We start from the raw sequence: 70,750 nt of genomic DNA on the forward strand, positions 1-70,750 counted from the left end.
GAGGATAAAATTGTTTTGTTAAATACAAGCCTGGGGAGGGGGAACAGTATTTCTAAAGTAATGTATTATTAACACATAATATATTTGTAAAATATATTTTTAAATAATGTATTAATAATCTTGAGAGTATGTGCATACCTAACATAATAAATTAAATATTCTACATAGACATTTGATTATTTCATCTCCAGCCTTAAGAATGTATATATTCAAGTCGGTCCCCCAAACATTTTCTGTCTGGTCATTTTATATCTGGGTCATTTTATATCTGGGTCATTTTATATCTGGGACCACCTAATACGGAGACAAGTCTGTGCAAGCACTTAAAACTCCCAAAGCCCGTGTGATTGCAACTGGTGCTGTCACGGTTGCTAATATAGTGTTTATTATGATTGTTCTACCACAAGCTGGTCTCTTCAGCTGTGCTCTTCCAACAACCTAACCTGGGTTGAAATTCCTTGATCTTCTGCTTCCTGGCTGCCTGATCTTGGGCAAGTTGCCTAACCTCCTTGTGCCCCAGTGTCCTCATCTGTAAAAGAGAGAATACAGTAATAGTATATCATAGGGTTAAGAATCCAATAAATTAGTATATATAAGAAGTGTATGAACCAGTCCTTGGTAAGTGCTTTTTAAATGTTATTTTTTTTCACCGACAGAGAAACATGGCAGGTTTCCTCACAATACCAGATTTTGCCAGCAGGGAACTTGTCTTAGTCATCTCAGTATCCCCAACTCACACAAAGGGCCTCAAGCCCAGTAAATGTTGGTTAAAGCAATACGTTTTATAGAGAAAGCAAGGCAGTGTATAATGCTCAGGGCCCAGCACACCACCTGGTTCCCATTAGCTGAAAGAGGCAACACTTACAGTATTGACATCTATGGTGGCAACACTTACAGTATTGACATCTATGGTGCAGCCTCATTTTTCACTGTTTGACCACAATCTAAAGTAAAATCACCATGCAATAGAGTCAGGAAGGACTGTGGACTGGGTACTGCTTTCTTGGTGTCCTCACTGGACTATGAGTCCCTCCATGGCACGCACGGGGTTTTATTTATCTCAGCCTCCACGCTGGCAAACAGTAGGAGCTTAGCACTCACTGAGGAAATGAGCCATAGGATACAGTCTGCACTATGGTATGTTATTTTCTTAATTGAATTTAATTCTTTTTCATATCTGCAAAAAAGTATTTAAAATTACCACCAAAAACATAAAGACCAGTCAGCGTGGCTCAGTGGTTGAGCATTGACCTATGAACCAGGAGGTCATGGCTCGATTCCTGGTCAGGGGCATTTTCAGGCTCAATCCCCAGTAGGGGGCATGCAGGAGGCAGCAGATCAATGATTCTCTCTCATCCCTGATGTTTCTCTCTCTTCTCCCTTTCTCTCTGAAATCAATAAAACTATTTTTTTTAAAGATATACATAAAAAGGTCAAAGCATATGAAACGTTGAAAGAATCGCCTAAAGAGAAGTTTTCTTGTCATCTAGAGTATTATTTATCCAAATGTTCCCTTTAGGTCTGCACAACGACACACAAGTGCATAAGCAGAGTGGCTGTATTGTGTGATGGTTTAAGACAGGGATGGGCAAACTTTTTGACTCGAGGGCCACAATGGGTTCTTCAACTGGACTGGAGGGCCGGAACAAAAGCATGGATGGAGTGTTTGTGTGAACTAATATAAATTCAAAGTAAACATCATTACATAAAAGGGTACGGTCTTTTTTTTCAATAGTTTTATTCATTTCAAACAGGCCGAATCCGGCCCGCGGGCCGTAGTTTGCCCACGGCTGGTTTAAGATCACAAGCTTTGGAACTGGATATGTGTGGGACGCGGCTACAGTGTGTTGTCCAGGTTCAAACCTCGGACTAATGAAAGGACAGGGTCCTCTCATTGCCACGTGCAAGTCCCAGCTGGAAGGGCAGGGCCCTCCCAGCTCAATCACAGCCAACAGCTATGGTTGTAAGCTTGAACCTATGGTCCGAACTCGTGGCCCCACGTGCCTTGTGCTAGAGTCCAGGTGCATGTAGTTGAGTGGGGATGAAACTCACAAGAATGCTGTAAACAACGTGATCACGCCCCTACTTTGCCTCGTGGCATCTGCTATAAAATAAAGACACGGCTGGTGGGCGCTGCTGTCTCCTCATCAGGGAGCAGCGTCCCACTGAGACCCAGCTTTCATTCTCTTGTCTGTCTTTTCTCAATCCTTTCACCCCCCCACGCAGGGTCACCTTTGGCTGTAACAAGTGGCGCCCGAGCAGGCCCTTTGGCCGTAATAGATATGCCTGGGTTTGAATCCAAGCTCCACCTTCTAAGTGGCATGGCCTTGAGAAAGTCACAGAACCTGTCTGTGCCTCAATTTCTACAAAAAAAAAAAAAAATGGAGATAATCATAAGACCTACACTATAGGCTTATTGAAATAATAAATTTAGTCTTTATAGAGCACTTAGGACAGCTCCAAATACAGAGACACAACTCAAGTAAGGTTAGCAATTATGTATACACTAGTGGCCCAGTGCACGAAATTTGTGCACACTAAAAGAGGATTAATTAGAGGAAATATTTTAACTGCTATTTGCCCTTTCTCTAGTAAAATGTATATGAAAATCTTCCTCCTGTCAGAGTCTGGGGCGCACCATAGGACCCAGAGTCAAGTCCCTGCCTGCCCACATGTGTCTCAAAATTGCACGAGATCCAGACCTGGCTGCCCCCCCACCCCCCACTATTGGGCTAGATCCAGACCTTGCCAGTCCCACCCTTGTCAAGCGGGGGTGGGGGGAGGGCGCAGCCTCAGGTCCCCTGGCCCGGCACCATGATGCGGGGCACGGCCTGCGGTCCCCCAGCCTGGGCCAGGGTGGGGAGCGCACCTTGAGGTCCCCTGTCAAGCCCCACCGGGCAGGGAGTGTAGCCTCAGGTCCCCCGGCCTGGTGCTAAGAGGGGGGTGCAGCCTCAGGCCCCCTGTCAAGCCCCACTGGGGCATGGCCTGAGGTCCCCCAGCCTGAGGTGAGGGGAGCAGCCTGAGGTCTCCCCGCCCAGCACTGGGGGAGGGGGGTGCACCTTGAGGTCCCCCGTCAAGCCCTGCCAGGTGGAGGGGCGTGGCCTCAGGACCCCTGGCCTGGCACCAGGATGTGGGGCATGGCCTGAGGTCCCCCAGCCTGGGCCAGGGCAGGGGGCACACCTTGAGGTCCCCTGTCAAGCCCTGCTGGGTGGAGGATGCGGCCTGAGACCCTCTGGCAAGTCCCACCGGGCAGGGAGTGCAGCCTCAGGTCCCCCGGCCTGGTGCTAAGAGGGGGGTGCAGCCTCAGGCCCCCTGTCAAGCCCCACTGGGGCACGGCCTGAGGTCCCCCGGCCTGGGGCGAGGGGAGCAGCCTGAGGTCTCCCCGCCCAGCACTGGGGGAGGGGGGTGCACCTTGAGGTCCCCCGTCAAGCCCTGCCAGGTGGAGGGGCGTGGCCTCAGGACCCCTGGCCTGGCACCAGGATGTGGGGCACGGCCTGAGGTCCCCCAGCCTGGGCCAGGGCGGGGGGTGCGCCTTGAGGTCCCCTGTCAAGCCCCGCTGGGTGGAGGATGTGGCCTGAGACCCTCTGGCAAGCCCCACCGGGCAGGGAGTGCAGCCTCAAGTCCCCCGGCCCGGTGCTAGGAGGGAGGCGTAGCCTCAGGTCCCCTGTCAAGCCCCACTGGGGCGGGGCACAGCCTGAGGTACCCCGGCCTGGGGTGAGGGGAGCAGCCTGAGGTCCCCAGGCCTGGTGCCGGTGTGGGGGGCACAGCTTGAGGTCCCCTGGCCTGGTGCCAGGACAGGGGGAGCCACCTGAGGTCCCCACACTCCCACACACACTCCCAGCCCAGCACCAGGGTGAGGGGCACACCTTGAGGTCCCCCATCAAGCCCTGCGGGCAGGGGGCACAGCCTCAGGTGCCCCGTCAAGCCCTACCAGGTGGAGGGCACGGCCTGAGGTCCCCTGGCCTGGCGCCAAGGTGGAGGGGGCATGGCCTGAGGTCCCCTGTTAAGCCCCATGGGGGTAGGAGATGGGGGGATGCAGCCTCAGGTCCCTGCTGATTGCTTGTTAAGACTCGTTATGGAAACTCGGCCTCCACTGTGGGTGCAGCCATCTTTGTGGAGGAGTGACAGTCGATTTGCATATTCCCTCTTTATTATATAGGATATTTAAACATGAGGTCACACTATAGATCAGGGGTGGGCAAACTTTTTGACTCGAGGGCCACAATGGGTTCTTAAACTGGACCGGAGGGCCGGAACCAAAGCATGGATGGAGTGTTTGTGTGAACTAATATAAATTCAAAGTAAACATCATTACATAAAAGGGTACGGTCTTTTTTTTTTTTTTTTTTTAGTTTTATTCATTTCAAACGGGCCGTAGTTTGCCCACGGCTGCTATAGATCCTAGTTTACATTTGCTTTTTTATGTACAAATATATAGCGAATATTTGTTCTTTGGAAGTACATACAGAGCTAATGCCTGCTTTCCTACATTATATTCAAATGTGTGGTGGTACATAACTAGTCCCCTGCCTCTGGTACTTGAGTATTCCTAATATTTCACTATTACAAATGACCACCAAAATCCTTGCTGCACATATATTGTTCCACACTTGGGTAAGTATTCTATAGGATAAACCCTAGGAATAAAATTGCTGGGCCAAAGTCCATTAATTTTAAAATATATTAATAAACAATGAATGATCAAATTGCCTTCCTAAAAGGCTGTTATTGCTTTACACTTTGATCAATGAGAGTACTTTGTTGCCTTATGGTTGTGTACTTTTCAACCAGATTCCATGATCATTTATTCTGAATATCCTAATATCACAGAATTAAAGACTTTGCCCCGCTAGCTCTGTAATGTATTCCTTTATCTTTCCAAAAGCCATAAACAGCGGCTAGGAACTTAGCAACCAATTTTCTGCTGCAAATATAGCCTGACAAAGAATTTTTATGCAATTTCCAGATGAGAGAGGAGAAGTGTTGGGATTGCTGAGCCCTTTCAGGGGAAGCACCTTTGAAATGTGAAGCAGGGTGGCTGTATTTGCTTCCATCATTGGTTCTGCAACTCGGACCCTTGTTTAGTAGACAAGAGGACCTCTCTGTTGCGTCCTGCTGGAATCAGTGTCTCTAGTGCAGTGTTTCCAGGGTGTGATTCGGGCACTGGCTGCTTGTAACCCTCCAGATGCTTTTAGGTGATGCAGGACAACAGGTGAACGTCATGGCCAGAAGCCGAACAGCGCCACCAAGCTGACAGGCTGGCTCAGTGGTGGCTAAAGCCCACGCCCACTTTTCATTTTAACCCTAGTAACAAACATACGTAATGTTTAAGATTAGTTTCTCTTCAAGTTAAATATTACCACAAGGCTGATAACAAAAATCCTATCCCACCCCCAAGTCTCATCCCATGAAGCAATAGCTAAATCTGTGATTGCCTCTTCAATCCTGATTACAGGTGTCACCTCAAGATATTCTAATTATACACCTTTCCATTAACTACAGCTATAGAAAAAAAGAATTGTTTTCCTTTCTTTATTCTCTACACACACACACACACACACACATACTCCAAGTTTCCACAAATAATTATGCCATAATTTTTGGTTAAAACGACGTGTTGATTTTACATTGTAATGACAATATATTATTTCCAGCTGAGCATTATAGTTTATGATGATTGTTTTTCTTATAATTTTTATTGTGTTGCCTTTAATTATCACCTCGTGTCTTATTTGCTCAGTTTTCTATGTAATAGCTCCACTTCCTCCCTAAATTCTCTACAGTCACCTCAGCTTTGTGCTCCCTCTAAGGACAGTGTAGTGTAGTGTAATGTAATATTGTCAAAGTGTGGTTCCTGGGCCAGCAACATCGCCATCAGCATCACCTGGGACCTTGTTAGAACTGTGGATTATCAAGCTCTACCCATGCCTCACTGATGATCCTCACTGATGAGCCGCTCTGAGGGTGGGGCCCAGCAATCTGGGCTTTAACCAGCCTTTCAGGTGATGCTGATGGGCTCTCAAGCTTGCGAACATCTGTATAATGGGTTTAAGAGCTTGGATACAAAACCCTAAGGCTGCCAGGATTCAAGTCCCAGCCATTCCACTCACTTGTGATGTAAGTTTCTGTGGCTCAATCTTGCCATTCATAAAATGGGGACAAGCCATCTCTCCCACATAGCTGCAAGCTGCATGGTGCTAGGCAGCATGACAAGCTCCAGTTTTTCTTGGAGATGGCCCTCCAGGCAGCCAGCTCAAGCTTCCATCCTTCAGTACCTCCAAGGCCCTCTGAAGCCCCCCTCTAAGACCCCTGTGTCAGCTTCTCTTCCCTTAACCCCCTCTCGCCCTTGCCTCCCTGTTATAACTGCCATAACCCCATGCCACCTCCAGCCCCCAGCCCTGCCTCATTTCCTGCTAACCTTTCACTGCCCATTAGAGCAGTCTCAGCCCCCTCCCAGATTCCATCCTCCCACAATCCTCCCTTCCACTCAACCCTCCCTTCCCAGGCCAGAGCCCCCTGCTTTCCCATGGAACCACCCCCAAGGCTGGTTCTCACCCCCTCAAGTACATGGGGGACAGTCCTTAGCATGACGTCCTACCTGAGTATCAGCTCTCTCCAGCTACCCCGCTGACGGTGTGCTTGAAATACAGAGAATGCTTGACAAATCCAGTCTTCACCATGGCCCTCCAGTCCCTGCCCCATGACAGCCTCCACTCCCCTCTCATTTCCCACAGCTCCTCCCAGCGCCCATCGCAGGGCCTCTGCACTCCTTCCTCTGACGCGGAATGCTCTTCTAGTAAATCTGCCTCTGGCTGTGCCTTTACTTCAGGCAGGTCTCTGCTCAAAGGTCACCTCCTCACCCCTGACCGGTTTGGCTCAGTGGATAGAGCATCGGCCTGCAGACCGAAGGGTCCCAGGTTGGATTCAGGTCAGAGGCATGTACCTTGGTTTCGGGCACATCTCCAGTGGGAGGTTTGCAGGAGGCAGCTGATCGAGGTTTCTCATCGATGTTTCTAACTCTCTATCCCTCTCCCTTCCTCTCTGTAAAAAATCAATAACATATATTTTAAAAAAAAAAAGGTCACCTCCTCAGAGAGGTTTCCCAAACCATCCATTCGAAAGCAGCGCCCACCCTGCTTTATTGTCCTCTGTAAACTAAGGTGGTTTGGAGTCACATAATCCCATGATGTCTTATTTTCTGTCAGTCCCGCGAGGCAGGGAGGGGCCCACTGAAAGGGCCTAACACCTCACTGTTGCCCTTCCCTTTCGCCTCCATTTCTTCTGTCACTAAATACTGAGCTCCAGCCATGTGTCTGACACATCTGAGGCTCCAGGGATATGGAGGTCGGCATGTTGGTTGAAAATGCTGAGCAGGGAGAGCTGAGCAGGGTCAGGTGGTGTGAAAAGCCCGGGTCTCAGCTCCAATCCAGCTCTGTGACCTCCTCCCTCAGTCTCTTCATCTGTAAAACGGAGCTAATGATAGTAACTACATCACAGGATGGGCATGAGAATTCTTGGTTCATTTCTGTGCCTGACAGATAGAAAACTTTAGTAAAAGTTGGCTATTAGCCATACCAAGAATAGGTTACTGCTGCAACTCAAGAAAAATAAAGAAAAAAAGCTCAAGCCAGCAACAATTTTGCAAGTAGCTGGTCCTTCTCACAGCATACAAAAGGATTTCACACCTTGTGGATATCCTAGACCAGGGGTCCTCAAACTACCGCCAGCGGGCCACATGCAAATACAAATATTGTATTTGTTCCCATTTTGTTTTTTTACTTCAAAGTAAGATATGTGCAGTGTGCATAGGAATTTGTTCATAGTTTTTTTTAAACTATAGTCCGGCCCTCCAACGGTCTGAGGGGCAGTGAACTGGCCCCCTGTTTAAAAAGTTTGAGGACCCCTGTCCGAGACCTTCAGACCCCGTCTCTTAAAATTCAGGTCAGGAAACTAAGCAGAAGAGAGACTCCACGGGCCCTGCTCAGCCTATAGGGCCAGTGACTGCAGGAATGGCCAGCCCTGCTGAGTACCAGGCAGCCTTTGGTCCTTCGAAGCTCTAAGTAAAGATATGGGTGTTCTGGTGGCAGGATTCTGTTTTTTCACCTTTTACATCAACTTTATTGCAGTATAATATGCATACAATAAAATGCTACCACCCAGAAAATTGCCTTGTGTCCCTTAGTTCTCAATTCTCACCCCAAAGATAACCACTGGTATAATTCCTGCCACCATGGTTCAGTGTTGTTTGACTTTATAATGGAATCATATATACTTTTTCCTCCATTTTTTATAGCTTTATTGAGGTGAAGCTGTAAAATTAATGTACATAAACAGCACCTATTGAAAGTATTGAAGTGTTTTAGCACATGTCTCTTGAAACTATTCGCACACGAGAATTTCAAGATAACAAATCCATCACCCTGAAAAGTTTCCTACACCTCTGTATTCCATCCCTGCCTTCCCACCCCAACTACTGATGTGCTTTATGCCACTACAAACTAGTTTTGCATGTTCAAGAATTGTTTATTAGAATAATCCAGTATGTTCACTTTTGTGCCTGGCTTCTTTTACTCAGTGTAATTATTTTGATTCATTCATGCTATTGTATCAATACTTCATTCCTTTTTTTCCCCAAGCAGCATTTCACTGAGTATTTTTCCATTGATTTTTAGAGAGGGTGGAAGGGAGGGGGGAGCCAGACAGAGAGAAACATTGGTGTGAGAGAGACACATCCATTGGTTGCCTCCCGCATGCGCCCTGACTAGGACCATCAAGTCTGCAACCTAGGTACGTGCCCTTGACAAGAATTGAACCCAGGAACCTTCAGTCCACAGGCTGACACTATCCACACTGAGCCAAACCGGCTAGGGCTCCATTCATTTCTTGATAAACATCAGAGTTCAATTTGGGACTCTAATGGGAAAAGCCACTGTACACATTCTTATGCAAATGTATTTGTGAACATAAGTTTTCATTTCTCTTGGATAAATACCAAAGCATAGAATCGCTGGGCCATAGGTAGATGAATAAAAAGCTGCCAGATTATTTTCCCCAAAGTGATTGTACAATTTTACACTCTCACCAATTGGCTGAAGTTTAACATCAATTTTGTTCCTGGCTTCTGTACTTGTTCCCTCTTCCTTAAATGCCTTTCCACTAGTTGTAGCATGGCTGGCTTCAGGTCTCAGCTCGATGTCATATCTCACGGAGACTGTCATAGATTGAATTGTCTCACGCCCAACTTCAACGCTACCCAAATTTGCCTGCTGAATTCACAAGCCCCCAGTACCTTAGCATGTAACATATTTGGAGATAAAGTTAAAGAGTCCATTGGGCTCCTAATCCGATCTAATTTGTGTCCTTGAGGAAAAGATATCCCAGGAAAGGTTTTGTGACGACACAGTCAGAAGGCAGGCCATCTGTAAATCAAGTAGAGGTCTCAGGAGGAACCAAACCTACCAACACTTTGATCTTGAACTGCTAGCCCCCAGAACTGTGAGAAAACAAATTTCTGTTCAGCCACGAGTCTGTGGAATTTTATTATGGGCAGACCTAACAGACCAATACAGAGGCCTTTCAATCACCATTTTGCAACAACAATAATTGATCCGTGTAAGAATCATCAATGAATGCTGAAAGTCTGATGAAGAACAGGTTAGTCTCAAAATATCTTCCCATAAGATGCTTAATAGCTACAAAGGGAAAAAGAGTTAACTTTTCTGTGGAGTATCGTGGCGGACACCACCTTAATCAAATGATCAAAGTTAACATCACCAGCATTGGAACAAATCAACATCATGTGCCTCCCATTGTGATTCATTGAGAAGCCAACTTTCTGTGGTATTCCTGACAAAATGCATAACCTGAATCTAATCATGAGAAGACTTCAGACAAATCCAAATTTAGGGACATCTACAAAATAACTCTCCAACACTCTTAAAAAAGCCAAAGGCATGAAAGATGAAGGGCTAAGTAATCGTCCTTCCAGAGTAAAGGAAGGTAAAGAGACATGACAACTAAATGCAGCAAGTGATCCTCAACTGGATCCTTGGGAATACCGTAGAGGACATTATTGGGACAATTAGCAAAATTTAAATATGGAAGGTGTATTAAGTAAAAGAATCATATTATTAAAATAGCTGATTTTGATAACTGTACTGAGATTATGCACGAGAACATCCTTGTTCTCAGGAAATACACACAGAGCATATGGTGATAAAGGGACATGATGTCTGAAACTTACTGTAAAATGATTTAGGGAAAAAACCAAAATTCATGTTTTACACTCATATATACACAAGAGAAACGTGATAGTGAGAATGCAGCAAAATATAACAATTTGTTATTCTGGTTGAAAAACATGAGAATTCTTTACTATTCTTGCAATTTATACATAACTTTGAAATTTTACATATAAAAGAGTCTTTAAGTGATCACACTATCACAATGGCCTGTCCCCAACCCCCAGGAACTCTTTAGCTCATTCTTTTTCTCCACTACACTTCTTGTAAAAAGCTGTATCGTGTCTTTAATAATACCTATTTTTCTGTATGCAAGGCCCTGTCCTGTTCTAAGTGCTTTAATAGTACAAGCTCAGTGAATCCTACAATTATTGTTATCTTACAGACGAGGAATGGAGACACAAGAAAGTTGATTAACTTGCCCAAGGTGACCTACTTGATTTGTCTCACCTGGCACAGAACCTCAATTAAGATAGAAACTGTTGTTCGCTGCTCTTTAGCGACTTAAAAAGAGAGCCTAGCACATTACAGGAATTTAATAAGTACCTGTAGATTCAGTTAACAAACATTGGGCATTTACTAGGCACTGGGGTACAAAGCAGTGAACAAAATATTTAAAAATCCTTGCAACCCTGGAGGTAAGGCTCAGTCTTATTTTGCAAAAAGGAAAATGAAGCTCCAATCTGAGAAATGATTTACCGAAGATAAAGGGATTAATTGGAGGCGGGGTGTCGATTCCAAACCTAGCCCGGCGGTTCCCAGGAAGAAGCTATTATAAATCCACCAAACCGACCAATCCTGTCAACCAATTCGTATTTATTACGCGCCTACTGCGTGCAGATCATCCTCGCTCAGTACAGGCGGAGAGGAGGCTGCGGTGCGTGCGCGGCGGCGGCGGCGGCGGCGACCCGGGGCCGCGGCGGATCGCGGGAATTTGGCGCCTACGTTTGGAGTCTGGCTGTTCTCGCCTGTGATTGGGCCCCGTCTGCGGCTGCTCCGTCGACCTCGGCAGAAAGCGTTCGGCTCGGTGCTCGGCTGGCCTCCGGGGCATGGGCCACCAGGAGCCCCCGCTGGCCCGAGCGCCCGCCGAAGGCGCGCCTTATGTAAAGCGGTTATGTAAAGGGCTCAGCTGGCGCGAGCGCGTGCGGAGCCGCGGGAGCCCGGACGCCGGGTTCTCCCCCGCGCGCGCCGCGGCAACCTCCGGGGCCGCACCAGGTTCCGGCGCACGCCCGGCGCGGGCCGTCGGCTCCCGCGCGGCTCGGTACCTAAGGCAGCCCCGGCTGGGAGCGCACCATCCCCAGCCCGAGACTCCTGGGGGGAAACCCGCCGTCCGGAAGTGGAGGGGCTCCGGCCAGGTAAGGGCGCGGTCTGCGGAGGAAAAGTAAGTGCTCGGGCTGGAGCTCTCCCCACCGCCTCGGGCCCCGGGGAACGGCCCCGGGCCCCGGACCTGGCGCACGCAGGGCCGCCGAAAGTTTAAGCCGACGCTCTCCACCCGCCGCCCTGGAGACGTGGGTCGGTCTGCTCGGCTCCGCTCGGACTTAATTCAATGGACGGTTTACACGCTGGAGAACACTAGGCGGGAAGCAGGGAGGGGGGATCCCACAGGGAGGCGGGCAGGAAATAAGATTTCCACAGTCTGAGTGGCTTCTTAAGGCGATTGTAATAACTCGTAAAGTCTGCGAGAACTTGTTTTTCCTACTCCTAGACGATCAGTTAACTGGGAAGGTGGTGGGGGTGTTGCTTTTTCTCCAGTTCCCCTCCGAGCCACGGCCTGTGGTTTCGTCTTTCCCGCTTTCCCCTCCCCTCCCGGGTTCCAGCAGCCGCGGTGGCTTCCGTCTTAAAGGGGCCGCGGCGGCCGGAGGAGGAGGAGGTGGGGCGCCCTCTGGTCTGCGTTCCCTGCCTCCGCGCCTCGGCCTGGTCGTTTAACCGATTCTTTCACCCGCAGGTCACAACCCAAGCACCCGCTCCTCTGCGTCCCGGGGCCGGACGGAGGGATGAGGCAGGGGGGGGCCGGGCAGCGCCGTTGCTGCTCCCCCCGCCGCCCGCAGCCATGGAAACGGGGGAGGCGGACGGCGCCCGCCGAGGTACACAAAGCCCCGAGAGGAAAAGGCGAAGCCCAGTGCCGCGGGCGCCCAGCGCGAAGCTGAGGCCAGTGGCTGCGGCCCAGGCCATGGATCCGGTGGCGGCCGAAGCCCCCGGCGAGGCCTACCTGGCTCGGCGGCGGCCCGAGGGTGGCGGCGGGTCCGCGCAGCCGCGCTACAGCCTGGTGGCCGAGATCGGGCGCGGCAGCTACGGCGTGGTTTACGAGGCCGTGGCCGGGCGCAGCGGGGCCCGGGTGGCGGTCAAGAAGATCCGCTGCGACGCCCCGGAAAACGTGGAGCTGGCGCTGGCGGAGTTCTGGGCCCTGACCAGCCTCAAGCGGCGCCACCAGAACGTGGTGCAGTTTGAGGAGTGTGTCCTGCAGCGCAACGGCCTAGCCCAGCGCATGAGCCATGGCAACAAGAACTCGCAGCTTTACCTGCGCCTGGTGGAGACCTCGCTCAAAGGTAGGAGCCCGGCGGACCGGGACCGGGACCGGCCCGCCCGCCCGCCCGCCCGCCCGCGCGGGGCCGGGACCCGCTGCTGTGGGCGGCTCGGCCAGAGTGACCTCGGGACCACTGGGTCCTGTCACCCTGGGCCCAGACACACCCTCCTCTCCCTCCGGGCCCTGGCGTTGGGGCCCGCGTCGCAGCCTGGGACCCAGAATGGTCCCTGGGACGGACGTTAACTGGTATTTTCATAACAAGCGCTCGCTGAGTTCTAATCATTGTCTCAGTAAGTGCTCAGTGCGTGCGAGCCATTAAGGAACGACTAGTACTTTTAAGATCGGGAGGGGAGGGGGGAGGTTGGGTTCAGAGTTGGTGGAAGAACTGCATAAGCCCCCTCCTTCTCCAGGGCCTCTCCTCTTTCCCCTCCCTGCCTGGTTCCAAATATCCTCACGGCCCCCTCCCCCAGCTCCACCCCCCAAACTCTTGCTTCCTACTCTTCCTTTTCCTCCGAGACCGCCAGCCCGGCGTCCCGGGGCAGTCCGCAAGCTGCCGGCTTTCTGGCCGAGTCCTCTGGGCCCAGCGGAACAGTTAACCCCCAGGTGGGCCCAGAGCTCTCACATCACAATATCTAACGTCTTTTTCGCCCACTTTACATTCTTGAACGGTTTCTTAATCCTCAGAGGCTGGCATGGAAGTGGTTTTATTTACCGGAAAGACTGGGCTCAGTGAGGCAGGGGGCTTCGCCTGCCTTGGGAAGGCAGTCCTGGCTTCCGAGTTTTCATTGCAGTTAGGGGGTGAGTCCATCCTGGGTTCTCAGCACTCACATCTTGCTCGTGCTCAGAGAGGAGAGGGCCATGGGCTAGGAGGGTCTGAGGTTATTCATCTGAGTCCCAACTAGGTCCTAATGGTCTTAGGTAAGTGACTTTAGGTAATAATTTTAGAAGTCCTTCCTCTTTCTATAAATGGTGAAATTAATGATTAGACATAAACAATGACGGTTAATCAGTTTATAAGGGAAGTCACGTTGTATTGCTGCTTTCTTTACAAACTTTTTTATAAATCAGGTGCTGTGAATCCAGATTTGTCTTGCTTCAAGGCCTAGATCCTTTCAAATTGGTAATGGTGCCCTCCCTACCCCAGGATGAACCTTTTAGAATGGAGAGGATTTGGGGTGGGTTTGGATAAGGCATTTTGTTTGGAACTTTTGTCTGACTTTAAGATCTTACAAACTCATCCCAAGAGAACTCCCTGTCCCATTTCAAGTCTTTGTTTGACGGTGGGTTGAGGGACATGATGACTATCACCTGGGATCCTTTTTCAAACTAGGCTTTCGCTTTATATGCCCATCCCTGCCCCATCCATCCCGAAAAGCACACGCTCCCCCCAGGGCGAATACACGTATTTGTTTTGAAAAGATTTTCCAGTAGATTCTTTTAGCTCACCTGTATCTTATAAGCTCTTCACTTGACTCTCAGACCCCTTTCTCTGAAATGAGTGGTCTGGTCATTAGCCTCCTGTTGACCAGAAGCCTTACTGATGTATTTTATACACTGTACTAGAGGCTGCTGCCCCGCCCCCAGGTCAAACGCCCAGACGGGACAATTTGCATACTATATCTTTATTGTATAGGATGCTTACAATAGAGTAAACTAGAAAAAAAAAGAAAATGTTATTAAGAAAATCATAAGAAAAAATAAATTTATAGTATTTATTGAAAAAATCAGCATATACAGTTCAAGCCCTTGTTCAAGAGTCAACTGTACACTAGTAAAACTTTCCCCACCTGGAGAATTTGTCACAACTCCACAGTAAACAGTGGTTGATACCATGGGCTTTGGAGTTAAACTCACTTTTATCATGGCTTGTCGGAACCGATTGCATGGGACTTGGGACAAGTTGTTTCAAGGCTGTGGGGAGCATTCCTTTATCCCTAAGATGACATCGGGTTGCCGTGCAGCCTGGGCGTGTCAGTAAGTGCCCAGATAAGGAGGACCTCATGGCCTCAGTAAGTTTAGGCTGTATTTTGAATCTTCTACCATCATCCCCTTTGAGATGGGCAGTGTTCTTGTTCAAGTCTCCCAAACTTGTTTGACCATGGAACACATCCCATTTCCTAGGAACACCTAGTTGACAGAAGCATTGGTATTTTCTTCCTTTGTGAACTAAAACAACTATAGAAAAGAAGTATGTTGCTTTAGGTCACTTAATATGTTCCTTTCAGTAGTTTGGAGTATTAATATATGAGCTTCTATTATGAGCCAGGTGATGTTCTTGACTCAGAGATGGAGCACTGAAGTGACATTGCCTCCACTTTATGAAACTCACATTGAAATTTACATGTCGTGTTAATTTAGAAAGCAGTAAATAGGCATCCAGGGTTTTTTGTTTATTTGTCCTTTGCTATTAATATTAAAGTGGAGAACACTTTTTTGCTATAAATATTTAAAGTGGAGAACACATACCCAAATTATTCCATTTTCCCGGCTTCAGCTTCCAAAGTTTAGCAGTCTTACTCTGCGGTGTGGTGCTGACTTTACAACATACTGATATTCAGGAATGTTAGAGCTGGAAGGTATTTTAGAGATAATCTGGCTCAGCTGTCATTTAAGGAGAAAATCCTTTGTAGCCACCCTTTCCGGTCTTCAGCAGTTTAGGGTAATTTTGAAACAGAACAAAAGGGTTCATCTGCCTTAAGGTCTCAGTTGAACCAACTCTACGTACAGGCACACCTCCTCCAGTAGGTGTGGTCCACATCATCACAATGGAGCCAGTCGGAATCTTTTTGCTGGTGGAGGGTCTTCAGTTGGTTTAAAAAAAAAGGGAAGCACAATGAACGAGGTATGCCTGTACTCCATACTTTTACTGAGTCCCTGTAGTGTTATTTAGGTCACTGTATTTTACAGGCTCTTCATTCTCAGACTGTCTCCTCCTTCACTATGGTTAATGAATGGTCTGGACTTGTCCTAAAGGAACTTAATTTGGAAAGTTTGAGGACCTGTAGAAGACTTAAATTCTAATCGGTCACAGGAGGAAAAAGCAGGTTGGCTCATTAACAAGGGCTTCCTACAGAATATTGTAAAGAATTAACAGGAATGAGAATCAGAAGTTGGCAGAGAAGGTGGGCCTGAAAGAAGGGAGCCTAGGACCTGTGGGTAGGTAGTGAAGAGAGAAGGTGGAATCATTTATTTCAGTTGGGCCAAATGGAGAGTAGTGTTTTCCCAACATTAGCATCAGCTCTCTAGTGAACGCTCAGAGGCATTTCTATAGTCTTAACAAATTATTTTGACACATAAATAATCCAATATCTAAAAGAAGAGGGCAGCTTTTAAATTCAGTTCTTGGTCTTCTCTAACCTTGTTTAATAGACTTCTGTGTCTGTCCTTTTCTCTCTGAACATACATGGAACAAGTCCTACCCAGACCATGATGTAGATAACAGAAGCTGCAGAGTCCATAGCGGTCTTAGGTGTCGATCTGGCTTTCTGTTTCACAGGGAAGGAAACTGAAGCCCATAAAAGCACAGGACTTGCCCCAAAGGAGTTAGTGGTGGCATTCAGGAGAGCCTCCAGGCGTTTAAACACCAGATTAGCAATCCTGTAAATTATTTGGTTAATGAATTAGTGTCTCTATTTAACTTTTAAATGCTAAGGCATCAACAGTTCTTTTTTTTTTTTTTTTAATATATGTTATTGATTTTTTACAGAGAGGAAGGGAGAGGGATAGAGAGTTAGAAACATCAATCAGCTGCCTCCTGCTCGCCCCCTACTGGGGATGTGCCCGCAGCCAAGGTACATCACCTGACCGGAATCGAATCTGGGACCCTTGAGTCCACAGGCCGACACTCTATCCACTGAGCCAAACCGGTTAGGGCAACAGTTCATTTTTATCTCCTTGTTTCCTTTGCTAAAGCACCTAAGACTAAATTCATGATTACTACCACTTAGAAGACAGCAGGCAAGCCTTGAGGTCAGTGTAAAACTCAGAAATTCTGGTGCTTTCTTTTAAAGTGCACATTGATCCTAAGGACAAAACAAAACAAACTAAAAAAACCAGGACAAACTCTCCAGGCTCATAAAACCAAATTAGAAAGCGAGGAACCTAGCTTATCCAAACTTGGTAAACAGTAGCTCTGCTTTACCAGTTATTTGATGTTTGCTGCTCTTGGGGTACCTTTAGGGGCTTGACACTGTATTACAAGAGGCACCACAAAGTTTCCTCATTCGGGCAGAAGACATATGCCCAAATGATCCCAGCGGAAGGTCAGGAGTGATGGGTATCCCAGAAAACAGTAGAGGTTCCCTGAGGGAGTATAGAAGCAAGGAGAAGCAGGGAAGGAAGTAGACTTTAGTAAGCTGAGGGGGCGGGGGTGAGGGGGAGTATAGTGAGGGGAGGGAGACCAGGGTCTTAGCAGTGGATTGGTTGTCAGCCTGAAAACTCCCCCCAGCCTGTTGATTGCCTCGGGAAACCTTGGGCTCAGTAGCAGGTCATCAGTGCCCAGGCCTCTACAACAGCGGTTGCCAACCTTTCGGACATCAAGGACCACCAGTGGTCTGCGGACCACCGGTTGGTGACCGCTGCTCTAGAAAGCAACTCTGAGTTCTCTGCTGTGCTTGGGGTCTCAGAGTTTAGGGAGTCCCCTAGTGAAGGCAGAGAGCTGAATGGTGGTCTTTGGCTTTCATGACAGTGACATAGGTAAAAGGCAGCATTAGGGGCCTTGGAAATTAATGGGATACAGAACACTGGTATTGACTTGGAGTCCAGAGGTGTTGGTTCCAGTTTCACACTGTTAATAAGAGCTAAAACTTACTGATTGCAGTGTGCCAGGTCTGTTCTGAAGGTTTTACACCTGTTAACTGATTCAGTCCCCACAACCACCCTTGGAAGTCAATACTGTAATTATCCCTATTCTACAGGTGAGACAACTGAGGCACTAACAGCGTGCTGCACTCTTGGGACAGGTGGCTTAAGTTCTGAGTGGTTCTGTTCTGGATCGTTAAGCGGGCAGAAGCATATTTCACACAGAAACCAATGGCTATTATTTAATTTTAATTATATATTGCCTTGGGAAACCTTTTTTAGTAGCCATTGGTTTCTGTGTGAAACCATTTTTAAGATCTGTAATCACCCCCAACATCTTACAGTAACAGCCCAAGGTCATTGAGACTTGGGACTAGAGCAGCCGTGGGCAAACTACGGCCTGCAGGCCGATTCTGCCCGTTTGAAACGAATAAAACTAAAAAATAAAAAGACCGTACCCTTTTATGTAATGATGTTTACTTTGAATTTATATTAGTTCACACAAACACTCCATCCATGCTTTTGTTCCGGACCTCCGGTCCAGTTTAAGAACCCATTGTGGCCCTCGAGTCAAAAAGTTTGCCCACCCCTGGACTAGAGGTTTGTCTATATCAGTGGTTCTCAACCTTGGCTGCACGTTAGAATCACCTGGGAATCTTTTTAAAATCCTGATTTCTGGGCCCCAGCCTCTGGAACTTCTGTTTCTTTGTTATGGGGTGGGGCCACAACATTAGTAACAAACAGAATTTCCGGAGGATGAGGCCCAGAAATCAGGATTTTAAAAAGATTCATTACTAATGTTGTGGCCCCACCCCATAACAAAGAAACAGAATTTCCAGAGGCTGGGGCCCAGAAATCAGGATTTTAAAAAGATTCCCAGGTGATTCTAATGTGCAGCCAAGGTTGAGAACCACTGGTCTGTACGCTCAGTATTTGTGGCACTGCTGATTTCTGTCGGTGCTTCTCTAAATGTCTCAGCTGCCAGGCACCCTTTACCTCCTTTCTGTTCTGTTCTTGAATGTCTTGGGACAACCAGGCAGACTTCTTTCTTGCTACCGTCCAACTGCCTTCCTTCTGTGTGCACTGGGGATTTTAGATCCCAGCCCCAGGAGATAGAAACAACCCTTACTTGAGAGCTTTGGTTAATTGGGCTTGCGTTGGGTAGGGCTTTTTATAGTATGTAAAAATTCTAGGAGAGCTTAGCTTCCTAATAGAACATCAGTTTATTTTTACCTCCAATATGGCCTTTGGGGTCCTTATGGCCAGAAGCTCTATTTAGTGACTCAAATTCTGGATGTCTTTAATTTACATGGCTGCATGCCCTATTCATAGCCTCTTAGACATTTGCCCAGGGTCACATGGCCATGGAGGTGCAAGCGTGGGGATGATGTTGACCGCAGACCTGGCTGTCTCCTTGTCCTTTCTTCTAGGCCTGTGGGTTCATAATTGGCCTCTTGGCTTCTGTGAAACACTGTGTTTCTCTGGCAGCCACCCTAAAGGGTCCATTCTCTAGCGCACAATGACATTGACTAATTTTAAGAAGTACTTTGAACACACCCTGCTGTGTTGACACTGGACCTCCCTACCCCCAACATCTTACAGCAGTGATGGTGAACCTTTTGAGCTCTGCGTGTCAGCATTTTGAAAAACCCTAATTTAATTCTGGTGCCGTGTCACATATAGAAATTTTTTGATATTTGCAACCATAGTGAAACAAAGATTTATATTTTTTATATTTATTTTATATATGTAAATGCCATTAACAAAGAAAAATCAACCAAAAAAATGAGTGTCATAGGTTCGCCATCACTGTCTTACAGTAACAGCCCAAGGTCATTGAGACTGGGACAAGAGGTTGGTCTATATCAGTGGTTCTCAACCTTCTGGCCCTTTAAATACAGTTCCTCATGTGACCCAACCATAAAATTATTTTCGTTGCTACTTCATAACTGTAATGTTGCTACTGTTATGAATCATAATGTAAATATCTGATATGCAGGATGGTCTTAGGCGACCCCTGTGAAAGGGTCGTTCGACCGCTAAAGCGGTCTCGACCCATGGGTTGAGAACCGCTGGTCTATATGCTCCTCTTTTCCTTGGGAAGACAGGCTAAGCTGGGTCCTTGTCTTCAGCAGCTTCTCAGAACTGAGATCTTCAGCTGTGCCACTTCTTTAAAATATGTTAATGTATAATTCTTAACTAATCAAGAACAGGGATGGCAGTAGTCAACAAATTTCAAACTTCATTTTTCTAGTTTCCTTTCTAATCCTTTTTCTCCAATATTACAATTTTATATTCTTTTTTTTAAACTTGTCATTAAACTTGCTTATGACATGTTTTTTTATTTAAGTAAATTTTGTTGAAGTATAACTGGCCTTTAAACTAAGTGGTAATCATAAATTAACTGTCAACTACTCTTGGGTAGTTGTTTCCAGTGCTTCCCTTTTACTGTGCTGTATGGATACTAGTTCTGGTTGTTTTTGGTGTTGGTGTATCTTTTTTGTTGCTAGTGGTGGTAGGGGATTTGTTTTTGTTTTTTTTGTCTTTTTGGTACTCTTCACTTAGAATAAATTGCTTGAATGGGATTATTGTGTCAAATGGATTGAGCATTTTTAAGATCTGTGACACGTATGCTGATCTAGCATCTCAGCATATTTAAGTCCAAATCATAATTAGTTCTCTATTGAAAAATGAACCTGAATCAGACTGTATGAACATTAAACTCCTTGGCAACATCCTATACATAAGAGTCTACTTAACAAGGAGCTTGGGTCGAAGTGGAAATAAAACATGTAGGTGTTAAATTCTGCTGCTGGCACTAAGAGGCAATAGTGGAGCTCACAATTAGAATCCAAGCTCACTGGCTGTGAGACCATAGGTAAGTTATTTAATCTTTTGAGGCTTAATTTCCTCACCTGTGACAGGGGGTATAATTATCATCTAAGTAGGTAGGGGTTTGGAGTAAGAAGAGAATTGGCTAGAGTCCTCTCTGAATTCTTCCTGTCCATCTCGTAACATGTGATAAGTCACTAAGTTCTATTGATTCTAAACCTCCAAAACCTCTTTCTCCCATCCTCTTTTCACCCCTCCCTTGCCAGCCATCAGTTCTTGGGCTTTCAAAACCTCCTGATGAGTATTCCATCTCTAACTCCTTATGCTTCCAGAGGGAACTGTTTCATCAATTCTCAGACAAGCTCTTTCACATGTTAACATCTCTGAAGTCAGAACTCGCCTTAGTCAATACCTAGCATGGTGTTGTCAGCAGCCTGTCGATCTTACTTAAATGGTATGTCTTAAAATCAATGATTTCTTAGATTCAATAAGCAGTATCTTTTCTAAAATAGATTAAGAACTTCTAGTTATTTCCCATGTCTTCCAGTTGAACTTCAAATCCTTTTGTCTGCCAGATACCATTTCTCATGACCTGACTCCAGCTCCATCTCCAGCCTCATTTGTGACTATCTCCTACTGCAGCTCTCTTCTGATTACCCCAGATTACTGGGGTCCTTCGCTGCAAACTCACACCCCACTGTGCTCTGCTCCTCCCTTCATCCTAGGAGACACAGCTCAAGGACCCTGCTTGCAATGATTCTCAGCCTGCCTCTCTCCTCCCCACCTTTCCCTGCTCCTCAGGCAGAATGACACCCTATTTCTTGTTCTCAGGTTTACCGCCTCTAAAACAGTGTCCAGTGAGATGAGACAGCTTACATAATGAGCCTTTAAAATTGTGCCTGGAACCCAGTGGACTCTCCCAGGTTAATTTACCTTGAATCCTTACAACCTCCAAATAACAGTCTTGCTATTTTCTTCCCTTCTGGGAAGCTAAATTTTTAACTCTCATTAATCTTATAGAAACTGTCCGATTATACCAAAATAGGGAATTATAAACTTAAGTAAAGTTCATTTTTTTCTATCTGTTAAAAATAAAACCTGTGAATTTCGTTTGGGGATTCTGCTAGTTGCTGCATGTGTCTATTCCAATTATACATCCTGAAACTGGGGAAGTCACCACAGGCTGGCTCGGGGACCCACCGGGACTACTGTGAGATGGACCTGTGCTAAAGCTCCATGGATCACCTGACCTCTGTAAGCCCCTACTCCGACTGGCGAACCCCGGTGACATTTTGGGGCCCAGGAATTAGTGTCATTTCAGGACACGTGTTTGGTAATTCCACAAAAGTTTGACCAGTTTCCCTTCTCCAATTCAGTCACCTTGGTAAATTATAAGACTAGGGCCTTGGCTGCTCAGAAGAGGCAAGTTCACTGGGGGATCAGGCAAGTGTTAGTAGGTTGGCATTCAAGCTGGTCCCATAAGGTACACGCAGATTGAGGGAGAGGATGCTTTTTAGATAGAGATCACCTAAAAAAAATGTGGTCTGGTCTAGCTATGAGTTTTGGCTATAGGCCTGTGAAATGTGATATGGAATCATGGACTTTCATTTTCTGATCTGTTTCATCTCTTGCCTAACACATGGCCTGCCGCACCAGATGTTGAAATCAGTGACTTCCTAGGACTAGGCTGAGATCTGGTAGGAATAGTGATGTTAGTGGTAGGCAGGATGTGATGCTCCAAAGTATCTGACACTTGGTAAAATGTATTTCGTGCCTGTGACTTAACTCACAGTAATCTGTGGAGTAGGTGTCGTTCCCATTTGGCGGATTACAAGGCTGAGGCTCAGAGAGGTTCAGGGACTTGCCCAGAGTTCTAGTCATCATGCCTCAGTCTCTCCATGTTTTCCTTTGAACGAAGAAACCACTCAGTAAACCCGTGGGACTCCTTGCCTTCTGGTCTGTGCTCTTCCTGTTACTTCAGCTCGGCCTGCTTCTTGAGAGAAATGCATGGAGTGCCACCCCCCTCCCTCCACCTTGCTGTGAGGTAGCTGAGAGGCCCACGTAGGCAATCTGCCTGAAGGAAAGGCCTGGGAGTCTGACCAGCCTCTTCGTGTGTGTTTTTGGTTTTTTGTTTTAGTGGGCTCCTGGGGACTCCACGTGAAAACATGCGTCAGCTTCTGGTGAAAGGAGCCTGTGCAAAGAAGTACCTTTTGTCGCCAGGACAAGTAGCTGCTTTCCCCAGTTTTCCATTCTGTCACGCTCATGGATGCTGTGTCTGATCCTAAGAGTGTTTCCTCTCCAGTGCTTTCCTCTCACTAAACAGCCCCTACCCCAATCCCGAACCGTCTCCTAAGCTTCGCTCACTTCCCAGGCTCTTCAGTCCTGGGTCCCATCTGCCCCACCCACCCACCCACTCACTTAGGGTATTCTTTCTTTCCCTGGATTCTCATAACCTGGGCTTACATAGTAGTCTGTTTTGCAGACTTGTTTTCTTTTTACTTTAGTTGCCATAGTTCCCAACTTTGTATATAAAATAATCACCACTCTCCACCCTTTCTTTCCCCACTGTTTCATTGAAAAAGTTGCCCTGTTTTCTGATGTGGCCTTTGCAGAAGGGATTTGATGTTTTTTTAATCTTTTCCTTTCTGGCTCTACCGCCAGCAGACATGTCTTGCTCCTGTTTATGAGTTTTTATTCTAGAGTCTAGATTGATTCAGGATTCAGATCACCACTTCATTTTATAGTGTTTTTAGATAAAGAACCTCAGCCCACTAGAGCCAATGACCTAGAAAGAGGATTATGAGATGGGAAACAACTGATTTTAAAAGAAAGAAAGAAACCCATCTGCCCTAAACTGGTTCTTCCTGTATTACTTTGATTGTGAGTGATTAAACAAACAAATTATATAATTACAGGGGAAATAAGGCCTGTCAGATCATGGTCAGAAACCTAAGGGTTTTGCCTTGTCAATTTTATTGCTTTAACCTAGAACTCCTAAACCACTGGCTTTGGTAGACTGCTCTGGTAATTTGGGGGCCATTTGGGTTGGAAAGGGGCGGGATACCCTGGATCACTATTTCTCTTTATAATGAAGTAAATAACTAGTAAAAAGAAACCTTCCAGGAGAGGCTGTATATAGCCCTCCTTTTTAGTAGAATGGAGACACCATCCTGGGGATCATAGGACTTGTCCTTAGGCCCTGGCATAGTCATGAATGATCCATGTGACAATCTTGGGCAGGCCCAGCCTCATCAGCTAGTTAAGACATCTGTCTACTTTAGGCTTAGCTTCTGGGGCACTGGTCGTTATCAAATAACTTCACATAAGGGCACCGTGGTGGAGGTGGAAGATGGCATAGAGAGGGTAAATGGTGACGGAAAAAATAAAATAATAATAACTAAAAAAAAAAAGAATATTGGGATTTGTGTGGAGATGCCAGTCACCAGCTTTTCTGGAGCTTCTATGGTTCAAAAGGAAAGACAGAACGATAAGATCTGGAGTTTCAAGCCAATACAATGTGATTCCACCTATACATCTACTTCAGACTCCACTGTTCCCACCAGACTAATATTTATACCTCTAGTCCATTTGTTCTTTGTTCTGTTAATCCATTCCATCTCTCAGCCTAGAATTCCCTTCTTTCTTCTCCCTGCTGATGTACAGCCTGTCCTTTAGGGGTAACTTAAGTCTTGTCCCTTCTCATTTCTTTAGATCTGGCAACTCCTACCTACCTTTGAAATAGTAGTAACCTCCTTTAAATCAAGCTTCATTAGAGATGGGGGTGTTGTGTACTCACTGTGATAGGTATATGGTGGGCTAGCAGAAAACTGATGAATTGGAGTGTGCCTCTGGAATAAACAGAATTGTAGTTCAGTTGTAGATGTATTGACAAGAATCAATATACAAGTTACAAAGAAGGGAGGGAAGGTCATTTGCTTGGCATGGAGTAACAAACATTTAACAGTCTTCTCACATGCTTTGCCTTGTCTCATCAGCAGCCCTGGGAGGTATGGATGATATGATGCTGCCTCTTTGGAAACAGTATAAAGAAATGCAATGGTTGCCCTGACCAGTTTGGCTCAGTGGATAGAGCGTCAGCCTGCGGACTCAAGGGTCCCAGGTCCGACTCCGGCCAAGGGCATGTACCTTGGTTGCGGGCACATCCCCAGTAGGTGGTGTGCAGGAGGCAGCTGATCAATGTTTCTCTCTCATCAATGTTTCTAGCTCTCTATCCCTCTCCCTTCCTCTCTGTAAAAAATCAATAAAATATATTTAAAAAAAAAGAAATGCAATGGTTTCGCAGTCAAATGGATTTGAGTCTGTGAATTCTGAGTCTCTATGAGCCACAGGTTCTTCATTTTATAAGATGGAGCTGTCTCCTTCTACCTCCTTAGGTAGTGGTAAACATTAAGTTGAATGTCAAATGCCAGTGCAGGCCTCTGTAAGTGGTTACATGTGGCCATTTACAGGTGAAGAAGCAGGAGTAGAAACTTGGAAAGGTAAACTGCATTGCCTCCTGGCTGTTCACCCAGTCAGCAGTAAAACAGAGTTACAGCCCAGGCACCCTTAACTCCAAATCCAGGTGCTTGATGCCAGTCCCTGCAGCCTGTGTCATACCATGTTTTGTCCCTTCACTCATCCTGTGTGAGTAGAGATGGGCTGGCTGTGTAGAGTTGGCTCATGCCAATTTTACTGGTCCTCCTGGATTGGAGCAATTGTCACCACTGTCACTTTTAACTTTAATAGACTGCATTCCTATAGCCTCAAGGTGGTGTGAATGTGCCCATCTCACTCAAGCTCTTTCCGGTCTTCCTTTGATTTAGGAGAAAGGATCCTGGGTTATGCTGAGGAGCCCTGTTATCTCTGGTTTGTCATGGAGTTCTGTGAAGGTGGAGACCTGAATCAGTACGTCCTGTCCCGGAGGCCGGACCCAGCCACCAACAAAAGCTTCATGCTACAGCTCACAAGCGCCATTGCCTTCCTGCACAAAAACCACATCGTGCACAGGGACCTAAAGCCAGACAACATCCTTATCACGGAGAGGTCTGGCACCCCCATCCTCAAGGTGGCAGACTTTGGACTAAGCAAGGTCTGTGCTGGGCTAGCCCCCCGAGGCAAAGAGGGTAATCAGAACAACAAAAATGTGAATGTGAATAAATACTGGCTGTCCTCAGCCTGCGGCTCAGACTTCTACATGGCCCCTGAAGTCTGGGAGGGACACTACACAGCCAAGGCTGACATCTTTGCCCTGGGCATTATCATCTGGGCAATGATAGAAAGAATCACTTTCATTGACTCTGAGACCAAGAAGGAGCTCCTGGGGACCTATATCAAACAGGGGACCGAGATCGTCCCTGTTGGTGAGGCGCTGCTAGAAAATCCAAAGATGGAGTTGCACATCCCCCAGAAACGCAGGACTTCCATGTCTGAGGGGATCAAGCAGCTCTTGAAAGATATGTTAGCTGCTAACCCACAGGACCGGCCTGATGCCTTTGAACTTGAAACCAGAATGGACCAGGTCACATGTGCTGCTTAAAATTCAGGGCAAAGCATCTTGGTTGTTTTTAAACTAGGTGAGTGTACTCTTTTTGTTGTGCATGCAGTCTTCCTGGACTGGATTGGTCACCCTGGGCTCTGGGGCGGGCCCTTAGGGAACTGGGAAATGCAGGATTGAAGAGATCTACTAGTAAGTGCTTGTTATCAAAGATCCCCCAAGTCTTGATGAGATATATGGGATTATTTGAGTATGAGTTGGAATGTCTAGAAGTTTTCTGAGTGGAGTTGCATTAGAGTTGAGTTCTTACATTTCCATGTTTTCTCATTAATTAATAAAGGCTTACTGTAGAAAATGTACAAAAGGGTACAGGCAATTTTTTTCAGAGGATAAATGCCATCCCTAATTGTATCCCTTCTACTTGCACATCCAGTTCTACACAGTTCAGATCATGCTGTGGTGAGTTACAGCTTTATTTCCTGCTCTTTCACTCCATGCTAATCTGAGCATTTCCCCATGTCATACTTTGAAAGTATGGCTTTCATTATATGTACCATAATATAGCCATTTTCCTACTCTAGATACCAGAGGGTTTCTCCATTCTTATACACTGTAAAGACTGTGAGTGAGGATTCTTACCTGGAAGGCTTTGCTTATGTACATTATTGCCCACATTTATTATGAGCTCTCCCTTGTCAAGTACTGTGCTAGGCTCTGGGGTAACAGTGGTAAGCAACACCAGAAATTTACCCCATCCTCATGAAATTTGCAGCCTAGTTGGGGAGACAAACATTACTCAATATTTATTAGAGTCTCTTTGCAACAAATGAGAAGAGTTAAGGAAAACTGACCTTTCGGGGGATGGTGGCCAGAGGCAAGAGTAGGAAATTGGAGGCAAGGAGGAGCATTCCAGGTAGACGATCTAGCCTCTGCGAAGGACCTGAGGCCAGAGGGACCTTAGCACATTTGAGAGACTCCACCAATTTGGGTGAGTGGAGACCATTGGGTCAGCTTTATTCACACTAGTAAGGAATGTTGTTGAACCGGCATTTGTGTGGCACTGTGGATAAAGGAGTGCCTTGATCTTCAGGGCAGAGAATTAGCTAGACAACTGGCCAGATGTGGAAGTAGAAGAAAGTACTAGATGTGGGAGATTAACGGCAGAATATACAAATGCTAGCTAGTGTTCTGGTCAGATTTGAATTCTTTTCCTTAACAGAAATCTCTGTGGGAAGGGAATAAAAGAACACTGACCCATATTTGCTAGGTATTGTCACATGTACCATTTTGTTTCTCCTTTGCAACTCTATATCCTACTAAATTAAAGGCAGTATGTCTTACTCATGCCACTCCTTTCTTTCGCCCTTTTTCTTAATATTAATATGGCAAGCTGGAAGTAAGCTACTCTTACATTTTGCTGAAGCCGTGAGATGAGGTGATGGAGATGGGGCTGATCCTGGTGGTTGGTCAGAAGGAGGGGGGGGGGCCTTAGCACATGAGACACAGAGCTTTCCATCATCTGGGTGGGTTTTTAGTCACCCTCCTTTCTTTTCATCACCCTCAGATTTCTAGTTGGACTTGGTAAATACTGTGTTGAGCTGATTGCATCTGTAGTGCTCTCACTGAATTTATTTCTAGAGTGAGTCACTTGCTTTAATTGTTCCATTCCATGAACATTTATGAGTACCTTCCAGATGCCAGGCCAGTCCTGCCCAATGAGGAAGAGAAGCATGTTCCCTAAAGCTAGATTTGGCCTAATACCACGTTAAAACCCCCAAAAGGGTTGGCTAGAGAGTGTTTTAATTGTATTTCATGCTGTCACTTCCCATTTCCATCTCATCTTTTTCCACTTTAAAAAACCCCTTAGAATTCAAGTTTGCCCTGGAATAGGAAGAAAGTTGTCATTGGAAGAGGGACCTGAATTTGGGTTAGGATTATGGGGTTGTCACAACTAATTGAGATCATGACTTCCATTTGGACATCCACACTTGAGATCTGTGCTGTTTCGCAGGGCAAAGTGTAGCTAAATAGGAGTGATGCCTGCAAGTAAGAGAAATAGGTGACTTTGAGAGGAGAAAAAGTTAGGTACATGGTGTCCCAGGCTGACAGCTAATAAAGACAGCACAGTACTTGATCTTTTGGTTCCTATTTGAGTGTAGCTCCTGCCCAAGGTGGGCACTTAGAATTATGGGCCTGGGCCCAAGTCTGTGTGACCAGGTGCTGAGCCTTGTGTTAAAAGTTTCAGGTCAGTTACGCCCTGGCCGGTTTGGCTCAGTGTTAGAACGTTGGCCCACAGAATGAAGGGTGGTCTGGGTTTGATTCCCAGTCAAGGGCATGTACCTGGTTGCAGGCCTGATATTGACCTGGATCGGGGAGGGGGGGTGTGTGCAAGAGGAAACCCATCAATGTGTCGCTTGCATTGATGTTTCTCTCTCTTTCTTACCCGCTCTCCCTTCCAATCTCGAAAAATCAGTGGGGGGAAAATATCCTCAGGTGAGGATTAACCAAAAGGTTCAAATCAATTATGACTTGAGCTCTATCTGTCTGGCTAAAATTGGGAAGGTCTATTGAGTCCAAATACCTTTTTCTCCCACTAGGCTTTATAGAAGGAGAAGCTGATTCCATATATTGACTTATTGGGAAACTATTTGGCAGAGATGATTTTAGGCACAGAAGATACATTAGTGAACAAAACAAATTCTTGCAATTGTGGAGACATTCTCGTAGGGAGACAGATAACATAGGTGATATGTTAGAAAGTACTAAGTGCTGCGGGGGAGGGGTGTAGACAGGATAAGGGAGATCAGAATGCTGGGAGGACAGGTGGGGCTGGAGGTGTGTTTTGAAGTAGAAGAGATGGGGTGGGTCTCCTTGAGACGGTGACATTTGAGCATTAAAGGTTAGGAGTTTAGGGAGTGAGTCATGAGGATTTCTGGCAAAAGAGCATTCCAGAGGAAACAGCCAGCATAAAGGCTTAAGGGTGATATAGTAAACCGAGGAGTGTAGGAAGAAAGCCTAGAGAGGCAACTAGGAGTCAATTAGAATAGGCCTTATAATGATGGATTATATCTTTCTTTTATTTGTCGTTTTTTGACATTGCTTAATAGTCAATTAGTAAGGATTTTGGCTCTTATTCTTGGATAAGATAGAAACACATTGGTGTGTATTCAGGTACCTGATATGTAATCTTTTAAAAGGGTCACTATGACTTCTGTGCTAAAAGTAAGCTATAGGGTTGAGCAAGTGAGGGGATGAGATGGGAGGCTACTGGAATAACCCAGGTGAAAGGGAGCGGGGGAGGTGGTGATTGGATTTGGGGTGAGTTTTTGAAGTCAGCCAACAGGATTTCCTGCTGGATTGAATATAAGAAAGGAATTAAGGATGACTTCAAGGTTTTGGCCTTGGAAGCCATTGGAAGGATAAAGTTACCATCAGATGAAATTGGGAAGACATTAGGAGGAACAGGTTTGGCTGGAGAGTTAGGTTTTAGTCACCTGAAAGTTTGGAATTCCTATTTTGAAGCCAACTACAGAGGTAGAATGGACAGTTGGATGAATGTGGAGTTCAGAGAGGAGGTCTGGTCTAGAGATAAAATTTAGAGATGGCCAAGGTACTACAGTGAATATAGAGAAGATTCAACTGAGTCTGGGCCATCCAACGTTGAGATTGGGGAGAAAAGAAACCACGGATTGGAGACCTGGATATGGTCTCTTGGAAGCCAGGTGAGGAAAATACCTCAGGAGGAAGAAGTAATCAGCCATGGCATATATGCTGGTCGATGGAGTGAGATGAGGACTGCAGATGGACCATTGGACTTAACACCTGGGAAGGCCTTAGTGCTCATGAACAGTTTTGGTGGCACATAATGGGGAAAACCATTAACTAGAATAGGTTTGAGAGGGAATGAAAGAATAATTGGAGACAGTGAGAGAATAGAGCAATGTCTCTATTGTTTGAGTTTTTGGTCTGTTACACTTGATACCGAGGACGCCAGAGAGCTTTTGTTTTAGGTTTTATCTATGGATATTTGTGATATTAGAAATTAAAACATGTTTTAAATGTTCCTTTCAAGTGAATATAAATACTAGCTAGATTGACTACATGTTAACATAAGTATTATAATTTATGAAAAAAACTATTTTCAATGAAACAGTAGAATGGCACTGTTTTATAGTTTTGCAAATCTCTTTAGTATCTGCCTTAATAGTCAGCTGGATTCTCATATATGCTTCTGTATTATAACCTGGTGCCATGTCTCTCATCATGAAACTTCTAGAAAACTCCACTATACACTTAGGAGAGAATGAAAGGGAAAAGGGAAATAAAGTCTGAATGTTATGAAAAAGTTTATTAGTTTCATGGATTCCCAAACTGCACACCACACTTTGAGAACCAATAGTGGTATTGATGACTGTTCCTGAGGAATTTTACTGGAAGGGGAGCTGAGAAGTAGGGGGCAGCTGGAGACCAATGAAGGCACGGAGTTTGTGTCTGGATTCCTGGCCTGCTTTTCTATTAGACCTGTTGTTGTGGCTCTGACTCTACTGCATATAGGAAACATACTTATCCCCAGTACCCGCACCAATCTAGGATTGTAGATTTCAGAGTAATATTTAAATCAGGGTTACATGATTTTAGTGTTTTGCAACAATGAATGGAAATGTACTTTGAGTTGGAAACAAAGGTTTCCTCTGAAAGGTATGTTGCCTAGTGGATTATCTAGGATTGAGTCCCATTTCTGTGGTTTACTGGCTATGTGACCTGAGGCAAGTTATTTTATCTCTCTGGGTTTTATTATCCATAAAATAGAGTGGATCATATTTATCTTATTGAGGTTGTTGGGAATCACAAGAAGTTGTGAAAGTGCCTTATAAAAACTGCCTAAATGAAATGTTAAATGGTAGAATTTTAGATATGTACACTTCGACTTGAGGTAGAAGTGTGTTTTTTTTGTGTGTTTTTAAGGCAGTGGTCTTGAGTGGTTGCCTTGCCTCTGATGATTACCAAACAGATTTTTTTCCTAAACAAAGCTGTTCTCGGCAACTGTTCAATGACTTGTTTCAGAAAAATTATCTATTTTTAAAGATTGCTTAATGATGGATTATATCTTTCTTTTATTTGTCATTTTTTGACATTGCTTAATAATTCCTAATGGTTCCTACCAGCCAGCCACAAGCCTTATCCAAAGTGAGAGCCAGCCAAATTCATGTTCCAGGTGCCACCACCCACTTGTTACCAGGGAAGTTATGGATGAGGGAATCTGCATTCATGGCCAAGTTTGCTGTCTAATATACAAATCTTGGTTACTAGGGCCTTTCAAAGCCAGGGCCTTTGAATGCTGTTTATTTGGAGCAGGCAGCTCAAGCCTGCTGAAGGAAATCAGATGTTGGTGTGACCTGAGGGATCATAGAAAATATTCTTTGCTGCATGTGATTTTGGTAGCTGCTATCACTTCAGCAAGAAATTGGGCCTGATTTCTTTCTCTGATGTTAAGCAGTTACCATCAGAGAAAGAAATCGGCCCCAATTTCTTATTGAAGTGATAAGTGATATATTAATCCTTGGCCTGGGCTCAAAGATATGGTTCTGGGGCTAACAAGCTGGTGACCTAGGTTGGCCCCTTGACCTGGCTTCACATTTTGCCCCTGTATTACAAGAGTTGAGGTGCTTTTAACGTGAGGTCCCCAAACCTCTACTTGGGCCCCTAATGGTCTTCTGGGGCATTCCCAACCTTTTCAGCTCATCTGAGAACAGGCAAAGCAAGTTTACTCACATTGAAGCTGTGGAAGCCAGTCAGATCTACTTCCTTTTGTCTGGAATTATACCCCAAACCGTGTCACGTTATAGGTATCAAGTTAATCAGAAGTGACACTAAAAACGGACAAGAAATGCTTAACTGATGTGGTTTCTGCGGGGTTTTTTTTTTTTTTTTTTTTAGGGTTTCTAATCATTCTGTAACAACTGATGTATTTTGTTTTAAACAGCATAGTCTTCAAAACAGAATCACTGGGGGATAAATTTTAAAAGGGAGTTTTAGGTGAGAAATTGGGAACCCAGGACTAGATAGGCCTCCAGGTCCCTTCTGTGTTGACTGTGACTTCCTGGCCCAGCCATCAGGACAGCCATGAACTAACCCAGGAGCACCTAAGACATGCCCACTTCCCTCAGGTCTGCCCTCCCTGGGGAGGTGGCGGATGAGGGGTCAGGCCCCCAGGGAAGGAGTGAGTGTGGAGGGTTGAGGGGTTAGGCTCCAAAGGAGAAGGCGACAGTGCTGAAGATGACCAGAGATGATGGTAATTATTGGTCATCCCTGGGCTAAGTGCTTTATGCCCATTATTTCATTAACTTCCCGAAGGTCACAGAGCTAATAAGGAGTAAAGCCATGGGTGACTTTACCCAATATGGTATGCTACCTCATTGAATCATCTTTAAAACTCATGTTTTTATAACCGACTTCAACTAACAACTGAGCACCAAGTGCCCGCTCACTCTGAGATGAGTAAAGCCCTCCTAGCGCCTGCTCATTTTAAGAGGAGTGAAGTGGGTGGGAGGTGTCTGGCACTGAGTAGGTTTCCAGTTGGGAGGCCATCTCCTCTCTGAAGAAGCTCAGTTGTGCTGGTGAACAACGAGGTAGGTAGACCAAAGGAGAATGTAAGCCAGGGCGGCTTTATGGGAAAGGCGAAACTGCCCAAGGGGCCAGAATTAGAGGTTTGATCTTATACTCCAGAGGCTCGCCCACTTAGTCGCTGGTGGAGCCTTGAACAAAGGGAGGGTAAGAGGAGGGAAACGCCACCCTCACCCTAGAATGGGTGATTAGGTCATTAAACAATGGGGGTTTTAGTTAAAGTAGAGAGCACATTGGGGTGGGGGGTGTATTTAACCAGTGATTACAAATTCTTTTATCCAAGCAGACCTGAAACCTCTGACCTTCTTGAGCCCCCGCCTGTTAAGTGGAAGTCCCAGCCCTGCCTTTCTCACTAGACTTCATGATGCTGTGCATGAGTGGAGGGGTTGTGAGTGAAGATCCAGAGGGTTTGAAAGCTGAACCTTCACTGTGAAGACCTGACATTCCTAGGAACTAGTATCCGAGACATCTGGGGCCTGGTCTGTCTACTGGTGTTTTCTGAGTGTTCCCCCACATGGGGAAGGCTGGTGTTTGCAAGGTCAGTCAGCTCCCCTGGGCAGCTTTTGTGCCTGCTGTTGCCATCCCTTGCCTGCTCCTGCCTATGAGCAGGAGGAAGCTGAGCTGTTGGTTATGTAATGTGGCTGGTGGCCCCCAGGGATAATCTGTCCCTTGAAGCTCAGCAGGACATCAGAGCATCTGTGAAAGGGACAGGCCTGCCCAGGCTGTTGCTGCTCACATTCTCCTCCTCCCTGGCATCCTTGGCTCCTCCTAGACAGCGTCCCTCTGGGCAAATCAGAATCGCTCTTATAATCATCCATCTGTGAGTAAAGCTGCCTTGATGGTTGGGGTCCTTCCAACTCCCATTTCCTCTTACCCCAGGGACACACAGAAACTCCACAAACAATAACAGCTCTGGGTATAAAAACCTGCTTTGAGGGCCCACCTGACTTTACTGCCCTTTTATAAAAGTCTGACCCTGAATTAAGTACTTTACATGTATTATCATACAGCATCTACATAAGTGTTCTGTTTTCTGCCATCTTTCTGCTGATGAGCAGGCTGAGAATCACTGTCCTATGGTTTTGGGAGTCAGGATTTGAAACAAGATACCTGACTGGAAATTCCACTGTTTTCTATCTCTTACAGCCTCTTTAAAAGTAGCTTTTGATGGGTTTATATTTTGAGGCAGAGTACGATTTCCCCTTTAAACAGCATCACAGGTGGTCCTTTAGGTGTTAGTGGGCAGTGCCGCCTCGTGCATCCTTCAGAGTCTGACAAGTATCTGAGCACACTGCCACAGGGCCACCATCTCACCCTTCAGGCGAGGTCACCTGTGTGTGGGTTCCTCTTATGTCACACTGATACAGCCTCAAACATGGTTAGGTGAGGATGGCTGGGATAACCAAGGGTCCGGCAACAGTAGGCAGAAGTCACGTAAGAAAGGAGACATCATTACCAAAAAGATTGGGAAGTGGGAGACCCAAAGCACACCCACGCGATGGCAGCCAGGAGAGCACTGACACTGAGGGAGCGCTGGCAGGACAGTCTGTGGCTTTTGTACAAGGACCCGTTGTCTCTGTTCCCTAGTGCCTTCGCCAAAGTCCTTTCCGAGTGAACTTAGCCTGGGCATTGGAGGTTGATGAGGACTCAAAGCAAAATGGCAGGGTTGCTGGGCTCTCCTGACACACTTAGCTCATTGAATCTTGACTAAAGCAAAGGATTTTGTCATGTGTGCCTGTCATTGGTGTTGCTGCCTGCAGCCCTGTGTTGAAAGATTGTGGCCAAGGCAGATTTAATGAGCAAGAGCCCTCCTGGCTCTGGCAGGCACTTGCCCAGTGGAGGTGTTGACCGCAGTGTTGCCCTCTTGGAGCTCGGGTTAGCAGTGGGGATACCATATGGACACTTGTTTGTAGTAGGCGTGACTTGGGAAACCTATAGGAAGCATGGAGAGAGTGGAGGGAAAGCTTTCGGGAGGAGGTGGTGCCCTGGGCTGGTTCTGGAAGGTAGGTTTAGGGGCACCTTGTCAGCCAGATGATAGAAGAGGTCACATCTCAGGGTTTGTCAGAAACTCTCCTTGGCATAGTGAGGCTTTGCTGGATGCAGGACTGAGCTGGCAGGGGGAAAGGGTACTGTTCTAGTGAAAGTCCTAACCAGAGATGCATTCTAGACCCAGAACCTGGGGAGACTCCCCAAGGTTCTGTCTTGATAAACGAGGGCAGCAGTAGATAAGCTCCCAGCCCCTCGTTTCATTTCCCCTAGTGAGTCCTCGGTGGTATTACAGAATCAGAGGAAATGGAGACCTCCTGCAGCATTTCTAGGATTCAGGCCTTGAAACTGCCAGCCAAGTTTAAAATAAATCAATACCATAAAGTACTGCAATGAATTTCCCAACGTAAAGGGATTTCACTTTCTGTTAGAGGTGCCAGGGGGAAGCTATAACTCAGCCTGCATTGTACACAGGTCAGAATTCAGTATTTTGTTTCTTTGTAAAAGAAAGTGATATCTAGGGACTCAGGAGGAATGGATTAGAGCCACCTAAACACATCATAGTGCATTGTGAGGAAGCTGAAAATGCCTCTGTGTCCCCTGGCTGCACAGAGGAGCTAATGTGGGCCTGGGCAGGTAATGTAAATGGTGATCTTGATTTTTCATAATTACGAGGCATGAGCTGTAGCAGGAATGGAAGGCAGGTTGGCTTGGGTGTATCATATTGGGTTTCAGTATTGATCATCTGTTCCAGTGGGAAAGTCACATGATGTAAGCCAGTGGATTCATTCTGTATTTACATCCATCCCTTTGGAAAAAAGAACCCCGGAAATGTCACATACAGCACCCTCTTATTTTTTCCTTTCTGCTTGTTTAGACATGCCTAAGACATGTCTTCCCAGAAAGCTCCAGTGTGGGGCAAATCTAAGGCAGGGACTGGGAAGTAGTGCTGTCAGATCTTGGCAGAGTGCACGGGCCTTTTGAGCACCGCCCAGCCTTGTACCAGACATGGGAGAGCTGGAAGTCACAGTAAAAACTCATTTGTTGTTAGTAACCAGATTTGCCGGCTTGGGTTTGATGAATGTTTGGAAGGAACTGCATAGAGCAGCAAAAATGGGTGTGACTATACCACACCCCAGACAAACAACAGGGTGACTTTTACCTTTAAAAAAAATTATTTGGGAGTTTAGGCCAGTTGCCTAAACTGAAATCCAGATGTTGTCACTGACACTATCCAGAGATCTTCCTCCCTCGCCTGCCTTGAACACCTCAGGGCCTGGGCATCAGGCAGGTGTAGCACTGAGAGCAGTCACTCCAGCCAGTGTTTTGGGAGTCCTATGGCAGGGGCACCGCTGTCCCTAGCACTCCAGTTTCCCACCTACTCTTAGGATTTTATTGAGTTGGGCATAATGTAGTGATGCCATAGGCAGACCCAGAGGTGATTCTTCAGGACCTGCAGCCTAATTACATGGGCTTAACCATGGTTAGAAAGACTGTTGCCCTTTTATCAGTGGAAGGAACTGAGGATGTTATGGGTAAGAGGTGTTCTACTTAATAGATCGAGATTTTATCCTGTGAACTTGAAGATACCGACAAGCTATTGCCACACTCCCCACTTTCTCCGACCCCTCGACACACAGTGCCAGTGACAAACCTTAGCACAGTGGTTCTCAAATGGTGGTCCCAGACTGGCAGCATGCCAGGGGAACTTGTTAGAAAGGCTTATTTCCCGCCTCACCTCAGACCTGCAGACTCCAGGATTGCTGCTGCCCACTTGGTCTGAAACTGGCAGAGAAGGTAAAGCCATCATCCACCACCTTATCTGTTAAACACGGAGCCAACTGCCTGCCTCTTACCCCTTTGCCCTCAAAAAGCTTGGATCTAGGCCTAAGAGCTGGGAGGGCCTGCCAGGGTCTAACCCTGGCTCTGTCTTCTCTAATTACCTTGCACTGGGACTTTGGGCAAGTCACTCCTAATGGCCGTAGCTTCCTCATCCAGGAAACCAGACTACCCAAAGGACCACTCTTGGCCCTCTTCCCTACTCCCTTAGCCCTGGCACAATCACAGTTCCACAGTGGATGTGGTTCTAGGACCACGGACTCTGGACTCTTACCTAGTTTCTTCCTTAGTGAGGATGAGGTGAGGCCCTGCGGCCGCCAGCTCCTGAAAAAAAAGGAGGAGGAAAACCTTGAACTTCTCCTGGACTTCCCTGGTCCTGGGGCAGTGGACTTCTGAGCCATAGTGACCTTGAGCCATAGTAACGGCGAGCAACTTGGTATGCTCTCAGGCGAATACCATTGGAAATAACAGGTCCCTGTGAGGTCTTTACAGTAGGACAGAAGATCACCCTTAGAGAAATGGAAGTTTGTGAGGGAAGGGGATGCAGAGAGGACTTAGATCTCCACGCGGAGACTTAGACATGGCTTTGAGCCAGACTAGAGAACTTCACTTGTTCATTCCACTGGCATGTATTGAACACCTGCTGTGTGCCTGGCATAGGCCATGAGATGAGATTATGACCTCACTCCATTTAAACCTTAGGCATCTCTCTGAGCCTTGGAGTCCTCATTTCTCAAATGGGTTGCTGACACTTACCAATAGGATTTTCATGAAGGTTCAGTGGAGAATGAATGTAAAGCTAGCTAGGGCATGCAGTAGGCTCTCCACAGCTGTTGAGTCCTACTGTCCTTTTATACCAGGTCTTGGCCATGCTGTTAACAGAGCTAGAAGTAGCATCTCAGAATGGGTGCAGGTTCATGTGCTTCCTACCCCAGCCCCCACCGATAAAAAGAAAACCCCCCCCCTAGAGGGGCCTATAAGTTACTGATTGACTAGGTATGTTACAGGCCCTGTACAGGTAGGTGCAAAGCAGTGCTTCGGTGAAAAAGCAGACATGGTCCCTGTCCTTGAGGCATTTATACCTTTGTTCACATCACAGAGGGAAACTACAGAGACAGTTGCAGGTGTGTATATGGATGAAGGAAATAGAAAGTAGGGACCTGCCCAAGACAGAGTAAGTCTTTCTGAGGAGGTGACATAGAAGCTAAGACCTGAAGGATGAGGCCTCTGCCAGGCAGAGGGACAAGGAACTGGCAGGAACACAGGAACCGATAGTGCCAAGCTTTGTAGATAATGGGAAGTCATTGAACGGTGGCTTTCTCCATCTGCTCTACATGTTTACAAGATCACTCCAGCTCTGTGGCCAGCAGGATTAGAGAGGCAAGCATGGAAGCTGGGGCCCAGTTAGCAAGCTGCAGTTTTCCAGGTTGGGTGACGGGTACAGCATATGGAGAAGGGTGAGGAGAATTCAAGGAATGTTTTGGAGGTTTCTAAAGGGCTCACAAGTAGATTGTATTAAGGTTAAGGAAGGGGTAAATCCATTATCCGTGGGTCACCAAGTAGGGGGGCAGAACCATGTAAGAGACCGTGAATGCTGCAGGAGAGGGTCTTGAAGGGGGTAAGGAATACACAAATGTCTTGGATATATGGATATCAACTCATCTGCTCTCCTCCAGTGGGTAGTTGGTGAGTTATGAGTTGGTGAGTTGTGTTTGTCTGTGTCTTCTTGTCTTGGCTGTTGAGTCTGAGATTTGTTGCCAAACATAGGGTATCTTCACGGGCACAGAGTGACCTTGAGACCCAGGGCTGCATTCACAGCCTTCATTTGATGCTGAATCTTTCTATGTTTTGTGCTTCACCTTGTAATCAGCTTCTCATTAGGTGACTCTGATGTGTCTAGCTCCTCTGTGTCTTCATTTGCGTGTGCTATAATTACGTCCAAGAACATAGCATTTTGTTGTTTGGGTATTTACTCTTGCTTTTTAGAGCTGAAAGTCTGCAGTGTCCTATCACGTGGATAGGCTGGAGTTCTGCCACAGAGCAGCTTTCTAGCACCCGCATCTCACTCTGTTTTATTTTTTTTAATAGTTCTGTAACAGAACCATAATTGCTGATTATAATATTAATTTTGAGAGCCACTTTAACTTGTAAATTGAGAAATACTTTCTATTTTGGATTAAGGAAAGGAGGTGAGGGAGCAGATCTGGTTTCATTTACCTTCAGATTTCTAAGTGCAAGTACCAAGGGTGGCCCTATAGCCATAGCTTGACATCCAGCTAGTGGAGTAGGGATTTCAAAGTCAGTCCTTCAGCTGACCCTTCACCCTTAGGTTGCATTATATGTGGGGAATAGGGTGGAGGCTGGCATCCCTGACTGTTCACCACATCTTCCCTGAACCCAGGAGAGTCCAGGTCTTTTTGCCCTGGGGTAGCAGATGCTTACTGCGAGTTTCTGTGGCTTGCTGGTAGTCCTGTATTCACTCTGTTTGCTTCAGGACAGGAATAAGCTTGTGCAGCCTGGAGTTTTATCATAAGGCATGTTGGGTGGGGAGGGACGGACACCTCTCTCTCACCTGAAGTTACTGAGCTCATGCTGTTTTTCAGACTTCATACTCTCCCGTGTTTATTGTGAAATCCTCACGTGTGTCCTGGGTATGGTGTCCTCCCCACCCCAGAGAGGAAGTGGTTTGCCCCAGTGGTCACGTGGCTGGAGCTCTCTGGCACCGTGGCCTTTTCCATGAGCTTCTGAGGCTAGGTCACAGTAGCAAGTCTGTGGTGCCACAGGACTGTCTCAGCGCTCTGGGAGCTCAGAGGAGGGAGTGCAGGCTTTTTGTTGAAGAAATAAGTGGTGGAAGCATGTAGGATGTGTGGTTTGCGATGGCCCTGAAGAAAGGAGGGCAAATGAGGGGAATCTCAGCAGGGGACACAGTGTGAGCAAAGGCAGACACTGGGAATTTGTGGAAAGAGCCCATCTTTGGGTTTGTTCAAAAGAGGGAGTGCAACATAGCAAAGTTGCCAAGAACCTAAGGGGAGAACTTCATTCTGTAAAAAAGGTGGGGGTGGTGTATAAAGCCGGAGTTTTGGCAGATGAGTCAGTCACTGTGAGGGGAGAACTGTCAGCCCCCTGGGCAGCTGAGATGCTGCACCTGACAGTACCAGTCTTTAGTAGGTGTGAGGCTGCAGAGCCGCCTTTCCGAGCACGTAGGGAGAAAGGGCAATGACTGACCAGGGCAGTGAGAAGCCCTATGCTTCCATACGGTGCTTTTGAGCCTCATTTGCTGGTAAACCTAGGTTTAAATCACAGCTCTCCCACTTACTAGCTGGTAACTTTGGACAAGTCCCCTGACTTCTGGGGCCCCATTTCCTTGTCCATTAAATGATACTCATTTAATGCTGGTGCTCGCTGTACCTGTTGTAAAAGACGAAGTATACAAGAAATGCAAAGCTCCACTGCAGTTCCTCCAGACAGTGAGTTCAGTGGTGGCGGCTCTGTGTGTGGCCCTCATGCTGTTTGTCTTTGCCAAATCCTCGTAGGCTAATCATCGTTTTCACTTCAGTTCTCATGAACAATGTGCTGTGCCCTTGTTTTCTCGAAGAGAGCTCCAAACCCCTTAGCAAGTGCCCCCAGTGAGTTCCCCGTGGTACAGGGGGCTTGGGCTGGTGCTGTCACCAGAAGTCCATATGGTCTCCTTTCGCCCAGACCACTCTGGGCATGACCTTGTTTGAGTTTTTCCTTTTGTAACCACAAATTGTCCTGCCCCATATGGAAGTGACCGCTCTCCTTTAGCTGTTACTGCACCTTAGACATTTTGCTCCTGGCAAAGGGCGCACAGGAGAACTCTCTCAGCAGCCCAGCCTCTCTCCCTTGAGCCCTTTCTCTGCTAATCACAGCAGCCACAGCTGAACCTCAACCTCTTTGGGGACCAATTGAGGCAGTTTTCAGCTTTCATTTCATCCCCACACTTAATAAGTTGAGGAAGGGAATTAGGTAAGGTATCCCCGTAATCTACTGCTAATTACTAGTGCTATTTCTGGAGACAAAAAGTTCCCCCTTAGTTTGTTTTGAGTGAGTTCCACCCAGGACCTGTTTATCAGCCTAGGTGCTAGGGGAGCTCACCAACCCCAGGGCCCTAAGGGCTTCCATGTGTGACTTCCCAGATTTAAACTGTCTCTGATAAGTATGAGGACTCCGTGTGCATCCTGCTTATTGCTTGTCACCAGAGAGACCTGCAGATCTCAGAGTCTTAGGTCTTGCCCAGTGATTCTCATTTTTGTGCGTTTGGCAAACTTTTAAATACTAGCATTTGGGCAGCAGCACACTCCAAGGAATCAAAACGTTGAAAACAATATTAAGCAAGTCAACAGTGGTGACAACATGATCACTGCCCTAACATGACCAAGTCTCCGTGTCTAAGCTTCCACAGTAACTGCTTGCTACAGTTCAAGTAGAACCATTCACTGCCCTGGCCGAACTTTCTGGCACACTTGAGATAAAGCTGCCATCTGTTTGCGTGGCTTTAAGCTCTGCTCATTCCCTTTCTCTCAGTAAGCTAGTCATTGCTGTCCACTGGGCCTGCCAGTTGTTTCTACAAGAGTGTGTGTCCTCATTGTGGTAAGTGGATCAAGCTCAGCTGACACACGGCACAGAGCCATCTCCTCTCAGTGGCATTTGTCTGCTGTAAGGGAGCCTCAGGGAGAGGAATGTCACCCTCCCGCTGTTAGGAAGGGTTCTGGTGCAATGAGCTGAAGTCCGCCTCCCCTCCCCACAGCACTCCCCTCGCACCCTGGCCCGGCACACAGGTAGCACCACCGCCTTTGCTGTGGGAAGCCCATGTTGCCTTCCTGTGCTGTTTCTGGTTGGAGTTCTTGCCTTAGATAAGGAGCCGACAAAGATCCTTAGTTCTTAGTATTCCTTATGTCATGAACCCTTCTCAGAATCTGAATGTTGGGGATATTCTCTCAGCAAAATGCACGTGACATACACTCTGGTACTCATGTGCCTTTAGGGGGTTTGCAGACCTGTGCATCCTTGAAGTCAGTAGGACCCCAGGTTGAGAACCTCTGCCCTGGTCCTAAGCCTCTTATTGGCACATGGAGAAATGATATCCCAGAGAGAAGTTGAGACGATGAGACCAGAAGCCTGGTCTCCCACTCCTGCTGTTACCACCAGGCAAGATCCTTTATCATTTACCTGCATTTTACTTCAGTGTCTCCTGTAGGTTGACACCGAGGAGAACATTTCTACCCCTGTATTTGTTCTATCACACCCTGGGTGACAGTCCACCTTTCTGAGAACCCACAGGGCTGCTTCCTCTGCGTACACCTAAGTAGGTGAAGAGGGCGTGGAAGGTGGGAGGGGTGGCTTCTTAGGCAAAGGATAGACCTCTGGCTGCATAGGCCTGCCCTGCCCCCAGTGCCTATTTCCACAACCTTTGTGTTTTGAATATGGAGTAGGGGAGTCCGCCATACCTGACAGCACCCCAGCCAGGTCTCCACCCCAGCCTGTTGAGCTAAGGAGAGTCATTGGGAGGTGGTTGGGCCTGGCACCATGGTGGGTCTTTTTTTTTATTTTTTTTAAATATATTTTTATTGATTTCAGAGAGGAAAGAAGGAGGAGAGAGAGAGAAACATCAATGATGAGAGAGAATCATTGATTGGCCGCCTCCTGCACACCCCATACTAGGGATTGAGCCCGAAACCCTGGTATGTGCCCCTGACTGGAATCGAATCCGGAACCCTTCAGTCCGCAAGCCGATGCTCTATCCACTGAGCCAAACCAGCTAGGGCAACCATGGTGGGTCTTTAAGATCTGGGCAAGTCCACAGGGTTGAGGCCAAACCCATGTCTTCCAGTCCTAACTGCCCTTTCCTTGAACCTCTTACCCTGACTGACAGACTCAGGGTCATACTCTGAAGCCAGGCCAGCTTCAACTAGCCACACCAGTATTTCAGGCTCCGTCTCTAGATTAGGCAGACAGCTCTGCGAGGAAAGGAGTAGCGGAGAGAGCCGGAATGGAGACAGGAGCTTCCTGGTTCTCTAACTGGTGGGCTTTGTCACCCTTGTGTGCCTCATTTCTCCCACCCAGCTCTGAAGGTGTTGGAGGGGAGTGGCATGCTGTTGGGCAGGAGAAGAGTAGCACAGGCAAAATCCCAGCTCCTCCCTCCCAGCTGCTGAGCCTGAGAAAGGCCCAGCCCTCTGCCCCAGCTGGTTGGGAAGTTCCTTGGGAACTCGAGCAAAAGCAGGGATTTTCGTCACCATAGTTTTATATTAAAATCCTGTCACGCTTAATGATTCTGTATAGTCTGTAAATTTATTTTTTATTGCCGTGTATGCGCACACAGTTTCTATCGATTACCCAGTATTTAGGCTCCTGTGCTTTGCAACCTGAAGCCTGAGAGAAGCAGGAGACTGTCTCCTGTGCTTAAGGAAGCTTGTAGTTAGGGTGGTAAGAGTGGCACCCACAGCATGGTTGGGTGGGGTGGGGGTGGGGTCTGTGGTCATTCTGTGCCTGCTCACTGGAGACTGGCTCCTCTGGGACTGCTTCCTGGGAGGAGGTGTGAGGGTGTCTCAAAGGGTGGGTGCCACCTGAGTGGATATGAAGGGACAGGTTTAGGGCCTGGGACGGTTGGGGTGTGCAACCAGACCAGCAGGGACAGTCTCTTGCTTCTCTCAGGAGGCTTCAGGTTGCCAAGCACAGGAACTCAAATACTGGATGATGGATAGGAACTGGGTGTGGGTACCTGGCAATAAAAAATTAATTTACAGACTGCACAGAATCATTCATTCAGCCTGAGGCCAAAAGCAGAAAGGCTGTCACCTCGAGAGAAGACCGACTTGGGCTGAGTCGTCTTATCTGGAATTTTTGCGTGAGCCGGTGACGACTGTGAGGTTTTGTTTTGGTGTTTTTGGGTGTGATTTTATGCTGCCATCACAACTATTAAGTACCTTCTGGGTGCCTATTACAAATGCTGTCACCGGACTTCACACCCTGCAAAGTCAACATTTCCATATTTGTAGTTGAGAAAATAGACTTGGGGGGCCCTTGACTTGGTAAAGGTCCACGCTAGTGATTGGTGGGGCTGAGATAGGAACTTTAGGTCTTCCTACTCCAAAGTTCATGCGCTTGGCAGAGCAGCAATCATTCTTTGCCATTCTAACACGCTCTCTGAAAGATGCTCTCCCTTTGGGACCTGCTCCTAGATTTCTACCTGGTTTTGGTCTCTTGGTCAGGGCTCAGAGACCATGAAGCTCCTGGTGGGTATGCTTTGATAATCTCTAGGCTTTTGTTCCCTATTCCCTTCTGTAGACCTGAAGACAGAAAACACTGTTACCACATTTGTCATCTCACCCCCATTTTTCTTACCCTGACAACAGGACCCCCATGTACTGTGCCAGGGGCTGCCCATGGCACAGGCATCTCTGTTTTTTGCCCTACTTCTAGCACCACTGTTGCTAGCCAAGCCTTAGGGTAATGATGCATCAGAAAGCTTGGCTTTAACAGTTTAGAATTGACAGTGGTGTCTGGGGCCACTGAACCCCCAAGGGCTGGCATGAAACTGAGTATGAAAGCCAGCTGCTTTGTTTGGTGTATTAAATAGGTGAAGAATGACTCATTTTGAAGCTAATCCTATTTAGAAGGAGAGGCCTGCCCTCTGTGACCCAGAGATTACCTTGCCTCTGTGCCTCTACAGCATGATGTGCTGCAAATTAACACCCGAGCCTCAGTTTGCTCATCTGTGAAATGGGAGAATTCCTACGTGGGCCTTTGTTTGGACAAAGGAAGCATTGCATCTTAATCTTGCATGGTATCTAGCATATCAAATGTGTCATTAGCTACAGTGATATCACCACACAGGACTACAGGGAGAACTTAGGTAAGAGTGAGTTCTTGGCCACCACCCAGTAGCACCACAATTTGAGTTTATACTGTGCTGTGGTCTATGAGCACACCAACCAGATGGCTTTCTTTTCGGTGTGTGAGCCCATTCCATCCTTAGTCCCAGCCCCATCATCGCTTGCTCCCACTGCAGCTCTCTCAACTTGTGAAAGTCTCCACACTACCAGTGGCCTTGTGGGAACAGTTTGGTTCCCTGGTGTCCTTGCAGAGACCAGTGCTTGGCTGGCGGAGGCACTTGCCGGAAGCTTCTCACTGCCTGGTTGGCATCACATCCCCGTTTGTGCTCTGGACATCAGACCTGTGTAGAGATACCTAAGCCAAGCCTTCCATGCTCCTTTTTCTGCCTGAATCTGTTTCCAAATGAAAGGCTTAAATGGGTTTGAAACTCTGCTTAAGCTCTTAAGCACTTCTCTCTGTAGGCGGGGACTTGACATCATAAATTTCTAGGCTAAAAGTAGGAGCAGATCTCTCTGAGTTCCCGTTTCCTCATCTCTAAACCTGGAGTGACCACAGCTCGGTTGTCGAGTGCAGTGAGGCAGGCGGTAGGTGTAAAGCACTTGAGGACTATCATAGTGGAGAGACTGGGCGGGGAAGGGGCTGCAAAATTTGGATTGAGTGCTGGTTCTACTGCTCAACAGCTCTGTGATATGGGCCAACTTGCTCCATCTCTCTGGGCCTACCCCTTTCTTAAAATGGGCAAATCCATCCTCACAAGATGGGGACAGTGAAAGACGAGTGTGCAACAGGTGTCATCTGGTTTATCACACCATGTTTGCTCAGTGGGTGTGGCTTTGCCCTCTAGGGAGGGCTCTGATCAGAGGTAGGGGTTCCACTGAAAGGGACAAGGCAAGCTCTGATTGAAGCTGGTAACTGAGCAGTTAAGCCCAGCCTGGGTAGTCGGGGAGCTGAGGCCTGGCCCCTCTGGATGAAGTGCATGGGAGGGTCTGCTGCTGTTTCCGCCCGGAACTGTGTGGCTGGGCATCAACCTGAGCCTCCCTCGCTATGGCTCAAGAAAGGACTCCCCTCTGTCTTCCAGCGCAGTTTCTGCCATTGGCTCCCTGGAAAGCTTTACCTTCTCTAAGGGGAGAGAGACTCAAAGTCCAGGTCCTCTCCACAGAAGAGAGTACCTTCTCATTTTCCTGTCCCTGCCACAGGGTGAAGCCAGCAGACCTACCAGGAGGGCCAAAGCCAGTCTAAGGGAGGGAGGGTGGAGGAGCCTGTGGGAAATGCCAGCCTTGGTTCCTGGCAAGGGATCCAGTGATTCCAGCGGTCATTATGTGCTGGTGTCGCAGGAGCTCTTGCAGAGCACCAGACGAGTGGTTCGACCTTCTGCAGCCACAGTCTGTCCCACCAGTTATGGAAAAGGGACTCTGGCTCCAGAACCTCTGCCTCCTCGACCACACTGCTTTTCAGCTGCCGGGGGCCAGCTGCTGATGCTGATCATCCTTTTGAGGAAGTTGTCTTCGCTTGGGTCCTACCAGGGAGGAAGGAAAGCGGTGTTGAAAAGGTCATAACTGGTCCCAGAGATTATTTTAGCAGATGACACATGACCATACAATTTATCAGGCTTTTCTTGTCCTACTTCACGAGGATTTAGCGTGTGTCTGTTGATGAGATCCTCCCCAAGCTCTCCCTCTCCCCGTCTCCTGATTGCTCTGCTTTGTCTGCTGAAGGCAGTAGGCATGCTGACTAATGCTGGATATGAGGGGCTGCTGGATCATCACAGGGCATGCATATGATGGTTTTATTTTTACAAACCAAAGACTGAGATACAAGACCCATCACTGGGTTTTTGTTGAAAGGACTTAACAGGCAGGGAGACAGAAGCAGCAGAGGAAAGGGTTGGGCCTGGGAATCCAGTATTTTCTTTCCGCATCAGATAGTTTTCCAGTGCCTTTATCATCCATTCCTATTGTACTCCATCGGCGGACGCTGGGTCCCCTCACCTGGGAGGCAGAGAAGGGAATCCGTCTCACCTCTCAGGTCTGACAGGTGTGGGGAATTCTCCATGTCCACTGTATGCGGAAGAGTCCAGAAAAGACGCGGGTCTGGTTTCTTGGGCTGCTCGCTGCTCCATGGACCTCCGCGTCGGAGCTGCCAGCTTTTCCTGTTGATTAGAGTCCACTATTTCCATTACAGCGCAGAGCGTGACAGGGTGATGTACTCAGTACTAAAAATACAGGAAAAGTGGAAGAAGGCACACCCGTGACAAGTACAACATTGTGGTGTATTTTTTGCAGATTTTCCTACGTTTGGAAGTCTCTGCTGCAGAACTTGTAGCCTGCTTCTCCCCACGTAACCCAGGGCAGTGCTTCTGCTGTGATATTGTTCAAAATGCCACACAGCCTCCTCATTTCCTCTGCAAATACCATTGCATGGATGCATCATTTGCTTAAATCTCTTCTGTTGTGGATTGTTGCCTCATAAATTAAATATACTTCAGTGAACATCTTTATTCATCAAGCCCTTTTCATGTTTAAGGTTATCAGTTAAGATACATTTGCAGCAGTGAAACTATAGGATCTACAGGTCCAACCACGGCGGAAGCTCTGAAAACACAGTGCCATGTTGCTCTCCAAAAGGCTGTGCTCCCTCCTCCCACGGTGTGTGTCCTTTTCATGGTACCCTCGGCCAGCTCCGAGCAGGGTTCTGGTTCAGTGGCTGAGGACCACGGTGTTTAAATCTCATACATTCGTCATTTCTGGTGGGGACAGATGGCTGGGAGAGAATGGGCTCATCGAGTATGCCAGTTCCTGCTGTGGCCAGGTACTTTTTAGTTATTCCCCTCAGACCTCAAAATAGAGCCCTCCCCATTTCTCAGAGGAGGACACTGAGGCTGACAGGAAGTAAACCATTCCTTATCACTGCACCCCACTGCCTCTCTTGAGGACTAGCCAGGCATCTCCCCGTGACCTGAGGACGACGGCCAGTGTTGTCAGACTGCTCAGGGCAAGTAATGTGGGAAGGCAGCTCTCAGGCCACACGGAGCATGCAGAGTACTGAAGCCAGTGGGGGGATTTCAAGCACACGGTGAAACACTTGTCTGATTCAGCGGTTCAGGCTGCAGCGCTGCTGCCCTGGATGCCGCCCTGCCTAGATTAGGGCTGCACTTAACTCTGATCAGGCTCGAGCTGGGAGAGCTGGGCTGGGTGAGGGCCGGCCCAAGGCTGGCCTCTGTAGGTGCTTGTATTGGAGGCTCCACTAGAACAGGTCCCTGGAGGGCAGGGGGCTTGTCTTGTTCCTGAGGCCCAGCCCTAAGGCGATCAATTCTCAGATAATAGCTAATAGTGGGGCTAGGCAATGTTGTAAGTTTTACGTGTGTTAGTTCATTTGGTCCTCAGAATAACCTGTGATTTAGGTACAGATGACGAGACCAAGGAACCAAGGACTTAACCCTTTGCGGTCGTTTGTCTTCTCTCAGCCACCAAAGCTTTTTTACCGTTCCGGTCGTATGTCTGCTCTCAGCCACCACAGCAAGGAACCGTACGAATCTTAACTCTATTCATTCATGTATCAGTTCATAATTTCTCTGAAAGCTCTTAAGTGTCCAAGCGACCTTGTCACGAACCAAAACATTGCCCCGACAAATCGGAGATATCGAAACTCAATATAAACAAACGCGGTCGTTCCGCACTCGCCATGCGAAACACCGTGGCGAGTCAGTCGCCTTTTGAGAGTGAAGAAATCGACAAGCTTCAGAGATACCTCGCAGAATTTCAAATAAAGCTTTACAAATGACGTTTAACTGTAATTAGGCATTCTCGCTTGTTAAGATATTTCAAAATAATACTCCAAAATGGCAAAAAGAAAGTTACCGAAAAAGTGTACTGCGAATCTGAAAGTAACGATGAAGAGTTTATTTTGGCACCTTGAATACTGACTCTGACGTAGAAAGTGATAACGTTTGTAGTGATTCTACTAGTAGTGACGTAGTTCCAAAAAAGAATTAGTAAATCTTGTTTATCCTTCATAATCTTGCATGTTATGTATCACTGCTCTTTCAATGGAAATTAATTCCGACCAGTATGACACCCATGTCCAAATTTAATACGACCGCAAAGGGTTAAATTTGTCCACAGTGAAGTGGTAGGGCCTGTTGAGTCTGCCACCGGCTCTGGCTCCAGAACTTGGTTCCTGACCCCTGCAGTGCACAACTGCGCAGGACCCAGCACCTGGCTCGGGGGCCCCATGGCCCAGCTGTGGGATTCTGGCCTCTCCTAAGACAGGAGAACCTTGGCTGCCTAGCACAGTGATGGGAACCTTTTGAGCTCGGCGTGTCAGCACTTTGTAAAACCCTAACTTAACTCTGGTGCCGTGTCACATATAGAAATTTTTTGATATTTGCAACCATAGTAAAACAAAGACTTATATTTTTGATATTTATTTTATATATTTAAATGCCATTTAACAAAGAAAAATCAACCAAAAAAATGAGTTCACGTGTCACCTCTGACACGCGTGTCATAGGTTCGCCATCACTGCCCTAGTAGTTTCTGTTCTCAGAGGCCTGAGTCTCTTTCATTCTCTTAAAATGGGATCAGTAAACTCGAGAGTTGCTTTGACATTTCAGGGCAGCACGATTAGAGAAGTGAGGAAGGAAATATGAAGGGAACCAGGGCTGCCAAGACCTGCAGGGATGGGTACCTAGCGTCCACCGGCGTTTTTGTAAACACTGAAGAAAGCCGTTATATGGCACAGGATTCACAATCGACCGGATTTGTGTGCCTGGGCTCCCAGCCAGGGTCTGCCCCTCAGGCTATGTGAGCTCAGGCTGAATAGTAAGAATGTGTGTCTGGGGCAGGGTGGCAATAATGAAGCTGCATTCACGTCAGATAAATTATTTAGAAACCTCCCTGGCCCCAGCACAGCACAGCTCCTGAGGTCATTGGTTGGGTGCTGGCACCTAGTGGGAGATCTGGAGCTTGGAGGCACCCCAAGCCCACTGACCAGTGTCCACTCGCGCCCTGCCTTCTGTCTTCCAGGTTGATCCCCGGGACCCACAGTCTCGTCAAGTCTCACAGAGGACGGCAGAGGGTACAGGTGCCCGGCCAGCGGCCATCTCCCGACAGCTGGAGCTCCAGCAATGTGAAGCTTTGTTTGCATTTTCTCCCTTCAGTTTGTTTAAAATTTTTTGTCTTTTTTTTTTTTTTTTTTTAATTTAAACGATTTAAGACTTCAAAAGAGCAGAAGCTCTGCTGTGGACAGGCACCAGTTTCTTTAAAGAAATTTAATATGGACAAAGCATTTGTGTAAATTTCATCTTTAATTTTTATAAGGGGTTAGGGCACTATTTCATTTTTGTTCTTGCTTTTCCCTGTCTTTCTTTTACCCATTTCTCAGTTCTGCTTATAACACCTCACTTCCCCCAGAGGAGGCCCCTCTCCGTGGCGATGGGGGCATTTCTCCTGGAACAGAATGGAGACAGGAGGAGGCCCCTGGGCCACCTTCCCACCAGGCGCAGGAACTGCCGACCCCGAGCTGCTCCCGGCCAGCTCTTGGCCTTGGGTAAAGATCTGCCTGGAGGAGGAAGACCAGCGTTTGCCCGGGAGAACTCACAAAAGCAGCTCCCACCCGGGGGTGTGTGCTCTTTAAGCTGTGGAAGCCCCGGCCACACCAGGACTGACGGTGGTGGGACTCCATTCCCCCCACTGCCCTCGGTGACCGAGATCTCTGAAGGGGCGGGGGACGGGACAGAAGTGATCATCTCCCACTTCCTGGCGGCTGTGCGATCAGCCCACCCCAACTCTACACGCCTACGTTTCTGTTAGTGTTCTTCCTCCCAGCAGAAGATCCCCAGGAAGAAACGGTCATGCCAAACCTCTGCCCAGGTTGTCACGGAGACCGCCTGAGTCCCTGCAATCCTGCCGTGAGCATTGCCATAGAACAGGGTGCCCTGGACTGGCTGTCGCTGCACTGAAGGGTGTGCCCTGTGTGCCGGGACCCCTGGTATCACTTATGGTAACAGTGTCGTGCCATCTCCCTCACCCCAGGGGCACACTGTTACTTGTAAATGTGTCTGACTGGAAAAGGATGGAGCAGGCGAGAGGAGGCAGGTGACTGGGCAGACCCCTGCAGCCTTTAGGTGCCTGTTTGTGGGTTTGCCACCTAGAGATTCCCCGGCTGTGGAGCCCTCCCACAGGGTCAGTGTAGCTGCTCTTCCGCTCTCCACAGCACTCACAGCCCCTCTCCACAGGCTTCTGAACCTGGCATTGTCCCCCGCATCCCCCTTTCCCTCCCCAGCTCCCGGCAGGACAGAGGAACCCTCCTGTGCTGGCCCCCTGTGTCACCTGGGCGCTGCTTTAGCTAATCCAGAAGCTCTTCACCCTGTGACAGCCAAGCAGGAAAGGGCCTTTGGGGAGGGGGAAGGAATTCCTCTTTTGTGTTTATTTTTGGTTTTTGTCTTCTCTCAGCCAGCATAGGATCAGTAGGGGAGATCACTGGAGGGCCTTTCAGTTCTGTGTGACCAAGGGGGCCTTCCCCACAGCAGCCCTGGTCCTGCAGCTCTGGGCGTTTGGGAGAGGCTAGCGCGGTGTCAGCCCAAGCTTGACAATATGTTTGCTCACATTCTTTCTGCCTTTTCTCAAGCTCCTCGGATACCAAGGCTCCTTCCTCCTGGGCAGACAGCTGGCTGTGGTTAGCAGGACCAGCAGGGCTGCAGGTGGTAACCAGGCCCTTCCATTCCTTGGCTGAAATCCTTTGTGATCGCCTGTCTCATCACTTCTCTGGTGCCCTGTGTGTGCTCTAGGCTGCACCTGGAAGGTTGGGAGCCCAGCATCCCCTATTGCAGTGCACACTCCTGCCCCACCCCCTGCCTTCCCTGCAGCCAGCTGTCTCTGCACATGAGCGAATGAGAAAAACAGTCCCCAAACTCAGCAGCCCCCTCTCCCTGCTGCAGCTGGGGTTCTGAAGTCCCCAGTGAGGGCTCAAGCCTAACAAGTTATTTGCCTTTTGCTTGTCTTTTTCTTTTGCCCTCCCCAGCCTCTTAGCTTTGAGTAGGTCTTGGAGCTGCAGTGCACCCCCCTTTGTTATTTTTCCTGGCGCCAGGGTATCCCCTATAGACAACGGGATGTCCGTAACTTTTGGGTAAGGTGGGCAGCCTGGGTAGCCAGCTTCCATGTACCCTTCCTTGTAGGGCTCCCAGCCCTCCTGGCTTGGTGGTGGGACCTCCTTCCCTAGCTCTTGAGGGCCAGCTCGTTAGCCCAAGTGCCTGTCTCCCCTCTCTCCTTCCCCTGCTCTCTCCACTTTGTCCACCTGAAGTTGGGCGTTGGCCCTAAGTCAGTCCAGTCTGTGGACTAGCCTGGGGTGAGGTGGGTGGCCCCTGTCCTCCTTCTCAGCCACTTGCCACCTGTTCCCACCGTGGTCGGCTTCCTCGCCTCTTCCTGCCTTTTCACCCTCTCCACCCGTCTCAGGCCTGGCAGCAGCTCTGTGGTGCATCACCTCAGTGCCACCAAGTTTAAGTTTGTCCAAGTTCCAGAAGTTTCCAAACCTTAAAATAGCAGTCCGTTACTCGCTTCTCCAGTCTGAAAGGAGAGCCTGTTGGAGGGAGAGTCTGGGCCTGGTGCCCCCTAAATGAGTGGAGTCAGCAGACAGATCATGCATAGTGCCTTATTCCATTGTCTTCCCTGGCCAGACCCGCTCCCCTGGAGTCTGTGTCTTCTTCCTGCTCGTTTGTGTCCATCTGTCTCTTACACTCTCCCTCCCATTCACCCACAGCCGCATGGGCTTCCCCTCTGCCCTTCCCCCCGCCCCCTCCTTCCCCCATCCCTTCCTGGAGCTGCAGCCAGGTACACACCTCCCGCCCACACCAGGGCGATCTCTAGCAGCTTTAGCTGAGGATGGAAAACGCTTTAGGCAGGTGCGCTCTGCCTCTTACTACCCAGCAGTGCCTGCCTCTTACCTCTAGCCAGGAGGATGCCACGATTGTTCAAACAAGACCGGCTCCATCTGACCCCCTCTGGGCCCTGGGGACTAAGCCGCAGGCCTCAGCCTCATCTCCTCCGGAGGCACTGGGAGGACGGGACCTCTCCTCCCGCCCGGATGTGGTTGCCCCTCATGGCTGCCTTTCTGAGGGCGTGTACATGTTTACTTGAGAAATACCCTGTTTACAGCCAGAGGAGAATGGTGCCCAACACTAGGTGGAGAGTGACTCGGGACAGCCTGCCCTCTATGGCACTGTGGGCGGTGGCCCCAGCGTGAACGAAGGCAGAGGTGCCAGGGGCTGGGGCGCTCCCTGCACTCCCTCTACTCCCCGACCCTGCGGTGCTACAACCACTGGCCACCTTCCTCAGCCTCCTGGCCCCAGACCTTCCCCACCTGCATTCCTTCCTCCACCTCCAAGGTCCTCAGCTCCTTAACATATCAGTTGCCTCCTAGAGAACCAGTGTGTGGAGCAATAAGATTTTTTTTTTTTTTTTTTTTGCTTGAGTCTTTTTATAAGAAAAGGAAAAGAGTTGACATTGTGGGACTCTCCTCTTTATGCTGTTGACTGTTTGCCTTCTTAGAAGACGGATGGACATCTGGGTTCTGACTTTGGGGTATCTTGGAAGCTTGGAAAAGCAAGTCAGGCTTTTGCCCCTAAGAAGGGGATCCTGACTGCCCTCACCATGCTCCATGCCACCTGGGCTTCCAGCCCCTCCCTCCCAGTGCGCCTCCCACCCTTGATCCTGCTGGTGCCCCCACACACATCTGGGGCACTGGTGGCCTGACTCTAAGGGGGCTCTTGGGTTATTGCCTCCCATGGCCCTTTCCCCTTCTAGGTCTGTCTGGTGGCCCCCAGATAGGCAGCTGCTGAGTCTCCTAGGAGGGCAATAGCCAAACTTGAACTATTCAGTTCTGCCCGCCGGGCTTGGGGCTGAGGCCCAGAGACACTGCCTCGGCCGTCGTCCCACACTGGGCTGAGCCACAGCCTTCGGGATAACACAGGCCCATCTCTGATCCTGTCCACCTGAGCATGGAGAGGTGCCTCGGGAGGGGAAGCAGGAGGTGTGGTGTGAGGGTGGACTGTCCCTGGCTGCCTGGAGCGCCCCTAGGATTGCAGGGGTCACCGGAGGGAGGCCACAGGAGGAAGGGAGTTTATTTAGGGACATTTTAAAGGCCGCGTTCATGCCCCAGGGCCTCTCCATCAGAGCAGGGGAGTATGTTGTGATGATTTAACAGTTGTGTGGGGCCATTTCAGTGAGGGAAGATTTAACCCAGGCTCAAAGTTTGTTTCAAATACTAGTTAATAAGCCTATTTTCCTTATTTTCTTTTTTTGCACAGAAGCTGGTAATCTAGGACCTACGTGTGAACAACTTTATATGAGTATTTTTTGTACTTGGTTTACTTGGGTTGGTATGATACATGATATTTAAGTTCCTTGAACACTGTGGAGCCCCAATGTGTATGAATGACTGAGGCTTTGTAAATTAAGGGACGTTTGTGTGAATAAAGTTATTTGATGGGGTCAAAGAAGCCATATGTGATTTGAAAACATGTGTGTGGTTTTGTCGACACCTGTGTGGGAAGGCGGAGAAGCCAGCCCTGTGACAGCTCTCCAGTCCCATACCCATTCCTGGTCCCCGTGGGTGCACAGCATGAGAGAAAAGGATAGGCAGTCGCTTGATGAAGGGTAGCAGGTGGTTTTCTCAACTGGTCTTCCCACCTCACACCTGGGAACATGTTCAGACTCGAGGAACCTGCACTTGGGAGCAGGGATCCACCAAGCCAAGCGTGTCAAACTCAAAGGCTAACACGGCCAAATAAGTTCATGTGGGCCCCCCAAAAATGCTTCAGTTTTCATAGAAACATAGGTTTATTTCGATAGAGACATGCTGAATACAAAAGGCTAAAATAAATGAGTCATCGTTAACATAATAGAACATTTTAACAAAATTAATATTTTTTCTTGAACATTAACTTACCAGACACTGAATAACTGCACAAATTAATAAGCATAACACAAATAAACCTATTTTTCTTGTTTGAAAGTGAAATATTTCCTGTTGCGCACACCAAACAAGTCAGTACAAGACTAATGACGTATCAATCGACTGCTAAAATATCCGCTGCTAGTATTAGTGGAGAGAAATGGTGTGCCTGTGCATAAGGCGTGTAAGGGAAATGAATGCAACAGGATTATAGTAATCAGTCATTAGCGAACATTATAGTTCGTTATTAATAACTAGAGGCGGGGGGTGGGGGGGGACGGAGGGACCCTCTGCCTGCCTGATCGCTCCTAACCACTCTGCCTGCCTGATCACCCCTAACTGCTCTGCCTGCCTGCCTGATCGCCCCTTACCCCCTCTGCCTCTCCCCCCACTGCTGTGGCTCCGTCCAGAAGGATATCCAGAATGACATCCAGAAGGTCATTTGGCTGGTTGGTCTAATTAGCATATTATGCTTTTATTATTATAGATTATGTATAAGAGGATATCATAGCAAGTTATGACATTTTTATTAAAACGTTTTTTACATACCATTGTATTGGCTGGGCCGCAAAAATATTCGTTGTGGGCCACGAGTTTGACATGCTTGCACCAAACCTAGGCTGCCCTTCGCAGGGATTCAGGACCTTAGCCAACATGGACCTCCTCCTGACATCTCAGGCCCTTCAGCCCCAGCACAGCTTCTGCAAGTTTCACCCTCAGGGATGTTTACCGTAGAGATAAGAAGGGTCTCCAAACCGCAGCAGCAAGGGGCTCCCAGAGGCACAGGGCCTGGAGAGCAGAGGCTCTAAGACCATCCTGGTGGTTCTGGGGGTGGAAGAAAGTACCTACAGCCCTTCTACCTCTGCCTGGCAACAAAAGCCACATTCCTTGAGGAATCACTGGCCCTTAACTAAAAGCCAGGCACTCTGACCCCCCACTGGCCTGCATGGTAGGTGTGTGAGCCCCTCTGCTGATGAGAAAACTAAAGCCCAGGGAAGTCCAGGCCACCCGGTGAGTGAATTCGTGGTGCTCGGGGAAGGACGGGGACAGCAGGCAGGTGCTTGTCTCGCTGGCTGCACATTCCCTTCCTCACTTACAGTGGAGGTGATAGCTACCTCCAGAGCAGCTGAAGGTTCAATAAGAACCTGATTGGGCCCAGCACTTGGTAGGCTCTCAACAGATGATTCTTTAGTTGTCTGTCTGGGATGCTCTCAGTCTGCCAAATGCTGAGCCCCTCAGGAATGCTCATCAATCCAATAGGGCTGGTGTTTGACATGGGACCCACCACTTGGGCCTTTTCTCAGGAGACCTGGTAAACACGGGAATCAAAACTGCAGGAGGACAGAGTCAGGACTTTGGAATGTGTGTTAGAGGAAGAGATAAGACAGGCTTCCTGCCTAATCTGGGGGAACAAGCTGCATTCAGACCCCAGCTTTGGTGTCCAGCCCCTGGAACGGGGCTTCTTGCAAAGGGTCCGTCTGTACTCAGCCCAGACGGCGGCCTGGAGCTTGGAGAAGGACAGCCGAGGGTGAGCCATCATAAATTGGGAACTGTCTGTATTTAAATAATCTATGCCCTTGCACAGTGCCTGACGTAGCCCATAGTAGGCAATCCATACATAGTTATTAAGGGATGGGTGAGAGGACATGTTGGAAGCACGGCCCCGTGGAAGGAACTTGCTCAGGAGCCTATGGTGGGAGCAGCCCTAAGATGTGAACCCGGTTCCTGGGCCCCGCCCACCCTCGTGGTTGGCCTGCAACTTCGCTCCATTCCTGAGGTTTAGCCACAGTCCATTTCATTCCCGTCAGCCCCTGAGGCAGGGATGAAGCCAGCTACTTGAGGAGGAATCACCAGATGTGGATGAAGATACTATTGAGCTTTGATTTCTTCCACCTGGAACAAGAGTCAGCAAATTTTCTATCCAGGGCAAAAAGTAAATACTTCAGGCTTTGCAGGCCATGGACCCTTCAACTCTGCCATTATAGCACATAAACAGACAATAGTAAACAAATGGGCGTGGGCGTGTGCCAGTAAACTTTCATTTATGGACACGGAAATTGGGATTTCATATAATTTTCACCAAAGTGTCACCCTCTATTATTTTTCTTCGACCATTTAAAAATGTAAAGACCACACACCCAGAGCAGCCTAGGGCTTGCTTCTGGGAGGTGGGCCTGTGGTGGGCAGCATGGCCTGTAACTGGTGGGCCCAGTTCAGGGGGCTGTGCCTGTGTCACGTGTCAGGTCACAAAGGTGAATGAGAGGACACGAACGGTGCTGACGAGGCCCAGAAGTTCTGCGCACGCTTGGTCACAGCTCTGGGGTGTGGCAGGGAAGTGCAGTGTAGGGAGATGGATGTCACCCACCAACAGACACATGTTCATGAATCCAGATGCAGCAAAGTATGAAAAAAAATCGTAACAGGAGTCAAGAGACTTGAGTCCAAATCCAGCATGGCCTCCTGCCCGCTGCGAGGCATGTGGCAAGTTCCCTCCTCTCTGGGCCAAGGGGTATGGTGTCCCTGGAGCCAGACACGGTGTGGATTGCTGCTTCACCCCTTCAAGTCTTGGGACCTCGGCGTGTTACTCTCTGAGCCTCCGTTTTCTTACCTATAAAATGTCAACACTTCATAGATTTTTTTTTTCCTGAGAATGAATGAGGTAGTAGATATAATCCATAGCACATTGCCTGGCATGCAGTAAACCATCCATAAATGGTATCGATAATATTTTTTAAAGGGGAAAAACATCATTTGAGATACTCCTCCCCCAAAAAGGGACTCAACATTTAAATACTGTTAAGGAATGCTGTATATTTCGTTCCCCTCCGGGAGTGTCCCAATGCATGAAAAGTTCTGAGAAGTCCTGTAATAAGTCCTATTGTTCAAGCTTCTTGGCTCACCGATGCTTCTACACTGAGCACCTGTTCTCGGCTCCTGGTACTAGCGTTCTGTGGCAAATGCTTCGGAGCCCACTTCGAGAGGTGCTAACCGAGATCTTTGCAGCTCTCAGACCCTACTTCCCTGTCGGGGGACTTCGGCCACCCCATCCGGTTTCACATGGGGCTGGAATCACCTTGCCCTGCTAAAGCCTCCAGTAAATGCCTCTGCTTGGTCTCCTGGTTCCTTGAGGGCAGATTGGAATACGAGGAATTTAATAACCGTGGTCTGGGGCTCCCGCCAAAATGCTGTGGGGCCCTGGCCCAGACAACTCCAATGTGGTGAGAACACAGAGCAGCTGCCCCGCCAGCAGACCAAGGCACTGCCAAGGCCGTGCGTTCCTGGTTCCCACGTTGGCAGGGCCCGGCCACCCTCCAGCTAGTGTTTACCCCGCGCGATGAGCAATTAGCGTTCCACTGGGAAGCACCTGTGGTTTAGAGGTTCTGCACACAGGCCCGCTGCGAGGCTGTCTGGGATCAAATCAGTTTTGTCATATGTAAAATGGGGATAATAACTGCACCTGTGTCTGTGACAATTAGATCTGGCTGCCTACACAGGAGACCCCAAATGACAGCAGCTGAAACGAGAGAAGTAGGTTTCTCTCTCACATAACAGAGCAATCGGGGCTGTTGTGCTGGTTCCACGAGGTCATCTGGGATCCCATCTCCTCTGTCTTCCGGCTCCAACATCTCCGGGAAGAAGCTTCCATCTTCAAGGTCACCTCCCGGCCCAGGATGGCTGCTGGAGCTTCAGGCATGTTCTCCTCATCCCAGGCACAGGGGGAGGAAGAGAGAACGTGCCTCCCTCCCCCTTTTATGGAACCTTCTCTGAAGCCCACACTGCCCTTCCACTTACATCTCCTTGGCTAGGACTTGGCACATGGCCACATCTGAGGCCAAGGAGACTGGGAAACAGATGGGCAGTTGTCCTGTTACTAAAGTTGAGGGGAGACTTGGTGTTGGGTAAGACAAGTAGCCACTCTGCCCCACAAGTGTGCTTCTGGCTCAGTCTAACAAAGGTTAGGTGTTATCATTATTAATAACTAGAGGCCCGGTGCACAAAAATTTGTGCACTCGCCGGAGAGGGGGGTCCCTCAGCCCAGCCTGTGCCCTCTCGCAGTCTGGGACCCCTCGGGAGATAACGACCTGCTGGCTTAGGCCTGCTCCCAGGTGGCAGAGGGCAGGCCCAATCCCTAGGTGCAGCCCCTGATCGGGCTCAGAGCAGGGCCGATTGGGGGGTTGGGGCACCGTCCCCGGTCATGCACAGAGCAGGGCAGATTGGGAGGTTGTGATGCCACCCTCAGTCATGATCAGGGTAGGGCCGATTGGGGGGTTGGGGCACCGTCCCCTGTCACACTCAAGGCAGGGTCAATGGGGAGGTTGCGGCGCCAACCTCGGTCACGCACAGAGCAGGGCCAATCAGGGAGTTGGGGCGCTGCCCCCTGTCACTCACAGAGCAGGGCCCATGAGCAGGGGTTGGGGCTCTGTACCCTGTCATGCACAGAGCAGGGCCAATCAGGGGGTTGGGGCGCTGCCCCCTGTCACACACAGAGCAGGGCCTATCAGGGGGTTGGGGCACCGCCCTCTATCACCCACAGAGCAGGGCCGATCAGGGGTTTGGGGCGCCACCACTCTCACACTCGGGGCAGGGCCGATGGGGAGGTTATGGCTCTACCCCATCACACACAGAGCAGGGCCCGTGGGGGGGGGGGAGGGTTGGGGAGCTTCCCCCTAACAGGCACAGAGCAGGGCTGCTCAGGGGGTTGGGGCGCCTTCCCCTGTCATGAACAGAGCAGGGTGGATAGGGAGGTTGTGGCCCCACCCCCTGTCACACACAGAGCCGCAGGGCGATCAGGGGGTTTGGGCGCTGCCCCCTGTCACGCTTATCTCAGTGCCGGGAGGCCTCGCGGCTCCGCTGATCCCGGTGCTGGGAGGCATATTACCCTTTTACTATATAGGGTAGAGGCCTGGTGCAAGGGTGCGGCTGGCTGGTTTGCCCTGAAGGGTGTCCTGGATCAGGGTGGGGGTCCCCTCTGGGGTGCCTGGCCAGCCTCGGTGAGGGGATGATGGCTGTTTGCAGCTAGTCACACACCCTTCAGGGTGGGGGTCCCCACTGGGGTGCCTGGAAAGCCTGGGTGAGGGGATGATGGCTGTTTTCAGGCTGGGGGTGACTGAAGCTCCCAACTGCTCCTTTTTTTCTTTTTTTTTTTCTTTTTTATTCTGGGCCAGCTTTAGCTTTGATGCTTGGCTCCAGCTCTTAGGCCTCCGCGGCTGAAAGTAGGTTTCTGGCCTTTGCTTACAATGTTGCGAATCTGCTGGCTGAAGTCCGGCGGTATTTGTTACAGAGTTTCTTAAACTGCCCGCTCAGAAAGGCCTGCAGCCGCAGGTGGGGAACGTTGGTTTCCTCCATCACTGAGGCAACCAAGCCTCATGTTAGTTTCAAGCTGCCTGGCTGCCGGCCGCCATCTTGGCTGACAGTTAATTTGCATACCTTGCTGATTAGCCAATGAAAAGGGTAGCGGTCGTATGCCAATTACCATGTTTCTCTTTTATTAGTGTAGATAGTTCAGCAGACCTGGGAGGGAAGGAAGAAAGGAAAGGGAAAGGAAAGGAAAGGGGAAGGGGAAGGGGAAGGGGAAGGGGAAGGGGAAGGGGAAGGGGAAGGGGAAGAGGAAGAGGAAGGGGAAGAAGCAAATTAGCCAGAGCGGGTCCGGGCACCTTATTCAGAGCTGGGACAGTGGCCTCCTATGTGGTACAACCAGCGGAGCTCCCTGGTGCTGGGAGAACTGTGGGCTTGGTCCTTTGCTGTTGGCATGTCATTTGCTCAATAAGCATGTATGAGGGCCATGTATGTGTCCCACTCTCCTATGGCTGCAGATACAGAAGAGACAGGAGAAGCTTATTTTGTGGTGATTGAGTGAGATCTGAAATACAGTGCCTGGGTTAAAATCACAGTTGTGCCACTTGCTGTGTGATCCTAGGCAATTTACTTAACCTCTCTGGGTTTCTTTGTCTTCATCTCTTGGATGGAGAAGATGATAAACACCAACACAGGATTATTCTTTTTTCTTTTTAATATTTTTTTATTGATTTCAGAGAAGGAGGGAGAGGGAGAGATAGAAACATCAATGATGAGAGAGAATCATTGATTGGCTGCCTCCTGCAAGCCCCCCAATGGGGATCTAGTCCGCAACTCGGGCATGTGCCCTTGCCTAGAATTGAACCCTGGACCCTTTAGTCTAAGAGCCGACGCTCTATTCACTGAGCCAAACCATTTAGAGCCATCACAGGATTATTCTGAGGGTTCAATGAATTAATAGAAATAAAGTGCTTTGAACACTGAAAAAAATAGTCCTGATCTCTTCAATGAACCATGGGGCCCTTGATACCTACTTTGCTTTCTTCCTGCCTGTCGTGAGCATTCACTGAGCACCTGCTGTGCTGGGCACTGGAGATTCAGAGATGAAATACATCTATACATGATTCCCTCATCATAGGGATATTTCCTGCGCTCCTACTGTGTGCCGAGCTCCATGTCACAAGCTGACAGTCCTGAAGGAGACCAGAAGCGGAACACACAGAGGACATACCCTGAGCACTTCGGCTCAGGCAAGATGGAGCTAAGAGGCTAAGAGAATGAGGTCTGGTCCCAGCTCTGCGGGCGGGATGCAGCCTGTGAGCATCTGTTACATAATTCTAGACAGGCAGCCAGGCCAGGCCTATGGACGGGCCCGGGGCAGGAGGCCACCCAATTCCAGCACAGAAAAATAGGCCTTTATTTTCCTGGGTCATCAGATGAACAATAATCTGGTAACAAAAGACGATTAGCCATGGATGCCTGTGGAGCCAAGCCAGTTGCCCTCACCCCAGAGCCCAGCCAGTTCTCTGCTCTCAGGGCCCCAAACTTGCTTCCCAGGACTGATCCTTGGACCCCTTCCCCAGCCCTGCCTTGTTCTTGAGACCCTCACACTCCCTCTCCAGCCAGCTTTGGATGGTGGTTAAGTGCTAAGTTCTACCCACCTGTTATTAATTTATTGCCTCAGTTCTAAGTGCTCCTTCAATATGTGCTCTATGAAAAGCAACAGAATTCCTTTAAGCATTTCTCCTCTCAAGTGAGCATGATTTTAAGCTCTCAGTAGAGGACTCTGGAGGGACACTGAAGGAGGAAAAGGCCTCCTGCAATTTCCAGCTCAGTGAGGGTTTTGCAGTGCGTTCCTACCCCAGCCACAGGCACGGCACACCATTGGTCTGCGGCCTGGCAGCCTCAGCCCAGTGAGGACCTTACTACGGCCTCCTGAAGCCAAGCCCCTTCATGGCCTGCACAGTTGCCTGTGTTCTGGAGAGTCTCACATAGCCAGCAGCTCTCCCTCCACAAGCCCGTGTGTGACCCTGGTAGTCTGAAGGCCACTCCTTTCCCGCCCACCCGCCGGCCCCACACCAGTGCCCAGTCTCCCACTGCCCCTGACACTGTTTGCTGAGAGCCTACTGCCCTCACACACATACACTCTGGAAGACTGCCCATTGCTTGTCCAGAAACTCCAGACCAGCTCCATCCTGGCTGAACCATCAAACTTCTGAAATCAATAAAAATATATTTTAAAAGACAAAAAACTTCTCTGCTATACCTTTTCCAAGGGGTTTACTAGTAGATCCCTTCCAAATTTGCCCTTCCTTGGGCATTTATTAAAAACTACAGCTAACATCATACTTAATAGTAAAAAGCTTTCTCTTAACATCAGGAACAAGAAAGGATGTCAGCTCTTACCACTCAACACTGTACTGGAGTTTCTAGCCCCTGCAAAGAGTAAAAGATAAAATTAAAGAAATTAAAGGCATGAGATTAGAAAAGTAAAAACGGTCTTTATTTGCAGATGACATGATCATCTGTTTAGAAAACCCAATGGAATCTACAAAGAAAAGCTTCTAGAATTAATTGAGTTGAGCAAAGTTGCTGGATACAAGATCAAAATACAATTGGCTTCTATTTGCTAGCAATGAATAATTGGGAGTTGAAATAGAAAAAAAATACCATTTAAGATATCAATTACTTTAGTAATAAATCTCACAAAAGTTATGAAAATTTTGTACAATAAAAACTACAAAGTATTGCCAAGAGAAAACCTAAAAAACCTAAAGAAAACCTAAAAAAAACAGAGATATAAGTTGATCCTCATTATTTGTGGATTCTGCATTTTCGAATTCACATGCTAGCTAACATGCATTTGTAACTCAGTCAATAACGGCAGTGCTGCTGCGGTTACACACAGATACACACAGGGCAGCCAAAAATGTGAGCAGCCTGATGCACAAATCCCAGCTGAAGCCAAGCAAGGGGATGCCCTCCCTGCCTTCCTGTTTCAGGTCTCATACTGTAAGCGAATGTCCTTTCCGCAGCCTATTCAGCCACACTTTTCACCTTTCTATTTTTGTTGGTGATTTTAGACTGGCCCCCAAGCATAGTGTTGAAGTGCTGCATGGTGTCCCTGTGAGCAAGAAGGCTGTGATGTACATTACGGAGAAGATCTGTGTTAGGCAAACTTCATTCAGGCATGAGTTGTAGTGCTGTTAGCTACGAGTTCAATGTCAATAAATCAACAATTTTTATTACATACGGCAACTTTAAACAGAAACACGTATAAGACAAAACTATATCTTGATCAATTGATGAACATGTTGTGACTAGAGGCTCACAGGAACCTAACCCTGTATTTCCCCTAGGAGCAATGCTCAGTATTCATTAATTTGGCGTTCATGAAGACTATACAGAACATAATAACCAGAAATAATAAGAATTGACTGTACTTTGTTCATGGGCCAGAAAACTCAATATTGTTAAGATGGCATTCTCCCCAAATTGATCTATAGATTTAATACAATCCCAATTTAAAAAAAAAAAATCCAGCAGGCTATTTATATAGAAATGAACAAGTCAATTTTAAAATTCACATAGAAATATAAAGAACCTAAAATGGTGAAAACAGCTCTGAAAAAGAATAAAGTTAGAGGGCTAACACTATCTGATTTCAGTAACTATTATGAAGCTATAGTCATAAAAATAGTATGGCATAATGATATACACATAGATCAATAGACTAGAATAGAGTCCAAAAAATAGAGCACACATATTTAGACAATTGATTTTTACAAAGTTATATAGACAATGCAATGAATAAAGGCTAGCTTTAAAAAAAAAAAATGGTGCTGGAACAACTGGATAAACATGAAAGAATACGAAAAATTTAAATTTATGCTTCATGCTGTATACAAAAATTAACAGGGATCACAAGCCTAAATGTAAAACCTAAAACAATAAAACTTCTAGAAGAAAACATAGGAGAAAATCTTTGTGGCCTAGGGTTAGGCAAATACCTCTTAGATATGTCACCCAAAGTACAGTCCATAAAAGAACAAGCGGATAAGTTGAAATACATCAAAATGTGAAATTTCTGGACTTCAAGAGACACTTAAGAAAATAAAAAGACAAAACAGACTGGAAGAAAATCTTTACAAAATATGTATTTAATAACGAACTTGTATCCAAAATATTTAAAGCACTCTCAAAACTGAACAATAAGGAAACAACCTAATTTAAAAAATTGGCAAGGGATTTGACTAGACATGTCACCAGAGAAGATAAACATATGGCAAATACCATATGAAAAGATGTTTTACATCATTTGTCATTAAGAAAAATTTTTAAATTTTAATTTAAATTAAAAAACTAAATTACCAATGACACATACCTAAAATATCAATACTACACACCTAATAGAATGGCTACAATTAAAAAGACTAACTATGACCATCTTGGTGAGTGTGTGGAGGAATAGAACTTATATGCTGCTGGTAGGAATGGAAAATGGTAGAACCACCATGGAAATACTTTGGCAGTTTCTTAAACATACACCTCCCATAGGACCCATCTGAATCCATTCCTAGATTTTTACCCAAGAGAAAAAGAAATATGTGCCCATACGAAGACGTCCGCGAATGTTCATAGCAGCTTTATTTGTAATAGCTCGTCAAACTGGAAATAATCTACATGTCCATCAACATATCAACACGTGGACAAACAAATTGCAAAATATCCATACAAGGAAATGCCACTCAGCAACAAAAAAGAATGATCTTCACACACTAATGTGGATGAATCTCAAAATAATTCTGCAGAGTGAAAGGAACAAGACATAAAAGAGTACAAAAGCATGATTCTATTTATATAAAGCTCGAGAAAATGCAAGTCAATCTACAGTAACTGAAAGCAGATCGGTGGTTGCCTGGAGACCACGAAGGGCTAGCAAGCAGGAGGCAAAAAGAAAGTGAAAGTCCACGAGGAGGCTTCCGTGGTGATGGCGTGTGCACGATGTGGAATGCGGCGATGGTTTCATGGGTATACGCAGACATCAAACATTAAATCATACATTCCAAATACGTGCAACTTATCCCATGTCAACTAAGCCTCAATGAAACTGTCACATCAAAAAGGTGGGGGACACAAGAGTAAGTGTAAAAAGACTCTCACAGGCCAAACTTAGAACAATTTGAACATCAGAAATAACGATGATGATGGAATTTCCACATTGAAGAGTAATAATAACAAAAGAATCCACAGAGGGAGTGGAAAACTCCTTTTTCAGAAGAACGTAGACAGGATGATAGAACTGGGGAAGTCTCTATTTTGCAGGTCCTGGAGACATAATTCGGAAAAGGTATCAATAGTTGCTGGAATCACTGAGTGAAAATGGGTGAGGGGATGAATTTACACAGGACAGTCACACGGGCTCAGACACATCACTCCTTACACAGATGAACTGGCATTTACAAAGGGGAAGCTTAACCACGATGGACAGATCTGCTGGAACCACCTGCATCAAAGGTGACGTCAGCATCGGTGACAATAGGACGAGCTGGCATGACGCCCTCCTTACATAACGCACTGTCGAGGACGTGACCTCGCCTCTGGGGTGTTATTGCCCAACATGTTCCACCCGAATCTAACCGCAAGGAAGCAAGCAGATGCGCCCAGACGGAGAGACATTCACCAACACAACTGGGCTGTCTCAGAAATGCCCATGTCATGAAAGGAAAAGAAGGGTGAGGGTGGCACAGCGGGCGCCGTTCATTCTAGATCAGACACTGAAGGCAGCACCAGCCAAATGAAGTCTCTAATGCTTGATGCAATCAAGGGTTGAGAAGAAGTGAAACTCAGACAGCTGCAAAAGGGTGTTATCATACAGTTGGGGAACTCAGCGTCTGGGCATATGATGATAGACTGCATGCTGAGTGTGGTACAACACTGTTAAACATTTTGGTTATTTTAGAGCTCAGTGTTTTTGTTGTATAGAAGAATGCCCTTGTAAATGATGATATGGGAACATTTTTTATTAAAAATAAAAATGCTGTCAATGAAACTAAAATATAAAAGAAAGAAAGAAGAATGCCCTTGTTTGGGGATGATACGTGAGTATGCGCTGAAGTATTTAGGGGTGAAATGGCCTGATAGCTAAGCTATACCTCTATTCTCTCTCTATGTCTGTCTCTCCGTCTTTTCCTCTCCCTGGAGAGAGGCTGGGAGGGAGAGAGAAGGGAGCGCATAGGTGAAGGGGATGTAGGGTGTCCATTGCAAGATTCCTTTCATTTTTCTGTTGGTCTAAAAATACTCCAGTTAAAAGTTAGAGGAGAATGGGTGTGGGTCGCTGGCCCAGACGGGTCTCTCCAGCTTGGAGAGTCAGCTTCAGGCTCGGACCTTGGACGGGCCTCTCCTCACCTACCGCCTGCCCAGCAGCTTCTCTCCTCTCAGCAGCCACAGCCCTGTCTGGGCTCTGCAGCTGGAAGGCTGTCCCCCCCTGCCGGGACCTCCTCCTCCAGCTTCTCTCGCAGAGGCCCCTGGCGTGGAGCTCAGAAGAAAGCAGGGGCCCATCGCCAGGGAGGGAGCAAACATGGAGAAGCAGGCTGCCACCGAGGCCTCAGGTACGAGGCCACCAGCTCCACGTGCAGACGAGGGACGTGGTGTGCTCACCGAGCAGGTTCGCCCTGCAGTGGCTTCCCTCTCATTGAGCGTAACAACTCAAGTCCAACCCTGGCATGCAGGCCCTTGGTCGGCCACTGTCCCCTCCCTGACCCCTCTACTCTCCTCGCCTCACACTGCTCCAGCCCCACCAGCGTGTGTTTTGGGGGGACACACGTCACGGCACTCTTGCCTCAGCGCTTTTGCACTCATTCTCTCTCCTGAAATGTATCCCCCCTCACCCCGACCTCACCCCGCCCCCTGATATCTACCCAGCTCCGTCCCTCTCGTCTTGTCTTCCTTGCTGGCTTTACTTTTAATTTCCTCCTGAGCGCACAGCACCGTCTCCTGCAGCGTCTGTTTGTCCTGTTTGTTGTCCGTAACGCCCCCTGGAATGCCAGTTCCCCGAGGGCAGTCATGCTCGTCCATCCTGTTCACTGCTGTACGAGTGCCCGGCACATAGGAGGTGCTCAGTAAAGAGTTCTTAGGGGACTGACGCCAAGTTTCCGTTTTCCTTTGGACAGTGGTGTGCGTGCATGCAGGCCTGTGAGCGAGCATGTGCATGTGTGTGTGTGTGTGTGTGTGTGTGTGTGTGTGTGTGTGTGAGGGTGTGTGTGTGTGTGTGTGTGAGGGTGTGTGTGTGTGTGTGTGTGTGAGGGTGTGTGTGTGTGTGTGTGTGTGTGTTCGCACGTTGGGCAGGCTGGGGCACGGGGTGGTGAGCACTGGCCATCCTCCCAAGACTCATTTCTAGGGTGAAGGCAGAGTTCTCAGGGAGTCAGTGGGAGCCACTTGCAGCACAAACACGTTACATAATCTGGCACCGGGCAGGGGTGAGGGGCAGGTAGGACCTTTATTCTGTGTTTACCCAGCGAGGCGGCACAGACCACATACCAAGCTGCCATCCCTTCAGCTTGGAGCTCCCTAATCGCCCCGACAGGACCCACTGCCCATTCGCTCTGCCCACTGGCCCTGAAAGAAGCTGCACGCTCGGTGCTCGGGGCCTGCGAGGAGCTCAGGCGCTGGCGTGCCCTGGGCGCGGGCTGTTGCGGGGCGTCAGTCCCACCTGGGCATTGGTGACCCGGAGGCCGTGCTCCCCTGTTCACGGCCCTCACATGCCGGGGCGCCAGGGGCTCACTTGGGCGTCGCCTCTGCCTTCTGACCTTTCCTGTGCTGGGACTCATGGCCTGAGCTGCCTGGAAGGCCACCACCTGGTGCCTCAGACCTCCTCTTATCCACAGAGGGGCCCCTGGGTGGGCACGGGGCTCTGCCAGCCTCGGGGTCCTCCCTGTCTACCAGGGAGTCATACTGGTTACTGACCTACACACTTATGAGACGTAACAGGCCAGAGGTGTGGCGCCCTCGCAGAGGTCAGCAGGTGAGGGCGGCTGTTATGGTCCCACTAGTGGCCACTCCGAGGCAGGCCCGGGCCGACTGCTGGGGATGCGGAGGCATCCATGCATGACACCCCATCTTCTTGGCCCGTAGAGCTCAGTGCAGGGAGACAGACAGAAATAACCACTAAAGCATGCAGCAGGCAGTGCATGCTTCGAAGGGAGAAATCAGGGCAATGGGACGCAGAGGGTCAGGGTGGCAGGTGGGCTTCCTGGCAGAGGTGACATTTGAGCAGAGGCCTGACTGGAGAGAGCGGTGAGCCAGGTGGATGTCTGGGAGGGGGCGCAGCAAGTGCAAAGGCCCTGAGTAGGGGGCCTCGATGGGTTGCAGGCAGGTGAGAGAGGAGGGGAGTGGGGGAGGCCTCCATCACGCAGGGCCTGCCTGCCATTACTAGGTCTTCGGAGGGTGTGAGCCCAGGGACAGGACCCGGCTTCCATTGTCAAAGGGTCCCTTGGCTTCCATGTTGGGAACAGATGTGGGGTGGTGAAGCAGGAAGGCGGCCAGGAGGCCAGCACATACGGTGGGAGAGGTGGCCACACCAGGCCGCTGGCCAAGGCGGAGGTGAGAAGGGGCCAGAGTCTGGGGAGATTCTGGAGGTAGAGCCACCAGGAGCGGCTGACAGGTTGGTCGTAGCGGAGGAGTGTGGAGCGTCAGGACAGATGCAATAGTAACAACCATGGGCTATGACACCTTCTCCCGTGGCCTCTGGTGACCACGGCGCCCTGGCGGCTGCACATGATTGTCCTCATTTTAAAGCTGGAGGACCTGGGGCTCGAGGAGAGGGAGTGGCTTGACCCAAGGGCTGTCTGGCTCGGCCCAGGTGGGGACACACAGGACTGCCTCTACCTTTCTCAGCGATTCTCCTCACAGAGAGGCTGTGGCTCAGGCCAGGGCTCGCCCACCGCCTGTGGCTCACACTCTTCCTCGGATGCACACAGCGCTCTCCCGAGGGATCACTGTCAGACCCCACTCCCCGTCACATCAAGGGGCTACTGAAATCTCCATGCCTTCCAGCCATCTGTGCCCCAGCCGCCTGCCCGGGCCTTCACCTGCACCCAGTGTGTCCCTGCCTCCCATCACCTAGTCAGGGCACCTCAGCGTCAACGGGCTGAAGGTGGACTGACCTCCCTCCACGCCCAACCTCCTTCATACTCTTCCTCCCATGTCGGGGGGCCAGGACACCACCGTCTCCCCCAGGCCTCAGCAGGTCCTGCTCTGCGAGGCAGGTGCTGTGGATGGAAGAGAAAACCACAGCAGGAAGATGTGAAGTGACTGGCCTCAGTCAGCCCGCTGGTGAGCGGCAGGGCTGAGATTTGAACCCAGGCAACCCGACTCCCAAGCCAGACCCTCTCCTTGGCTGCCCACCAGTCAGCGCTGTGGAGAGGCTGAGGCCCAAGGAGCCCGGAAAGTCCTCAACAAACATCCACTCCTGCATCTCCACCGCCACGCAGGCTACTGCCACCTGGAACGACGCTGTTGTACCCGACTCTGTGACGCCCTGTTCTTGTGTCCATTTCACAGATGAGAAAACCAAGGTCAAGAGCGGTTGCGTCATGAGCCAAGTTCGCACAATTAGAAGGCGGCAGAAAGGGACTGAGTGTGACCCCGGAGCTCATGCCAGCCTAGAGGAAGGCAGACGATTCCTCCCACGCCTCTTCTCTGCAACCACGGAGTGTGCGTGGCTGGGAAACCGCGTGGGTGGCAGGCCAGGTGGCGGGAGGAGGAACTGATCTGAGGGTTGTCACACTTTGGGATTTTCTTCTGGATGGAAACACAGTTCATTACTGAGATGGCACCGCGTTCCGCCCGGAACGTCAATAGCCGAGGTAATTGGGGGCTTCTGTCTGGCGGCTCAGCCCCTGACAAGAATTTCCAGGTAGATTTCAGCCGGGAGCCCTGAGTTCTACTTAAAATGTAAAATGCATGTGCGAAGTGTTTCCTCTGAAGTGGGAACAGGTAATTGATTTTTTAAAGACGGCGACCTCTCTGGGCGCTGGAAGCGCGTTCGGGTCCCTTTCTTATTTTTCTGCGCATAAAGGCAATCAGCCCAGGTCAGCGCTGCGCACAGGCAATGGGCTGCTAATTCCGCACAACAAATGTCTCCCTGCAGCTTTTCCTGGTTGCAAAAGGGATTATTGTATCAGCTCGATTTACATCAGAGAGGGAAGCGGGCCCTGCCCTCCCCTCTCCGCAGCGCTGCTGGGAGGGCCGCCTTCCCGCTCTGCGCCTGGAGCCCTGGACAATGGGGGTCAGCACAGACCCTCCTGGAAAAACACCCACCGGTGGGAGATGGTGAAAAAGGCCGCACATCATTCTCCCCCCTCCTCCATCCATGTCCTTTGGGGGTCCCCCTCACCCTGACTCCAGGCCCGGCCATGTGACTTGCTTTGGCCAATAGGACAATAGCAAATGGGACACACGCAGAGGCTTGCAAAGCACTGGCTGCTCTTTGGGACTCTGAGAGCATCATGTGAGCGAGCCTGAGCCCGCTGGAGGCTGGGAGGCCACATGAGACAGAGACCGGCCCCAGACCAGCCAGCCTGCCCACTGCCAGCCAGTGTGTGAGGCCATCCTACACCATCCAGCCCAGAAGAACGTTCCAGTAGATTCACGGGACTGTGAGAAAGAATTCCTTGTTGTTTTAATTCAATAATTTCCTGGTGGCATTTTGTTCCACAGCAGCAGCTAACTGATGCATCCCCTCTTCACCTTGTATCCATGAGGTTCCTTGGTGTTTTAGGAAAAGGAGAATTTATTGGGAGATTATTGGGGATCATAGAATTGAGGCAAAAGCTGGAGAGCCAGGGAACAGGCAGTAATCAGGATAACAGCTACCAGATTGTCAGGGCCCTGCTGTGGAATGAGCAGCTTCACCCTACTGGGTCCCGTATCATTCTACTCCGGACTGAAGTCCCACCTGGGCGCACAGGTCACGTGTTCTGCTTCAGTGGTGTCAGCTTGCTAAGTAAGAAGCAAGCCCTGAGGGAAAGACCCACAGGGCAGGGAGAGAGCAGGGTGCCTCCAGGGCTGGCCTAGCTCAGCTCAGATCCCAGCCTGCTGGGCCAGTGCAAGTGAGGCCACCTTCAAGCTGGCTTTGCCCTCGGTAACTGCTGGGAGCTGCACCGTGTTCTGGGTTTACTGAGAAGATGAATGAAGCAGCGTGTGTAAAGCATGGAGAACAGCACCTGGCATTCAGAAAGCAAGCAATAAATATTAGTTCATCATCATCATCATCATCATTATTATTATTATTATTATTACTATTCTGCAATG

General features: G+C 48.4%; 1 protein-coding gene and 1 long non-coding RNA gene across 11 annotated transcripts; one reads left to right on the forward strand and one right to left on the reverse strand.

Moving 5' to 3' along the window:
- Positions 1 to 4,331: 4,331 nt before the first annotated feature.
- LOC118662600 lies at positions 4,332 to 11,103 on the reverse strand. Its single transcript, XR_004969805.1, has 2 exons — positions 9,083 to 11,103; positions 4,332 to 5,304 (listed from the first exon to the last, which is right to left on the reverse strand). It is a non-coding gene; the product is annotated as an uncharacterized LOC118662600 (long non-coding RNA).
- Positions 11,104 to 11,127: 24 nt separating this feature from the next.
- Positions 11,128 to 53,698, forward strand: STK35 (serine/threonine kinase 35). 10 transcript variants are annotated; one of them, XR_004969804.1, is made up of 6 exons: positions 11,128 to 11,596; positions 12,187 to 12,787; positions 25,221 to 25,970; positions 32,802 to 33,053; positions 49,219 to 49,321; positions 49,577 to 53,698. XR_004969804.1 is itself a non-coding variant. In XM_036321162.1 (4 exons), the coding sequence occupies exons 1-3, from the start codon at positions 11,291 to 11,293 to the stop codon at positions 25,931 to 25,933; spliced, it is 1,620 nt and encodes a 539-aa protein (XP_036177055.1). In that variant the 5' UTR covers positions 11,128 to 11,290; the 3' UTR covers positions 25,934 to 25,970; positions 49,219 to 53,698. The 10 variants fall into 10 exon arrangements, 3 of the variants coding, with proteins under 3 accessions (XP_036177055.1, XP_036177056.1, XP_036177057.1); XR_004969799.1 differs by lacking the exon at positions 32,802 to 33,053 and adding an exon at positions 26,232 to 26,350 and having other exon boundaries at positions 49,219 to 53,698; XR_004969800.1 differs by having other exon boundaries at positions 49,219 to 53,698.
- The last annotated feature ends 17,052 nt before the right edge of the window (positions 53,699 to 70,750 follow it).

Source organism: Myotis myotis, unplaced genomic scaffold, assembly GCF_014108235.1.
Source record: "Myotis myotis isolate mMyoMyo1 unplaced genomic scaffold, mMyoMyo1.p scaffold_m19_p_9, whole genome shotgun sequence".
Lineage (NCBI taxonomy): Eukaryota > Metazoa > Chordata > Mammalia > Chiroptera > Vespertilionidae > Myotis > Myotis myotis.

Excerpts from the sequence above, each read along its gene's own strand:
- STK35 (XM_036321162.1), top strand. The coding sequence starts at position 11,291 with ATGGGCCACCAGGAGCCCCCGCTGGCCCGAGCGCCCGCCGAAGGCGCG. Across the intron at positions 11,597-12,186 it reads AGTGGAGGGGCTCCGGCCAG|GTCACAACCCAAGCACCCGC; the intron begins GTAAGGGCGCGG and ends TTTCACCCGCAG. Across the intron at positions 12,788-25,220 it reads GGTGGAGACCTCGCTCAAAG|GAGAAAGGATCCTGGGTTAT; the intron begins GTAGGAGCCCGG and ends CCTTTGATTTAG.